The sequence below is a fragment of the Alosa sapidissima genome, chromosome 3 (genome assembly GCF_018492685.1).
Source record: "Alosa sapidissima isolate fAloSap1 chromosome 3, fAloSap1.pri, whole genome shotgun sequence".
NCBI classification, from domain to species: Eukaryota; Metazoa; Chordata; class Actinopteri; order Clupeiformes; family Clupeidae; genus Alosa; species Alosa sapidissima.
In genome coordinates this window covers 11,820,372-11,892,460 of record NC_055959.1, presented here as the reverse complement: position 1 = coordinate 11,892,460, position 72,089 = coordinate 11,820,372, and the positions used below count along the sequence as shown (strand labels likewise).

The window sequence follows — 72,089 nt, the reverse complement described above, 5'->3', positions numbered from 1 at the left end:
AGCAAACGCACACATGCACACACTCATTTACATACACAAGTTGCGTAGTAGGAGTAGGGGATGGAGTAGGAGATGGAGACAAATTGACAAGTGTGATTTATTTTTGCGGAGAGAATGTGCAGGACTGAGCGGCTGTCATATTTTGTACCAGGTTTTTTTAGTTCTAGTAATAATAATCACTTTTTAAATATATTTCGCTATAAATGCTGGTTTTGTAGCTCTTATAGGACCTCTGCTCATTTCACCCAGGGCTGCACTGACTTTGCTGGCAACTGAGCCAAGGGGAAAGCAAAAGAGCTGTCAAAAGATTTGTGAGAAATGATAGTTGAACTGTATAAAACAGGAAAAGGATATAAAAAGATATACAAAGATTTAAAAATACCGTTCAGTATACTGTTCAAAGTGAGATAACGAAGAGAAGAATTTGTGGTTTGGATAATACCAAGCCATGGTCAGACACACCAACAAAGAATTTAACATCAACTGCCAGGAAAATTGGGTTGGGATGCAAAGGAAAATCCTCAAGTTACTTCAGCTGAAATACAGTACAGGCTTCAGTGCGAGAATGTGGTGTGACTGTTTCAAGATCCACAATAAGGTGGCACTTGAACAAAAATGGGCTGCTTTTGTTGGGTTGCCAGAAAAAAAAGCCATTATGGCGTAAAAGCCATAAAACAACATGTTTTATGTCAAACAGCACCAAGACAAGCCTCAGGACTTCTGGACCAAACTCATTTGGAATGATGAGACTAAAATTAAATATTATGGTCACAACCATAAATGGTGTTTGGATATGGGAACTAATGGTGTGGTGGGGGAGTTCGGGCAAAGTGGGCAGAGCCAGGCACTGGAGGACAACACTATAGGCAATGACATAGGCTATAACATTCAGGTTTCTGATGTGCACAAACCCATAATTGCTTGTTATCAAGTGGAATTATCATATAGCATGATGTAACATAAGCTTTGACAGAGAGCCTTGAAGTAGTATTTTTCTCTTATGCTGCACAATTGAATATTGGATTGGGGATTCTGTCACCACTCAGCCAGCTGACTGAAAGAACAGAACCTGCAGGGTGGAATCGACAGCTTTGGCCTTGCCTAAATACCTATAATGGGGTCCACCATTTTAACCTGCTGAGGTCAGGATTCTTAGCCTGTTGATTCACCGGGTACCTTTTGGCCATTAATATCGCACTTTCCCTGTTTTGCTTAATTGGCCTTTTGACATCAGTGGTGCCCCTAAAATCACCTAGAACGTCACCCAGAGTGTCATTAGTGTAATCGTGCTCTTTGATGTCTTGGGAGTAACTACTACAATTAGGCTGACTGCTGAAGTGGCGACGCCCTATTCATCCACTGACAAGCCCTTTAGGTCTTAGGTTTGAGACCTGTCAGAGGTGCCCGCGGGTCTATTATGGGTGACAGCGTAGAGCTGGTGGTAACCTGGCGTTTATTCAGGAGCACGTTCAGGATGTTTCTCAGGCCCCTGCTGCTTCCCAGCGTCCCACGGCCGTGTTCAGCCCCCCTGCACAAAAGCATCTCTGTTCCACAGCGGTCATGTTCGGCATGCCCGTCTGCAGTGTGTGTGAACAGCGGGGATGGGAATCTGTCCTGGAATGCTGGTCCTGCTCTCAGGACCTGGAGGCAAATACACACATGGATACACACACACACACACACACACACACGCATGAACACACACACACACACACACACACACACACACACACAGCCGCCACCTATACGCACAAACACTGTCTGTCTCATGCATAAGATGTCTGTAGTAAAATAATTATGTGTGAGGGCCAATGATGAACACTGGTGTGTTAAAAAAATAAAAAATGACAAGTATGAATTCATATGAGAAAAGCATATAAATGACAAACAGAGGTGGCGATGAGCGAGAAAGAGAGAGAGAAAGAGTAGAAGAAAGACACAGAAGAGGAAACAGGACGACAGCACATGCTCCGGTCAGCCTCTTCAGTGGTTTAGACTGAGGGAGACAGGGATGAATCAGGCTCTTTGTGCGCTCCAGACTGAGTGCTCCCGCATGGAGCGAACGCACCCCTGCTCCCAGCCTACAGTTGTCTGAGAACATGGCCCTGAGCAGACCCTAACAGCTGCTGAGAGAGAGGGAGAGAGGGAGGGAGAGAGAGAGGGAGGGAGGGAGGGAGGGAGGGAGAGGGTCCATCCAGCAGAGGCACTCAGCGTTCAGTGGATGAGAAAACTTGAAATCTCAATGTTATTCTTCTCTGGTCTCAAAGGGCACATTGTGTGGGTCTGCAGAAGGACGGAGTGGGTCCTGAAAGAGCCTCTTTCTTGCTTTCTGCCCACTGACCCCCTCCCCGTATCCCTCCGTTGCCCTTCTCTCCCAGCCTCCCTCTCTTTCTCTCTCTTTCTCTCTCTCTCTCTCTCTTTTCTCTCTCTCTTTGCCTTCCGCTCACCCTCCCTCAGTCTGCACCCTCTGTTCTCCTCGCTGCTCCCCGATGTTCGCCTCCCCTTCCCCGATCCCTGCTTCTCTCGCACCCCAATGTCCACCTCCCCCTGTGAGTTCTCTTGCACCCCGATATTCACCTCCTTCTGTGAGCTCTCTCTGTGCCTCCTCTCAGCCTGACTCTCCTCTCTGGCCTCCCAGACTTCTCTCTCCCTCCCTCTCTGCTCCCTCAGTCCTCCCATCCTCTCATCCGTTCTCTACCGCTCTCCTATCCGCTATCTGTGCAATCGTGCATCTCTCTTTCTACAATTTCTACATTTGCAGCACACACTAGTTGAATCAGAATCATTGTAGCCTACTTTAAAGCTCTTAATGTTCTTAATAAGCATCTTAAGTAGGTTTATTTTACTAATTGACTGGACTGCCCCCATAATCACTTAAGTGTCAAGATGGACCTTTTCCTCACGAGTGCACTCTTAAAACGAATATGTTGAAAACAACACAACTTGCGTTGTTTTTAACACATCTCTGTGTCCAGATAGGGACGACACATTCGTTCACACAAGTGTGTGTACCTTCGCACGTGTGTGTGTGTGTGTGTGTAAACATGTGTGTGTGTGTGTGTAAACATGAATGCAATCTATTGTTGTAATAGGGTACGTGTGAGACAGAAATAGTACTGACATAATTATTGTTCTCTAGTTCATCCTCATAAACTGCATCCATGGCATCCATGTGTTTTGGCAGAACTGTTTTATTTTGTTTTGTTTTGCGTGTGACTGTGTCTGTGCGTGTGTGCAGGGAAGAAAGCCATGCCATGTGGCACAGAACAATACTCACAACACCATGCTCTTCACTGTAACATACCATGAAGAGAGTTGTGTTTGTTTTCCAGTGTTTGCCAGACATAAACTCAATATTATCTTCCACCATCAAACAGAGGGAGAAAGCGAGAGAGAGAGAGAGAGAGAGGGAAAGAAAGAAGAATGAGAGGGAGGGAAGGGGGCTACAACGGAAACAAACCACAAATAGTCTCTTTCACTGAAGGAATGTATAAACATGTGGTTGGGTTTCCCAGGACCAGAGATCTGGCTATCTCTCTAAAGCTCTGTTTGTGTGCCGGCAACAGAGCTAATGTGAGCAGAGACAACATGAAACGCTTGGAGACAATGGAGGCTCAGAAGCCAGCCTCTCGATGAGGAGAAGACCAGGGAGACCCAAACTGGAGAGCGAGGGAGAGCATGGCACAGGAGAAATGATAGAGAGAGAGAAAGACAGTGTGTGTGTGTGTACTGAGAGGCCGAGAGAGAGAGAGAAGAGGGAGAGAGAGAAAGAGAGAGATAGAGAGGAGGAAAGAGTCTAAGAAAGCGCTCTTTGTTCAGGTCAGGATGAATGGGCGGTAGTGACTGACCACAACCATGGAGGGCAGACCAGCGTGTGGTCAGAGTATGTTCAGTATGTGGTCAACATTGCCTGTTTCCATTTGCTGAGATGGGGAGACCGCAAGACACGAAGACACACGAGACATGCATGCACGAGTATGCGAAGGACTTGCGTCTTTTTCCAGATGAGCCTTGTCTTCGTGTTTTTAGAAGTTCTGAAATACTGGCGTGTACCTGTGTGTGTTTTTGTATGTGGGTGTGTTTGTGTGTGTGTGTATATGTGTGTGGGTGTGTGTGTGTGTCCACATGAGCTCGAGAGACAGAGAGAGACAGAGGGAATGTGTTGGGCTGTTTGGATCTCGATGGGCCATGTGAGTTGGTTTAGACTGTCTTCATGACAAAGAAGCCTTTCTTCACTCCATTAATAGCTACAATACGCCATACAGTGACACATAGCCTAGTGCTTTTACAAACTCAGCCCCACTCTGACATATAAACACACTCTACCACAACACAAAGAGGCTCTGGTGCATACTTACATAAACACACACAGATTCTCTTGTTCATTTAATCAGACCTAATGCCTGGTTTGCTCACACGGAGCCATCCATAGTAAGGTTAATCTTTAGTTTCTGAGAACTCCTCATTCCTGTCATGTATTTCTGCATGGTTAGCGCCTGCACACACACACACTCTCTCTCTCTCTCACACACAAAGGTAAAATGTGTGTATGTGTGGGCTGAGAACTGCTCAAAAGTCCTCTCATGTGGAAAGCAGCACAGAGGTCTGTGGTCCTGCTCCCCCCTAAATAAACATGCACACAAGTACACACATACTTCACTGCTCCTGCCGGCCTCTTCATTTCTGCCAAGTCAGGTTAGCCACATCAAAGACTCATAGGTCTCCAGAGAGGCCCTGCACCTGTAGCCCAGCCGAGGAACACTCAATGTGCTCACTGTGAAACACTTTCACTGTGTCATTAAATACATCTGGACTAGATGACCAGCATAGGCGCTTTTGGGACTGTTCAACATTATCCTGAAAGCTCTATAAGTTTTCAGCCTTATAACCCAGTCAGAATCAGTGCTTGTAGTTGTAGCCTACCTCAGGTAGGGACCATGGTCACCACTACTGCTCATCACCAACAATCTCATAGCTGGTATGCAATAATAAAAATGACATAAGACAATATAGTTCAAAGAAATATCACAACGTGATTCCACAATGCTAAGGTGAAGGGCACAAGAAAAAGGTGTCTCTTCTCACGAGTGCCTTATTATTTCTTGATAGGGATTGAAGCATGCTTGTATGTTTTAACAACCTATGACCTAAGTTTGAAGTTTACCTCACACAACATGCAGTGGCTTAGATGGGTATAAAGCAGCCACACAGTGAAACTGTGCAATGGCAGGGTGCAATTGCATTGTGGCTTGTTAGGCATTACCTACACTATACAGATATAATGCAGAATCTAGCCTCCGAACCTATGGAACTCTAGAATATCTTTAGAATAAGTGTGCAGGAGCCACACCTCCACAGACTAATAAAGTCTTAAGTGGCTGTTACTATTCCGCAGAACAGTGATGCAAGCCCTCACCATCTTTCCAGACAGGATGTTTAAGTATTCACCATGTGAGGTCTAAGGCACCCTGAATGTCTACAAATAACTACATGCACACTCTACATTGACGGCCATTGTCCAAACATCTGTGGACTCTATTTCATGTGACTCACTTCTACTTTTTATACCAGTGCATATTCTAATATAACATTATAGTAACTATAACATTACAATAAATGTTTAGCAACTTTATACAGCACTAACGTAAGCAAGGTGTACATTTAATACAACAATAATAAAAAATTGCACACAGACTGTACATGAAATGATAAGAAAAGTGTGTCCATGCAGGTGAGGCAAGAGTGAGAGTCTCAGGCTCTTCCCAGCACCCAGCTGCCTACCATCAGCCTCCCCACACGCCCCTCCCCTCCCTTTCCTCCATCCACATCTGGAGGCTGGTTTCCGGAGAGGTCCATGGGGTTCCAGGCTCTTCAATCGGCCCATTCACACACGCAGCTCCAAATATCACCCACGGCACATTTCAAGCAAGTGTGTGTGTGTGTGTGTGTGTGTGTGTGTGTGTGTGTGTGTGCACGTGTGCGCGTGTGTGTGGTACTTTATACTTTAACAACTTATTCCCCAAAATGTTTACTCCCCACTAAATCTGCAAGGAGTATCAGAGGCCATCACTGGCAGCTGGCAATTTTATTAACACTCACAGAGAGACACACACATACACACACACACACACACACACACACACACACACATACCGAGCCAAGAGGAGTCAAAAATAATCCTTCACACTCTCCTTTAATGTCTTCCATATGAGTCAGAGAAAAGCCCCACATTTTTCAACATTCATAAAGCAACACTACAAACAACTTAATGCCTTGACAAGAAAGCACAAAAGGACCTCTAAAAATTAAAATCTGTGTGCTATAAAGACACACATACTGCAGAGCAAAACCACATAATTACAAGGTACCACGTAATCATTGGTTGACACTTAACTAAAAAACTTTGCTACAAGTTGTTTTGATTGTACATGCAAAATATGACATGCAAAATAGGACCATTGTCAAACTAATTGGTTAGGACTCTTATGGATGTACTACAAATGTTCAACTAACATGTCTGGGGTTCAGAATGTAGTTGTCTGAGCACCCAATTTAATTCTTATTAAATTCTTGTATCAGCTACCTAGCCACATTTACATATCTTTTGGGCTTTTTGGGGAAAGAGGTCTCAGTGATTGTTTCACATGAACCTACTTGTTTTCTAATATTTAACCAACTGATCTTGACATGGGTCCAACCAGTAACATCATCTGCAGTATGCAGGCATGTGTTTGAGGATTTAGACACAGGAGGGAAATCTTAAGGGACAGAATGCATTTATCCGCGTGCAATACGAAACAATCCGCTGATTTATCTTGAGTGACGTGGGTAAGGAAAACAATACAATTCATGTGTCCAGGGCAAAGCTATCCTCCCTATGTAAACATTCGACTCAGATACATCACCCTATAGAGCTTCCCTCATGTTACTTACTAATCTTACATCTATGAGCATTACAATGATAGTCGGACTAATAGGAAAAAATGTATCAGAGTATAAACCACAGGGGCCAATCTGCCATTAGAGTGCCCATGAAGACCTCTACAGGATTAAAAGGGTACTGCACAGTTTGGTGTCGCTGATGTTTCATGTCTTAAAGTCAATCTTTACTCTGTAGTGAGAGTAACCTATATATCATTAAACTAAATGTACCACATAGTGGTACATAATATAACCGCCACACTGTGCTTTGTATGTACTATATAAAGAAAATAAATCAAACTCAACTTTTCTCCATTCCCCAGCAGCTGTAAACCGCAACTCTATGTATGCTCTGTCCTTGGGTTGCTGCGTGATTGCTGAAACTCAGATTTTTGCTTATGTTCATGTACATTTCATGAATTAATCACATTTTGTACATACATATGTGTTCTAATGGCACACACATCGACATAGTCTCAACAAGACTGCAAACTTCGATCTCACTAAGACAAGTCTGCAGAAACGGACAAAGTATTCTTTGGTGACACCTAAATCTACATCTCTATTTGCATTACACAATTCTGCTATTATGATATCGCATAGTGTTTTGCAGTATGTCAAGATTTTTAGTGTGCCAGGGTGTCCGTGTGAGTGGGCAGGGATGTGCAAAAATACAACAAAATGTATTTTAAAATAAAATACAAAATACCCTCATTTTAAATGTATCAATATAAACAAGACTAAAGTATGCAATAGCCATTGCCATGCATCAAAATTAAATACTGTATTTTGCATTTGACATATACTGAAAATGAAAATATGCAAAATACCTTTTTCAAGGGAGCATTACATCACTTTGCAAATCTTTCATCTATCATCTTTTTTCATCCAAAAAATGGATGGAATTACAATTCCAATTAGGCTACATATAGAGCAGTGTTTCTCAAAGTGTGGTCCGGGGACCACTGGTGGTCCGCAAGCTATCCCAAGTGGTCCGCGAGCAGACGTGGTAAAAAATAATATAGATGAGTTGTTTGGCAATATTGAACCAACTTGTATGTAAATCCAAACAGTTCTGCAACACTGCCTATGTAAGCTATGCCAATTTAATCATATGAATCCTCTGACATAATGAGCAAGGTGCAAAGATAAGCAAGGTGGTTCAGTGAATAGGCCTATTGTGTCTATTAGCTAGGTGGTCCGTGAGGTTTTTTTTACTGGTTAAGTAGTCCTTGGTCTGAAAAAGTTTGAGAAACATTGATATAGAGAATACCACACATCAGAAATTTCAAGAACAGTTTAAAAGCAAAAAGCAAACTAATGAGTGTGGGTGCAACAAACTGGATTTGAGTGTGTGAGTGCGAGAGGGAGTGGAGTGTGTGTGTGTGTGTGTGTCTGTGTGTGAGAGAGAGAGAGTGCACACATTGTATGGGTCTCTTTAGCAAAATACCGTTTTCATCGTATGTGTGTGGTCGGGGGTTTGGAACCGTATCCCCAATCAAGCACCTGTGAGATCATTCTCTGCTTCGGTAGAGCATTCACTTTCATTTGTTGGAATGATCAACAGACTGCATCTCAAAGGCCATTAAGTCCCACTTATGTTCCTGTGTGTGTGTGTGAGTATTGTATGTGTGTGTGTGTGTGTGTGTGTGTGTGTGTGTGTGTGTGTAAATGTAAAAAGTCCACATACTAGATGCTGCTCCCAAATTGATTAATGCAGATACACATGCCCATATCCAGAAGTGGTGATCATGGTTCAAGCAGAATTAAAATGTGTCAGTTGCAGCACCCCCTGTGGACACAATGCACAACATTTGCCATGCATGCAACGATTGTTGCAGTGATTCAGCATGTATAGTGCAAAATTTGAACCTTTACATCACATGATATTTGCACATGTATGTCTTGAGCAAGGCTTTGAACCGGTTCACGGAACGAAAAACGAAAACCAGAAACTTTCGATGTTTTGCTAGGAACAGAAACAAAACCAGAAACTTTAAAAAATGTTATGTTCCGGAACAGAATCGTTTATCTAAAATAATGGTAACCGGTTAATACCATTATTTTTTCCCTTCTTTGACAAGATTTCTGTGCAATATGACTACATAATGCAGCCTATAGTGCTTTAATGTTTGATGACAGGATAGAGATTTAAGGAACATTATGTAGACTAACAATATCATTTTAAAGTTCTAATGAGCAGCCTATTTATTTGTATGTCCGGCAGCTGACATGGACTGTTATTAACCGGTTCAGGAACTTTTTTTTGTTCTAACCGGTTCAGGAACGTCAATTTTAGGGTAGAACCGAAAACCGGAAAAGTTAAAATACTCTTTCTGTTTGGAACGAACCGATTGAGAAAAAATTCTGGTTCAAAGCCCCGGTCTTGAGGTAATGAAATATGTCAATTGCAGTGCCCTCTATAGATGTAATTTCATGAAATTATATAAAGATCACATCACAAGATATTGGCACAAAATTGTTTTAGCTATATGGCCGTTGGCAGCCATTTGTTTGAACAAGCCCAATAAAACTTGGACATGTGAGCAAATGTGACCAAGTGTAAGTATAGCAAATTTCAAAACTGTGTAAAAGTTGAAATGGGAACCTAGGTTATTCAATTAAATGAATGTAGTAAGAGGCAAAGGTTACAGAAATATAGTAGTTTTTTTTATTTTCTTTTTATTCTTTCTTTTTGGTATTTTCGTATAGTTGAATAAGTTATATGTATATAAATTACCAAGGCCCACAACAGTACAGAGGCCAGTACAGTGGGATCAATGGTAAGACAAACAAAACTAGAAATGCAATTCCGAGGAATTACACGAGGGGATGCAATCTGCTGGTTAGGGTGTTGGTGGAGCTGTTGAGCTTGCTGCTAGCTGGTTGGTAGGGTAATTATGATACCTGCAAAGGTGCTTTTGGAGTAACCAAATTTGAATCTTGTGTGACATGGCATTCTTGAGATATCACATTCAAGGTGTTTTTGACCTTGACATTTGACCTTCAACCTCCAACATCAACTCACTTCACCTTTGAGTCCATAAAAACACTCGTACCAAATTTGAAGCATGTACGTCAAGCCGTTCTGGAGATATAATGCTGAATGCATGAGATATGGCTGGGACTTTTATTTTGACACACAGGAAACGCTTTAACAGGATGTGTAGTTCAGGTAGAGCTAGATTGTATGCTTAGAATCTGAGACAGTTGGATTTCTCACAGGTGACACCTGTGCCAGTGTTCTAATTAGCCTGGGAACTGCTCTGAGAACTACTTAACGAGCGCAGCTGGCTCTATTATGACATCACAGCCCCCATTCAAGTCTATGGGGGGAAAATACACTTTTAATTACAAATATCTCAAAAAGTATAAACTTCTCAAAAAGGACGGTAAAGCCTTGGAAGATCTACGGAACGGTGTTTGAACCAAATTTGTACGTTAAGCGGTTTGGGCTGAATAGCGTGCACAAAAAGGTAAAAAGAAAAATAATAAGAAGAAGAAGTCTCCGGATTTCAATAGAGGGGATGCATCCCCTCTAATAAATAAGCATCCACCACGCAACCACCAGCACTGCTTGCCATAAGAATCAGTTACAGGTAACAATTACAACAGACTACTATGGTCAGTCAATACTCACAGCAAATAATAGTACGGCAAAGCCAAACTCTTAAAGCCAAGCTAGAAACACAAGGTACCACGAAACTTATGTCACTGCAAGCCAACACACGCTACGAAAGGGCGTGAGCACCTGGATCTGTGTGGCGGCACCTTGAGTCAGCCCTACCACAACTGTATACAGAAATGTGTCTATTAACAGTACCCCCGATGGATGGGCAGAATTTCACGAAACTTGGCGTCCATGCATGCAGGTGTTGTTGTAGAAAAGCTGTAGGGGGAGCTCCATAGAGACAAATGCGAAAATGCAACAAAAAGAAATTACTAGAGCTACAGAGTGGGCCTTTAAGGTCAACTCATTGGGTTCTTATCATTTGTCTTTTTGTCTATCCTCCCTTCCTCTTTTCTTACCCCTCCTTTTAATTCATTTTGTGAAGGAAATGAGGAAGGAACGATAGGAGTATGGAAGAATGAAAGAAAGAGACATATATGAGAGATGAGATGTCCTGCTCACTCACGCATCACTTTTAAGAGACAGCAATTACTGATGATGCAGCGCATCACCTCTTAGGCTAGAATAAACAGACGCAAATTGCAGAGAATATGAACTTTAAAAAAGCCTCAAAAAAAAGCCTAAAAATGGCATATGAACATGGATTCTTCCCACTTAACCTTCTAACACTGTTCCGGTCAAAAATGACCGATTTACTCATTCCCTGTACCATAAATAAGGCATTTTTCATCAGATTGCCTCAAGATCTTATGATATCCTTCACAAAAGGCTTTTGAACACATAGAATTTATTTTGACTACTTTCTTTAAATTTTGAGTGATTTATTCAACGTAGAAACACTTTTTTTGTTTACGGTCAAAAATGACCGCCATAGGAAATGAATGGGAAAGAGTATAAATTTCATCCAGGAGATAAAATATATCTCCTTACACACACTCCTACAACTTACCACCAATGTTCCCACACACATGCATGCATGCACACACAGAAGCACATACACCCACACACACACACAAACAGACACGCATACAGTACACACACATGTACACCCACTCACAGACACACACACACACACACACACTCAGTACATGTTGTCAGTTCATGTTGTCATGTTGCCACTTATACGTGTGAACCACCAATGTCCGCACACATAGGCATTCACACAGATACATGAATAGGGGTGAACAGAAACACACCCACCCACACACACATAAACAGACACACACACACATGTAGACCCACTCACACACACACATAACACACACACACACACTGTTCATGTTGTCATGTTGCCACCTGTGTATGTGAACCACCAATGTTCGCACACACAGGCATGCACGCACACACAGAAACACACACACCCCACACACACACACAAACAGACACATACACACACACCCACAGTTCATGTTGTCATGTTGCCACATGTGCAGGAAAACCACCAATGTTTGCACACACATGCATTTTCACAGACGGAAACACTCACACCCACACACACAAACAGACAGACACACACACACACACACACATGTGCACCCACTCTCTCTCTCTCTCTCTCTCTCTCTCTCTCTTTCTCTCTCTCTCTCACACACACACACACAGTTCATGTTGTCCGTTCATGTTGTCATGTTGCCACTGTGCATGTGAACCACCAGTGTCCGCACACACACACACACACACAAACACACGTGATGTAGATGTTAATGTTCTAATAAGGGTCTGTTTACAATAATGTTCTATTAAATAATACTTTTTGTCATGGTATTGGTATTTAAGAGCAGTTAAAACTGTTCGGTCAAATTTGACCGCGAACAGTAAATTAAGGGGGGTAGCAACAAACAGTGTTTAAAGGTTAATGACCCTGAAAATAAGGTAGCCTAATGTTTGATCGTTCTTGAGACATGAATGGATACTTATTATACAATGTGTGAACAAAACAGGCATGAACTTTTTTTCTTCAAGTTTACAATAGTAGTTCATGATAATTTCTAGCCTGACATTGTCATACTCAAAGCATACCCGTGACACCAATACATACAATACAGACAACAAAACAAATAAACAAATAAAAAAAGAAAATATATTTAAAAAGGGGGAAGAGTGATGTTAAAATTAGTCCAATTTCCAAACCAGCTGAAAATGTCCAAGGGCAATGATGATCCGTGAAAACTGCGCACAGAGCTGTGTCTTCACAACCGATGCAATGCCAACAAAGTTCTTTAGCAACTGACCAACCCGGTGAATTCACTGGCAGTCTGGAGATAACGTTAACGTTAGAAGCTAGGCCTTGTAGACCGCAGTCTGGAGATGACTGGAAGCACAGTCCAAAGTACTGGGCGATCGCGTAGATCCGCAATTCGGTGGACTTAACAGCGACCGTTTGTTGCTCCGTGAGATTTCAGCTCTTCACCGTTAACGTTAGTCTGCAGTAGGCAAGGCAGCTCGCAGGTCAGCAACAGCTCGGCGGCCGCGGCAGATCTTTCGCCGAGTAGCTAGCCTAGGTCCAGCTGTCCCGAGAGATCCCCTCGACCAGACAGTGAAGTGCACTGTTCACGGATGGATGGAAGGATGTCAGAGTCTGCAGTTGGCATGGCAGCTCGCAGGTCAGCAACAGCTCGGCGGCCACGGCAGATCTTTCGCAGAGTAGCCTAGTTTCAGCTGTCCCGAGAGATCCACTCGACCAGACAGTGAAGTGCTGCACCGCTCATGGATAGATAGAAGGATGTCCGATGCCAAGCTAAGGCAAAAGCTAGCCATACAAGCTCCCAATGGACAAATGTCAACGACATCAGCTGACTTAGAAGCAGTAAAAAGGACTAAGAATAACACGAAAACTATCAAAAATAGCGTAAATAAATAGGGAAAACATTTAACTAGACAAACCAATACAAAAAATAAACATGACATTACATAAAATTACGAACATTACATAAAAACAAACAAAAACATGATGCCAGACGGAGCGGCGTGTCTCGCCAGCGTCCCCGTAACCTAGCAACCAATATATGCAATAATTATGGGGCGTGCTTCAACCGATACAGGGGGGTGCCTCTGCACTCAATTGCGAAACCTAAGAGATACTATCGGAACTCCCCCTATTACCGTTGGTCCCATATTTCCGCCGTCTTGCGTGTATGTGTCACTTAATATCCATTTCTATACAAACCAAGACGGTGGATTCCTAAAGAAACGCAAGCACCCACACCATAGGTATATCTAAATTAGTTATGTACCAAAAATGCAGTGGTGGAATGTAACGAAGTACAAATACTTTGTTACTGTACTTAAGTAAATATTCCACGTATTTGTACTTTACTTAAGTAGAATTTATAGTGCATACTTTTGACTTTTACTTTACATTTTACAGCAATTATCTGTACTTTTACTCCGCTACATTTTTACAACACCATCGTTCCTTTTTACGATACATTTTATGATCAGATATTTTTTCTCTCTGACAAACACGTTTGTTTTACCAGGGGGCGGGGTTGCTACCACAGGTTCTGGAGCGCTACGTGCCCAGCTTCTAAATCTTTGAAACATAAGCTTCTAGTCTAGACCAGGCAAAGCGTGAGCTTGTAGCCATCTGCATTCGGTAGGCTATATTCACCAGACCCATGGCTACACTGGACATGCAACTGTGTTCTGTGCCTTTCTCTGTCTGTTATCTGCAGCGTTAGGGCCTCCTCTCCGATGAGATTGCTATCCGCGGATCAGCGAAGTTACAGGCTATGCCCATGCTTCTGTCACACGTCTGATCATTTGCGGCACAAATAAATGGTAGACTATTATAGAACCGCTGGCCGGAAAAAAAAGTAGCATTTTCCAGATTAGAAAATATTTCTTAATTGTGTGTGAACAAATAAAGAGGCATAGCCTACAATTGGGGGGGTAGAAATGTGAGCGCTCATTCAATGTCTATGTGCGTCTGCGCAAGTGAAACTGAACCTAATCATAAAGACACCTTTCTCAGCAACTTTTCTGTTCAATCAGCAGAATTGGCATTACGATCCACGCGACGTTTCCCTGGTCTACCCCGTTAAACTTCAGGCTCTCGTGTTTTGCTGAATGATATACTCAGCAGATCACCCTAGTAGATAACCAGAATTACAGTCTCTAGAATTGTAGGTCAGAATGTAAACTGGGCCACAGATGGTAAGCACAATTGCATTAGCTTAAAACTATCTAGTCGAATATAGCCTAACCTAAAACTAGCTTAATTAAAATGCCACAGCCCATACTATTTTTTCTTTTAGAATATAGATATTAAGAGAATAAATCATTATGCAAATACTTTTACTTTTAATACTTAAAGTACATTTAAAAGCAGGTACTTTTTACTTTTACTTAAGTAGGGTTGTCATTGTGGTACTTTTACTTTTACTAAAGTAAATATTTCTCTGTGTATTTGTACTTTTACTTAAGTACTGAGATTCAGTACTTCCTCCACCACTGCAAAAATGACATTTTACCGTGACTCAAAGAGCTGTAAACTGTGTTATAAGGCTGTGTGTACAGCTCCAGTGGAATTTTAATTTCATGACGAGAATTCTCTGTCTAACCGTTCATGTGCCGTTGAAACGGCGTAAGTAGGCGACCCATCAGGCCGGCACTATAACTCCGAGCGTGATAAACAAAATCGATATTTCAGGCAGTAAATGCTCTCGTTAAGAACCAAACCAGATTTTGTTCAATCTACACACCTATGGCTAATGAAAAATCTAAGGTTCATTTAGCAAATGTTATTTTGAAGTGTTAAAAAACATTTTTGTTTTAGAATTTCCGAACAAAAGTGGTGATAATTGGGGGTGTTACGATAGTAGGGTAGGCTATTAGGGAAAAACTGACTGGGGTCTTAGAAGCCTTCTAGCCACAGCGTTTTTGCTGCAAGCATAATCAACCAAAGTGTGCTCAGATGACTTGATAGACGAGGCGCTGTTGCTCACCTGTCCATCATCGTAAAGCCCGATTTGATTGGTCCGCCCAGCTCTGGGCGAGCATAGTTGCTCCACAACGGAGCAATGCCAGACCAAACTTCCCGACCTCAAATATTGTGGGCGTGACTAAGTTCGGCTGGCACCCGGGCTAGATAATTTCAGCATATAAAGGTATTTTCTTGATCTATCTACTAGTTTATTGTCGCAAATAAATCCCTACGAACTTGTTTGCAACTGAAAGTTGACAGACGTGGAAGGGAACTTTTTACCTTGGCAGCTTGGACCAATGATCAAGCAATTCCAACTGAAAACACTTCCGCGTAGGATGCTCTTGTGTTTCCTCACGTATCGGGCCTTCCACCTTCCTCCTCTCTCCTCGGTCTTGTTTCCTCTGGTTGCAATTAGATAAATGAGACATCCTCAATGAGAAAAATGATGCCAATAATTGTGAGCAACGTGTTTTAGTTAAAAATATTTATTTCTTTATGAGATTTTCCTTTTTCTCAAAATAAATTTGCTTCCCTTCAAGATCGGATTTTTTCATTGTGAGATTACAATAAATCACCAACAGATTGTTTTTTATACCGGTTTTTAGTCAACTTTAGCAGAGGTGCCAATAACTCTGGAGGGTAGAGCTCTGTAGAGCTTTGATAAGAACCCATTGTTTCAGTCGTGAGGCAAAAAATTAGTTCATTGAGCTCTGTGGCAAATATGTGGCACTGCACTGCAGCAATCTATTTCTCAGTGATATGCAACTTAACGGTAGACATATCTCATAACAGAACAAACTATTGGTAAGATAATATACATAAAGACAAAGACTATTGTGTTTGGGAGATATCTATAGAAAGTTCATACAATTCAAAGACTTTCACCAAAAGACTGACGGTGAGATGTCAGATTAAGAACACAGCAGCATTAGAGCTAGTAAAGGACGCTGTTGTCTCTCATGGAGTAAGGACACCTTTCAGTGTTCAAACTCCTGGAGGGAAACAAAAAAGACAGAAGCATTCTGTCAACAGCAATAAATGCACAACAGACATGTGAAAGCAAAGGAACGGGGAATGAGTGTGGATATGGGCAACAGTGTTACCCGCCCCCCATCATTACAGCGCTAGGATATACCCTTGCAACATGCAATCTGACAAGTGAAGCCAAGCCAAATGTTCTGATTCCGAGGACATATTTGAAGACCTTTGATGCAGCTGTCCTTCTCATCTGCGGTCAAAAATCCGCAAGAACTGAAACCTGATTCTTTAGGAAAGAGGCTGTAACCATCAAGACACTACACGACGAAATAATGGTTATTTGTAATGCATGCCTGGAAACACATGGCTGATGAGACACATTGTTGTAATCCATAGATTCCAGACAACAGCAACCATATGTGAAACATTTCCACGCATTCTGAAGCTGACAGACATGACTGAAGAGCAAAAAAATATATAACAAGCTGGGCACCCGCAAGAACAGGGATCTCAACGGAATTGGCTGTATCTGAACACAAAACCTGTGCCACATTTCCACTCTATCCCCCCTTGAGCTCCTTTATAAGACACAGGTACAACATATTTTTTTCTATTGGCTTAAAGATTTCAGCAAGTTTAAACTTGTGAAATAAAAACAGAGACAGACAATGTCCCAGACAAACACTGGCATTTCCCTGCCTTGACAGACAAGGAGATCAGGAATGCCACTCCACAGACAAGCTGCCAGTCTTACAGCAAACGTATGGTTCGCAATGAATACGAATAGTTTGCCACATCACACCTGCAGAGATGACAACTGTACACAATGTACTCCAAGTGTCCATGTTCTACCACAGAGCACAGTAAGATGTGCCCGAATGCTAAACTTTTAGGCCAGAAAGTATGAAATTGACTGCTGTCATCTTTAAAAATGGTATCCCATTGGTGTTCACTTCCATCTTCATAAACAAGCCAATAAAACAGGGCCACAAAAGTAGCCTATATCGTCCTTGTGGATTGGATGTCTTGAAAACCACCAAAAGGATCATTGTGACACTATTGCTCACTAGTGACACCTACAGTGCAAATAAATATATAGCAGACAGATCGATACTTCCGCCTCATAACCTGATCAGACAACCCAGTGCATGTGTATAAAGTAGACTGTTTATCTTTCTATGTGTGTCTTTACTCACGCACACACAACTGTGACATTGTGTTGAGTACAGCGCTTATGGGACTGGGAGTGTAGTAGCCTACAGCAAAATGCAACAGAGCACCGCAGAGAGTTTTTGAACTCTATTGGGGATGAGGTGGCCCCTCATCTTAAAAAAAAAACACCCTTTCACAAGGAACTGATACTGCTGGAGAACAAAAAATTGTAAGTCAGTATGTCTGGCAAGGTGTCTGGGCAGAGTGCTGAAACACCTCGCAGGAATTGTGCAAGTGTCAACTGCACTGGCAGGAAGAGCCATGCAGGATCCATGCATGCACCTCAGGCCCTGAAGCCTGAAGCAACTGCTTTAACTGGAGTGATGAACTTTGTATAATTTCACTCATTCATCATTCATTTTATGTTTTAAGCGATAAGCCGAGTTGTTCAGAACTGGACAATGAATAAATTGTGTTACTTTAAATATTTGTGTGTAAGATTACTGTTTAGTTAGATGACACACTGTTTCTAGTTTTTCATGGACAGTTTCGAGGTTCCCCCAGAGCAGCCCAGTCTGGGTATCAGTGATCTTGATCAAAGTCCTTTTAGGCAAGTCCCTCCACTTGGCGGCCATATTGCAACGCTTTTTGGGCACTCATCGGGCATCCTATTTGGCAGAAATGCACGTCACGACACCAACCTTGCCCTAGCGGCGAGTTCACAACACATGATTGGCATGATGTCTTCACAACACACCATATGATTGGCTCAATGTATTCACATCACACCACATGATTGGCTCAATGTATTCACATGTCGACGTTTTGCCGAGGAAGGGGTGGGATATGTGTAGACAACGGCCATATTGGCGTTACAAACTAGCCCCATGCATTTCTATGGAAGATTTTTTGAGTGCTGTGTCTCCTCATTAGAAAGTCTCTTAGTATACCCACTTAAAAAGCATCACCATCTCAGTATACCCACTTAAAACCGACAGGGATAGGTATTAATATTTGGGGTTGATCACAGTATACTCACTACAGCTAACTAGACTACACCCAGTGTTTTCCACAGAATTGAATTCTATTTGTGGTGGTAGGTTTGCAGAATTCATTTGAATGCAACAGTTTTTAACAAATTAGTGCAGTGTCGTTATGATTCTAACCACAATTTAGTACAACCAGGAAAATCATTGTGTGGTGGTCAATGTTGATATTGTGGTGGGCCGCCACAAATAAGTCAATATGGGAAACACTGACTACACCACAGCAGTAAGGTGCATACATTTCACCAGTCTTACCTTGTTCAAATACTTGAATGCTAAATGCTATAAAACAAAAAAGCCAATACAATTCTTAACAATTTTCCCATTTATTATGACTGCTGCCAGCGAAGCGGTCATATAGGGATTGTCAAAGTTTTTTTTTTTTTTTTTTTTTCATCTACTTCCTGAATTTTTGGTCAACGATACCCGGGACACCGAACCACCGGGGCACATGAAATTTGGTGGGTATGTAGCCCCACTAGACTTTTACGGAAAAAATTTGTTTAGTCCCCGGGGGCCACTCCCCCCCCGTGCTGGGCCCCCCGAACCGCAAAAAAAGCAGTTTTTCCTAAATAACTACCTGAACCGTGGCACTGAGGATGAAGAATCTTTTATGGTATGTTGGTCTCAATGGCCCACATCAACCTGGCCCATAATCACTCATTTGTGATTTGCACCCCCCTGGTAAAAAATGAAAATGCAATATTATTCTGCTTTAATCGCCCCTATCTTCAGTTAAGATGTTCAGAACTGCACCAAATTTTATGTGTATGATTGACCTGGCATTCTCTGGGGGTATGCCAAGTTTCGTAGAATTTCATCCATGGGGGGGTCTAAAAGAAATTAGGTTATGTGTACATTTAGTGACTGTACACTCATTGGCCTGTAAATGGCGGTGCACACATATACACATGCACACACACACAGGCACCCACATACTATTGGTATTAGAACGGCCGATACATAATTACAAATTCAGTAGGATTAAAAGAAAGCCAAAATAAATATTCATCATCATGGCTGCATTTCCAGTATTGGCGATAAGTAGCCGTTTGTCCACTAGATGGCGCATCGTTGCAGTGAGACGTAATTTGGTTGGAAGTTAAAAGTAGGTTGGAAAAACAATAGACGCTTCTTACAAGGACCTGTAGTTTACCACAGAGAACGTCTAATAAGGATAGGACGATGTTCACATGAAATGTAATTCCCATTTCTTCTTGAAGCCGAAATAAATCTGAGGATGTTTATCGGACATGCTTGGTTTTTACTGCAGGTACGTTAATCTTATAATATCAATAAGGACCTAAAGATCAATCACACCCATTAGGCCCTTTAATGCAAATCGGATCAACGATCACAATATTAACAACGTTTGCTGCATTGCAAAAAAAAAAGCATTTCAGAAGCCATTATTAAGCCATAGAGATGTGCTATGTGTTATGGATCTCAGCTTTCCTTCATCTCCTGGTTGCAGCGATAAACGAGACCGTTTGTGCACGTTTAAGGTACCTAAACAACGACTGTTGCAGCACTGTCCTTTACTGGAAATTATTTTCACACTTTCAGATCACTTGGAGCTAGCCTAGCATAGGCCGACAAGCTAGATCCGACCCAGAACCTCACGTAGCCTATCTGGCACTGCTGAACTTGCACAGAAACATCACCAGCTTTTTAAAATAGTTTTGAAAACTAAACATTTAGATTATTTTACCACATATTATGAGATTATTTGCCGCTTTTTAATAATTCTTGACAAAATTAAAATATATGATTATTTTTTATTTATTTTTTTAAGAAAAGTTTTGGGTGGGCCTTTTGAAAAGTGGGTGGGCCTAGGCCCGTCCAGGCCCACCCGTAGCGCCGTGCCCCCCAGGGGGCACCGGCCCCCACTTTGAAAACCACTGTGCTAGCAAATGCTGTGCTTTCATAGCCATTCATGTTTCTCGACTTCACACACAACAACGAGTTGACCTCGCCTTCTCCTTCACACCACCCCTGCTCTAGCACCAAGTGGCCCAACATTTGGGGGGGGCAGAAATCAGGGGTCAGTAGCACCAATAATATAGCCCCCAAAAGTGGCACCAGTTAGCACCCGCACCTGAAGGTGTGAATTAGCCTACATTCTAGCCTTGGTCACACCAAAAAAGTACATTAATTCAGTATTTCTTGCAGACTGTTATGAGCATTTGGTGATGCCAGATCCTTTAGATTAGAACACAAGATAAAGCAGATCAGGCTTCTACAATGGGATAGAATTGTGATGCCTTTTACTGCAGCTTCAATGCAAGGCTACTCAAGTTCAATGATGACACGTGCCATTCGTTTTTGCAGGAAAATAATTGATCTCTCTTGACATTTAACCCACAGTGCTGCCAAGTTAAGAAATCGTGTAATTTTCTCCATCTGCTTTGACATGATTTAATCAATGACTGTATGCGTATGGAACGATATCTGAATATCATAATAACATTCATTCATCATGAATTCAAACCCTCGTCTAGCCTGGCGAGCCAGACCCACATTAAAATGTAGGGTCTGGGCACTCACCGTTCGCAGTGCTCAGTCCGAGGGGCGGGATAATCAGTTGTCTTTCAAATTCCCTCTGCGCAATAGGATGCAATAGGATATTTGTTTTCAAGTAGCAGGGAATTCAAGCCAAACCGTTGCAACTCTGCCATCAATCATTATGTTAAGCCCACCAAACGACTCTATACACGATTTCAATATCCTGATTAAGTTTCGATTTCTGGAGCTCACAAGCCAACGGAGAGTTGCTAGACTAGCCCTGGCAGCCGCTAGTGGCGCGTCTAGATTTCTAGTCTCATCTTGACTGGGACTAGTACTTGTTGTTACACTCCAGCTCAGTAGGTGGTGGCATTACACTTTGGCTAATAAGTCTTGTTTTTGATGAAGGAGCCGAGACAGCCATTCAGTAGAAAGGCGGGTTTGTGTTTGTGGAAACAAACAATAAAAAGCAGAAAGTCAACAACGTTGTAAGATTAGTTATTAGGGGTGATAAGGCATACTACGCAATTCTGGCTTAGGCAAGTTCGTTTTCTGCGTTCACCATGGCAGATCAAGTTGAAATTGAGTTTAAAAAAGTAAGTATGCCATGTAGCTAACGTTCTTTAGCTGTGTTTGACATGAAGAAAGAAGCTAGCCTACGCATTGTCCAGAAATGACACATTAGGCTAGAACTACCTGCTAAGTTTAGCAAAAGGAGTTCAAATATGACGTATTCTTTAACGGAGTAGGCTACTTACACTAACACACTAACTACGTGTTTTCTTTCTTTCAGGAAACGATAAGCAAACTTCTGGCTAAATCATTCAAAGACAGCAAAACTAAAGGTAAGGCATGTTTTAACCTGTGAGAAAAACGCACCTGTAGCCTAAATAACAACTAATATTTTCTTGTCCTAAAGTGAGTGGCGATGCTGTCATCCTGATGTGTGAGATCTTAAAAGTTTTTGTTGAAGGTGAGTGGATTGAAAAGCCTTTTTTGCATGCTCTTGTGATGTGACGGTAGGTCTATATACACTATTTGACAGTTTGAGGTAAGACCTAGATCAAGTGCAGGGGTCTGTACTACGAAGCGGGGTTAATGGCTTATCTGGGTAACTTCGAGAGTAACTTGATCACGTGTGGCATAACTTCCCGATTAACCCGTACTACGAAAGGTGGATATGTTTTAACCTAGGTATGCTGCCATGGCAATTTACGCTGCATCTCAAACCTGCTCCGAGCAGGTTATGTTCTTGGTTAACCCGAGGTTTCCGTTAACCACACCCTTTATAAGTAGCCTACCACCCCTCCACTAACAATTCGAGACAATGTCGGCGTACCTGGATGATCCATACGACATTGGAGCGCAAATCGTGAAGGGCTCTCTTCGCAGGGCGAGGGGTTTTAGAGACCGCCATAGACTATAGCGACCGCCATAGACTATACATGTAGCTTATATATATATATATATATATATATATATATATATATATATATATATATATATATATATAGCCTATGGGTGGTTGACGTTTTAGGCCAAAAACAAGTTTTTGAAAAACAAATTAAGATATTAGGCATGGAAATCTGTCCTGTTGTACTGACTCTTCCATTCCCAAAAATATGTATGGTCTTTTAGATTTTGTGTTGAAATTCATATTTATTCACTAATTAGTTGTGGTAGTGACTAAAATTGTCATATGGTGTGACGTGAAAGTTATTGTTTATAAACTTATAATGGGGTATTTTGTTTTTAATGTGAGCAATGTATTATAATCTTCTATCATTACTTCATCAAGATCTAACATTTCCTTGTGCAAATTTATTACATTTTACAGTATATTTCTTCATCAATACACAGAGTAAGGCATATGTCCTCAATCTTTCAATAAACGTCATATTCATTTTGACATACCTTAATATAAAAGAAAGAAAATGCTTGTGACTTTTGCTGACCCTATTTTCTATCTGTTCCATTTTCATAATTTCTTGATGTCACACCAAATGATATGGTGTCACGCCATATGATAAATAACACCACAAAACAATCTGTTAATACAAAAATGTGTATTATATGTATTTCACAAGCAACAAAAGACAGTTTAAGACAGTTATATCATGTAAAGGTTCACTTTTAGAAATCACAACTATGCAAAACAGAATGCCACCAAATATAGCTCTTGGGTTCCCTGAGTTTTTCTATTCTCAATGGTGGGCTTCAATCTGAATGTTTGTAGTTCCTCTTTGAGTTTATTCTCTTTATATCTGGTAAAAGACAAATTCAACAATTTATTCAGATAATTTAAAAAGTTTTCCTGCATTATAATCAGATTAAATTGTTGCAATTACTTATAGTGCTAAAGACAACATTAATATTACTGTTTTCTTTAACACCAGAATTTATTTTCTCAGACTACTATTGATATTTAGAATGTCAAATATGTATCTTTTGTATCCAAGGCTGTAGAGTGAGGTGATTTCTGTGTTTTATGTGTGTGTGATTTGCAATACATGCAATAGTTGCACATCTTAAATAATAAATGTTAAATCATGTTAAATATGTCAAAATATATATTACACTTAATTATGAGTTAAACATATGTATGAAAAAACATTATTTATGCAGGAAAATCCAGTTTCTATCATACAGTGTGACAAATAAATCATATGGTGTGACGAGAAAACCCGGTCACACTATATGATATGGGGTCACACCATATGAGGTTTCATGTACTTAGCATGACATTAAGCAATGTGCTTTTATGCTAACATCCTAAAAACATGCTAACTGCAATATCACAATATAGTTTTAAAGGTAATATTGACTGAAAAGTAATTTTATTTGGGCATTTTTGCGTAAAATGCGTCACACCAAAAGACAGTGCAAAAGGGAACTGAAGCAGGAGTGCCGGATATACTTGATTTTTTTGAAAACATGAAGAGAGAAAACTCACCTTGTAACTTTCAGTGTCCTTCTGAGGTGTTGTTCCTCCTCCTGAAAGAAGGAGGACCCCTACTCCCCAAAGGTCTCCAAACAATTGCCCGTTTAAAAAAAGTAATATGGCGTCACACCATATGATATCCATTTCTGGGACAAAGTGTTTTAGTTAAGGGTGGCTTCACAATATTGTGCCTGAACTTTTAGTCAAGCAGACTCACAAGTAGGCATCTGGGTTATCAATATATGATTGAATAAACAGAAAATTAATTCATTTTCTTGTTTTTATTCAAAATCAAAATTTGTCCCAGTCACATTTCACAGTCACGCCATATGAGCTTTTTCTGGTTTGAGCCTAGCCTACAGTAGGCCTAATAAATTAAAATCACAATTTTAACAAACTTGTTGAATTGAATGTCATATTACTGTACCCTGCACATAAAGGCTACACATTTCCACAGCACCAGAATCCGACCGAATGCCTCCCTCAACCCCTTCCATAATCGGCCTTCCACTATTATTTGCGATGGCCAACTCCTCTGCTACTGTAAAACACTCTGCCTTACAGTAGTGTTCAAAGACACCTTTTTCTTGTTAGCTGTAAAACAGAGGCCAAGTGAAGGCGATAAGCATACTAGGCCTACATGTTTTCATAATTAAAAAATATTAATGCAAGTTATGACTATATAAACCACTATTCTGAATAATGTGTTTGTGTTTCATTTTCACCTGCTGCCATGTGCATTTGGCAATGGTGTTGCATCTGAAATGTTCACAGGATTAGGCATACACTAAATAAGTCAATGGGGGCTACTTAAACATTCAATTATCCTATTACTGTAATCTATATGCCCACTTCTAAATTGTGTTGCATCTGTAGGCATTTTTATGAACTCAAAATAGGCAATTTAATTATTTCAACTCATTTCAAACATTCCGCAAGCTATTAATCCTCCGTAACACACATTTGAAGAACATGTGGAAATAAAACGTTGCCAACATCCTTGCCTTGCTTTGTTCACTGCCGACGTATTTGATTTTTGTTGTAGAGTAGGTTTTAATTCCTCATAACTTGTCATAATAATTGTGCATTCCTCATCCGTAAAATAAGGTGATCGCGTCATCACTGAAAGTGGTGACTTGCGCTGCAACCCGTCCCTTTTATGTGAACGCGCACAAACTCCAATTAGGTTAACCCCGGCTCAACAAATCAACTTCATAATCAGCGTCGTAGTACCGATTAACACCACTTAAGATAACCAGGTTTTGTCAACCCTGGTTTAACAAAGTAACCCTGGGTTACATCTGGGTAGGTTAAGCTCCCTTCGTAGTACAGGCCCCAGGTCTCGTTCATGTTGTAGAAAGCTGACTTGACTTGTGAGAATATTAAAGCACACCTGTCGTCCTTACTAGGCACAGCAGTTCTGTGATCTGGGACAGACCACCCTTCGACAATATTACGTTTTCATAGCATGACATTGCTCTCACCAAAGTACACTGGCATACTAGCAAGCTTTTTATCAGTGGTGACAGTGCTGTAGTTGGGAGACTTGTGCATGTGTTTATGTGTGTGAGACTCACTCTGTTTCTCACAGAGGCTTCTCGAAGAGCCATAAAACAGGCCACTGCTGAAGACAGTGAGCAAGTGGATGTTGAGCATTTTGAGAAGGTCCTGCCTCAGCTGGTGAGTTTGTCTTTTGTGCTCAAATACTAAGCAGTACTTAACTCCATTTGCTTATTAATATGAAAGAAGAGTTGACCGTTTTTACTGAAAGGCACATGGTGCACAACACACTCTAAAAGATGCTCTGGGAAAAGTCAGGCAAGCAAGTACTGTAATGGACTTTCAAACAGACATTTCCTTAGGTAAGAATAAAGAATATTGTTGTCTGACTGAATGGACTATAAAAGGCAATACTGAGGCAATATCTGCCTCGCCAAGCATATGTGTCATAAAACATAAAAAGTGTTTTTTCAGTGATGCTATCAGGCACCTTGCCCTGATAGCATCACTGTACCCATTCAGTGATTGGGCCAGTCTTGTTAAAAACGTCACCAATTAACATAAATAGACCTTAGGTTGTTTTTACTCTGGACTTTTTTCCAGATAATTGAAATGGTTGAACTTATTCAGCAAAGGAAATACCTCAGACATGCATCAAACTTAGCAACAGCCTGACAATTAAAAAATAAATAATAATAATTCAGATAGGATACCAGATACATTCTGAATGTCCTAGTTGTGATATTCAGGAAAAGGTAATCACTAACGTTTCCTGTGAAGTGCTTTGTCCACCCTAACACCAGAACTCCAAAACACTATAAATGTTCATTAAAAATGCCCATATGTATGATGTATGAACTTGTGTATTCTACAGACAAGGAACAATAATAAACCCTACACATATTCTAAATATCTAATCTTATATAATGGCAAAAAGCTACATTTGTTCCAGATGTCTACTCCAACACACTTCCTGTTTTGGAAGTATGGACGTGCAGAATTGTATCTTTTTTATACTTCAACAGATGTATATTAAATTATAATAATAAAATCATAATGACATTTCAGTACGGTTTAATCTTGAGCCTTTGGAAACGCAGCAATACCTCTGATTATGAAACCTTCTGTCATGACCACCTGCCATTTTTAGTGCATCTAGACATTAGTGGTGGTTGGGTAGACATCACGTATCTGCCATTCCATTTCAAACTAAATAAATACAAACAAATGAATAAAAACAAACAAAAAAGCAGTGCATATCAGACTGTTTTAGTTGGCAATTAGGCAAGGCAATTGTGTAGACAGATGAAAGGGATGAAAATATCAAAGTTCTAAGTTATTCAAAAACAAAACAGTTGTTTTGTGTGTGTGTGTGTGTGTGTGGTTTAATATTATCTATTTTTATGCAAGTTGTGTTTTTTAGTTGTATTTCATAGGCTACAAATCTTTCTGACTGATGTTTTAAAATTCTCTCCCTCACAGCTCCTTGATTTTTAGCCTGGCTGGCACATTTTCACTGAAGGGCCACTAGGTGGAGATGTTCCGTTACAGTCGGTCCTCTTGTCTGAATACAAAGACACAGACCTCTACCGCTGAGTGGACGACTGCCAAACATATTTATGTTAGTTAGAGCAGGCTGTTAAAAATAGGTAAAAGGCATCTGGTTTTTGAGTCATAGACATTTGTATTCCAATTAATTGTCAAAGCTCATGAGGATTTAACGGCCAGCCACAGTAGGATATGGAAAACACATACACACACAAAATTTAGGGAATGCAAAACTTTGTGGAAAGAGTGATTTTTATAAGCTTTCTGTCAGTTAAATTTATCCATCATCACATAGATGAAATTTATACAACATAAACTTAGAAGTAATTATGAGAACTATTAAGCATATTTCTTCTGCCCTCTGATCATATGTCCCCACTCAGATCCTTTCCCTCAAACTTCAAAGTATGATGCAGACAGTATCCATAGCTACTTTGTTGCAAAGAAATAGTCCAACCCACACATAAAAGAAGGGTTGCAACAGATGTAATTCTAAAGCATCAGTCATGATTAAGGCACTGGTTTTTAACTGCATTATATGAGTATTATACACAACTGTATGTATATTCAACATGTTAGGTTTGTTAATGGTGTTGTTGTGGAGAGAAGAGTACTCTTAAGTTGAAAAATGATAAGCTTATTTAAACAAATAAATGATAACATAAAACAGACCTAACAGACTGGCTTTGTTTTTATTTTTTTTCCTTAATATAATGTGGTTTAAAGAATTTCCCTAATAATGAAAGCAAACATCCTCTTTAATTATTGCTCGTGCTGGATTTCAGAGCAGGCCCAGACTGGTTCCGTTTCAGTCCGCTTTATTGCTTGTCATAGTTTGCAAAGACATTGTCACCAGGCCGTGGAGGAGGCAATCTGAGGCGAGGCCACTGCTCCCCGTGTCTCTCAGTGGAACAAGTGACATGTGAAGGGGTGGATATGAGACATGTGAAAGCGGTTAGGCACGGAGTGGGGAGAGTAATGGCTTTGAGCTCCTCTTGATCCGACATTAAAGAAGGGGGGTGTCGACAGGCAGCCCAGACGGTCTGGAGCAATCTCGCTGCACAGAGTGTTCCCCTTCAAGATGCAGACTGATCCAGTTCCAATCCGCCAGCTTGTTTTGGACAGACGTGCTCATAAGTCACTGATGGCGGCAGCTGCCATTGGGTGTGTGTATGAGTGTGTGAGAGAGTGAGTGAGTGTGTGTTTGAGTGTGCTGGTGTGAAACAACGGAACAGAAAAGGTTCTAATCATAGAAATTGTAGTGAAGCGTGTGCAAGTTCCTCAGTAACTGATTTTGACACCTGTCGCCTATGTTTGCATTTACCAAAGCCTCGATGAACCTTGATCTGTGCATCCTTCTGTCTTTCAAAGGACTGTGGGAATTATGTATGACACTTTGTTGTCTGCTTATGATCAAAGAAAAAATGCACATGTCTGGTTTTAAAACCCATGGCATAGCATGGCATGTAGGCTACATGTGCTTTTTGTTATTCACTACAGTGGTCAAAATGAAACTGGTTCTCTGTCGTTGACTGTAATTATTGACTTTGTTGTACCGCAGATACTTGTTTATATTTATGCTTATTTCTAATGTGCTGAACCCAAGTAAATGCACAAACACCTTAAAAAGCTAAATGACTTGAGGGAATTCCCAGAATAAGAAAAGAAAATCTAAGAAGAAATCTTATCTCCTTCATCTCTCCAATACAATTTTAAGTGAGATTTAGGACTATACTCGGTGTACTAAATTTCACCCTAGAGTGACATCTCAAAGGGGTTATAAATCATTCTCAGAAATGTTCAGACCTGCATTTCAATCCTTTGTTTGCTCTCAAGACAACCTTGGTGTTTGTGGATGAGGCAAATATAGTCACAATAAAGTGCATTTAACCTGCCTATGACATGAAAACTGTTTTTTTTTTCCTGGCAGTTATAGCAAAATGTCACAACCAAGTGCCTTATCTCATTTCTCTCTTAAATTATTTATTCTCTGAGAGTTTAAGAGAAATAACTGATGAAATTGACAAGTCACTGAAGCAATAATTCACATTTAGCTCTCCTGAGCCGTCAAAGATCCAGAACAAAAAAAATCCTATAGGTTCCTACACTGAACTATTGACAGATCTAAAATGAAAACTGTAACTATAAAAACTGTATAATTAACTTACTATGCAAAATGAAGAAAACAAAAACAATACCCCTGTCAAAAACTGATTTTTGTTGATTTTCAGGTCAAATTCAGGTCAGAACTATCCTTCTGTGACCATTGCCTTTTAGTATGTGTCATTTGGCTAATTCACATAGCAGGTTCAGTTGTGTGAAGAGATTTCATTTTCAGCCTCATTAATGAAGTGGTTTGGAAGTTATATCTGTTGAGTGTTTACTTGCTACATTAGAATAAATTACACATTAAGAAGTAGGTAATCTTAGGGGTCATCCACTGACTTACAATTATATAAAAAAACAACAACAATGTGTTACCCATTATGACTGTTTTGAGACAAGTTGTATGGCTAATTTATAGACTCCAAATCCTTCCAATCAGTTGAAAGGGGAGAAGTGTGAGTGGTAGAAAGAACAAAGCTCATTTGAATTTCTGAAGATGAAAGTGTTCCACTCCTACAGAGAAAGCCACTTTTCTCAAGAACAAATCTTCATTTTTTTCCTGCAAAAGAGAAAACCACAATCAGACACAAACTTGACTCTCCCATCACGCTGTTTATGGTTCTGGTTTTCTCTGTGTGATGATTTCATGTAACTCTTTCACAAGAAAATATCTGGGGCGTTCTGAAGGGTAGAATGGATGTGCTGCTGCAAAAACAAGATCCCATCTCTCGAGGAGACAAATCGTAAATCAGCTGTATAATGTGAGTACGTTGGTCTGTGCTGATGAAAGATGTGACAAGATGTCTACAAGTTGCAGGTCCATGTTGTGCTAAAGCAGGTTGAATTTATCTCTCTCTCACACATTCTCTCTCCTTCCCTTGGCTCATTCTAGCTGTCTCATCATTCTCTCCAGCTCAATATGAGGGTAGATTGGGTCTGATTGTGCTTAGATCTCAGACCGTCCGTTCTTTGTCAGCCGCCTGCCCTTATCTCCATGAGTTCCCGCTTGGCCGTGGTCGAACTGGATGTGTTTGAAAGGAGAGAGGGAGAAGGATCATATTAACCTTCAACTTGGATCAAGAGAAACCTAAAGAACCCCACACATCAAGGCTGTGCCGAGCCTCTACAGCTGTCTGTGTGATTATCAGAGCCACGGCGTTCATGTCCAACAGCTCATTTAGTCACATTAACAAAGCCTCTACATCCCCTCTGTACAAGGAGTTGTCAAACAATGTGGGAAAGTCATCCCCCCCGTAAAGCGACCTTGGGTACCATGAAAGGCGCTATATAAGTCCAAGTTATTATTATTATTATTATTATTATTATTATTATTCAGCCGTTCCTACTGGTTGGGGTTCGAACCAGCAACCCTTCGGTTCCAAGCCTGAAGCCCTAACCAGTAGGCCACAACTGCCCCTAACTATTGGCCTACTAATGTGTGTCTATGTTTGACTGATACTTTTCACAGAGTCCAGATTTTTTATTAATTTATTTTCAATTCTCTGGCTGAAATGTTCGGTGGACAGGGCAGGTGGATGTGATGGTAGTGGTCTAGTGATAGGGGAGAATTCTGATGCTGTCATGAACAGAACTGCAGGGAATGTAGTTCCAAAAACTTGCTGAGGCACGGTGAAGCTGATTCAGAAATCCTGCACTGACAACTACTCTTAAGGACGGTTCACAACTTGATTTCATTTGAGAGACTGTCAGTCACATCAGAGGAGGCAGGCCTTGCGACTGCTGTGTGATCCACATCTGATTAGTGCAGCATATCCAGGCCCTGACCCCTTGACCCCGATCCCTGACCCTTGACTCTGTAGATCACTGTGAGTGTGAGTGTACCTGGCAGCTTGAGCCACTTGGGTATGCGCCGGTCCGCTGTGCCCACTGGCCTGGGGCGCATCCCGGTAGGGGGGTCAGAGCACTGGCGTGTGGGGCGAGACGAGATCTTCTGAGGCCTCCAGCTGTCTGCCGCTGGCCTCTGCTGATTGGTCGACGCCTCCGGGGCCGCGGGGAGCGGAAAAGACCCTTCCGGAACAAGTGAGGTGTGTGATGAGGTGTGTGACCTCGGCTCGCAGCTGAAGAGGCCAGGAAGAGCAATTAGGAGAGCAGACCTGCTATTTCTGGAGCAACAACACACACTTTCACACTGTCGTACACACGCTCACAAAATGGCGGGGCGGGCGCCGAAATCCTCTTATGTAACACACACATCACAATTAGCACAGGCTAAAAATAAGGTACTGCTTTGTCTGCTGTGACGTTAGAAAGGAGTAGGGGGGTCGCCCCCCCCCCACCCCCGCCAGTTCCCAGGTCGACAAAAGAGGTGCTATTTTTAGGCTCATCAAACGGGCTATGAAAACAGGGCCCAGAGTGTGTGTTTGTGGGTGTGTGACGGTGTGCGAGTCCGAGTGAGCGGGGCTTTAGTAGTCATGTGCTGCTGATGAAGAGGATGATGCCGAATGACTGCTGGCACTGTGGAGCTCAGCAGGGGAAGGGGGCCAAGGGAACCCAGCCTGGCAGGCTGTGGACATGGGAGGTGTGGAGGGGAACAGCTCTCGTGTTAAAACTGGGGCTCCAGGGCCACTTCACTTTTCTTTTTTTCTTTTTGCTGGCCCTTCAGACAGGGATTAAGCCTCGGAAAGCCTGTGTCCAAGCGTGCGTGTGTGTGTGTGTGTGTGTGTGAGGAAGAGCGTGAGTGTGTTTGTGGACCGTAGATAACTAGTGCTGAAATCTTTTCCAGTTCAACAGTCTAATGGTTAAATTAAGGAGAGTGACCTGCACATGAGTTTGCCTATCACTTTTTGAGATAATTATGAACTGTGTGTGTCAGGAAAGGTGTGTGGGGTTTTTTTTTGGAGACAAAAATATTTCTCGTTCTTGTGTGTGTTGGCACCTTTTTGTAGCCGCATTTGCCTCTGCAACTGAGACCGTGGAACTCAAATGGCATGGATGTAGGAAACTACCTATCGGAGAAAAGACCCAAACATACATCAATAAACAGATGTGTATAGAATGGTAAAGAAAGCACTAGTATGCGTGCAGAATATACCGTGAAACAGTGTGAAATGAACAGGGGAGAATGTGAGCCCTCTTTGTCCACAATGTTGGATATGGAGGTTTTTCCCACCTGATTGTGAACCAGAGGAGAAGTAGAGCAGAGCGGTTGGGAACAGATTTGCCTGCAGAGAGATGTATAGGATGAGTGGTGAAACAACACACACACACACACACACACACACACACACACAATTTGACCATCTAAGCCTGTGCAGACATGAAAGGCAGAGCAGTGAAAGGGGTGCTCTTGGGCGTCTGGTGATCGCAAGATGAATGGAGAAGTATGAAGGAGGAGACGTGGTTGGGGAACGTTTTAACCAGTCTATAACCTTCAAATACAGTCACCCACCCTCCCTCTACAGCCGCCCCCCCCCCCCCCCCCCTCCACTTTCCGTTTTCTCATTTCCAGACATCAGTGTTTGGCGGTCTCCAAAAACAGCACCGACACAGATCAAATCTCCACAGCCGTAATTTTAAAAACGGCTCTTTTGGAAAAACAGCGATAAATTTGCTGGGCCTCCAAACGCACCGTCTGCTCTCATACCTAGCTGTGCATAAAACAAAAGGGTGGGCCTGCAGCGCAACCACTTCAATCACTTACAGCTCCTCCACGGAAAACACATCTCGCTTCACACACACACACACACACACACTCTCACACACACACACTCATGCTAAGCAGGAGGGACATAGGTGTGGTGAAAAAGTGCCTGGAAATTAAATTGAAATTGGAACTGGAAATTAAATTAAAGGCGTGCATCTAAGAGTTTTATGTGGAAAGGTTACTTCATTTAAAGACCAGCAGTCATTAGGTGTGTTTCATACTGATGAATAGAGCAATAGAAGGCCTTGCTGTGTTGGAATAGTTTCTGTTTATAAGCTTGCTTGGAATGAGCCTATATAGCTATGCCTTGTTAACAGGGACGGATCATGCCTCCCAAGGGACATAACTCCCACCCCAAGCCATTGTAAAATGTTAGTGTCCTGACCTATGGCACAGTTCTGCACACTGAAACACTATAGGCCACTGCAGGTGCATTGCAAAGCTACTATTACTGTCTGGATCATTACCAATGTCAATCTGGATGTCCCCCCTCTTTTCACATAATATGTAGTTATATTAGATGTAAGAATGTCTCGGTGCACTATGGACGTCGTACACCGTGGTTTCTCCAGATTGTCCCAGACCTTGGCTGCTGGTCAGCTTATTGATTTCAACCACTGGGCAGATGAGGTTTGTTTATGTGATACTTGAGCCACCTAGGAGAGGCCTCTTACTGTTCTCATTCAGTGTGGATGAAAAGAGAAGTGCTCATCGTTTCAGTTTTCAGCTTGTTGGATAAAGCCTCAGAAAAAGGCTGAGTTCAGACTAGGTGTCTTTTTTGACAAGAGAAGTGGGCCAGGGTATTTTTTTTATTATTATTCAAAAAATCACTGGCAGCAAAAAGCAGTTGAGGGAGAGATGACATTGCAAATTGATGATAGTCATAATGTTGCAACTTTTTGACCAGCATCATGGTACATGGTCATTTTTACTGCACTCATCACTGCATTATAGATATATGTTGTATGTTAGGGGTGAGAATGGCCACAAACCGCATTCTCACGGTCGTGGAAAACCTGTAAAAGTCATGGAATAAATACCATGTTCCAGGCATGGAGATATCAGAGTATTCAGTAAGTTCATTGAAATATTTGGAAAAGTCATGACATTTTGTCATACTCGGGGCATAGACTTGTAGACTGTATCTTACATTTTATCTTATTTTAATTGTTATTATGTTAATTATTTCCTTACCTCCTATGAAACAGTGTGGTAACCATATGGAATGGTGGTGACAGTGGGTGCGAAAACACATTTTATCACACATTTTTACTAATTAGCCCCAACCTTTGGCGCAAAAAGTACACAATTTTGTGTACACAATTATAATTATACACAATTATACTTGAAGGTTGTGAAGTCATAGACAGGTTTTGAAATGTTGTCTGTGAAAATTGGGGAGAATCCTGCACAAACACAATACAATACAATCATATTTGGCCCATGATACGATATTGCGGTTTTTAAATTTAAAGATACAGTGTTGCAAATTATTTCATCCATACCCTACATGTTGTATACTGAGAATTTTTGCTGCCATCTTGACGTGTTAAATTTTATTCTTGACTCGGTTTCCACTGAGACACAATATAAGATCAAAGTTTTGCACCATCTTGTGGACCTCAGAGGTAATGTAGAGTAGACATGCACCAAAATAAAATGTGCATAATATTGTTAGATAAATATAATGATACTAAGTGCCGTTGTATTATCAACGGCACATGTCATGCCAAAAATTATCGCAATAATATGCTGTGTTATTATAGATATGGTATGATGTGATTCTATGAAAAATGGCAACCTTTCATAATGCAGTTCACTGGATGCTTGGTATGAAAGTTCTTTCCTTTCTCATAGGCACAGAACATATGTGTACATTGGCAGCTGACGTGTGTGTGTGTAGTGCTGTTTGTTCAAAGAAGACATAAGGCAACATGAGGTCATTAGAATATGTCAGCCTTGAGGAATGCTAGTTTTTTGTTGTTGCCTTGGTGTGTGAAGACCCTAATCGGCTGGCTTGGCTGACCAAGGCAGTGTTTTTACGTTTCAGTCTTCGAGGGTGGTTAGGGTGGGTTTAATTGGCCCCAAAATCCTTCTTTCAAGGTCAGTACAATTGACAGAAATCGGCCATTCAAATTCAAATAACATTAGTGACAATATTTATCTTTTTAAGTAGCGTTGCTTGCCAATGGTGGTGAAATGAAATTGGCTGGATATATTACTGGTATTTATACTTTTTTGCTTAATGTAATTTTGTTTAACAGAAAACTGTCAATTTTTAACTATTGTAATGTTCATATTTTGTAAGTCGCTTTGGACAAAAGCATCTGCTAAGTAACCATAGCCATATATGGCAAGAGAGGGCGGAGTTCAGGACCATGCTGTAGGTTGCAAGCTCCTTGAGAACAGTGAGATCCCTTGGGACTCTTGAACAGCTTTTTCTCTCCGCAACATTCAAGGGATCCACTTTGTTAAATTGACATCTTCCATCCGAGATGATGTGCAATATTGTATTTTTGCCTCAGCTTTTTCACAAGGAGAAGAGTCGGGCCACCAGTCCACCACTTCATACAAGGCTGGTGTAGCTGTGTTCTGTTGTTATACACAATACAAAGTCAAACCAAACCGAATTAAAGCTAGTGTGTCTGGCTGAATGTATGAGTGACTGTTTATCGTGGCGCTGGTTTATCCCCCCCTCTTGTTTAACCCACAAATGTATAGAACATAGCAGAGCACCCACATGTATGGAACACACAACCATCCATCCATGTCTCTGCAGTGTCCTTCAGCAATGTTGCGACATTCCCCTTTGTGTGTGTGTGTGTGTGTGTGTGTGTGTGTGTGTGTGTGTGTTTTCAGTTGTGTCGCTGACAGATGCGAAGGACGAGCCATCCTGGCAAGGTTCTGACAGACCACAGAAATCAGTAGAAAATGAAGCTCAATAATGTAACTCAGCAGAGCATGGACATGTGTGTAGGGAAGTGTTTCAGTTCTTTGGGCTCCCTCTTCAAGACAGCTGCTGTTTTCCATCTGTATCTGGTCAAGATGAGGACCTCTCCAAAGCCAAACAAACAGAGAGTCATGGCCACACTGATGTGATTAAAGTCATCTAATAAAGAAAATCTCCCTCAAAGAGCAAACTCTCTGCCTGCCATTACTCAAGAGAAGACACTGTGTGTTCCTGATGGAGCATGAATTCTCAAACAGAAGCATGGAAGATGCTCTCAGTGGAAAAAAATAACAAAGAAAGAAGTGAGTGAGGTAGACGTAGGGAAACACTGGTGAGTTGTTATTTTTAAGGATTTTTAAAATGATTTTTTACAAAAGTAGACAAGTGAATCATTTTGAGAAGAGAAATGGAGGGACATGTTTGGTGGACATGTGAACATTCAGTTTCAAGCATGATTACATCAATCAAAGATCTCATGCTGTCTTAGTTTAATTTTACGTAGCTAGATTGTAATGAAGGGTCCATATTAGTTTCATGAGGTTTTTAATATTTTTTAATTTAATGTATATTCTTATGTAATGTACTGGTCAATTTTTAGATACCTAGTATCTCAGCCGACCCCATTTGAAATTCAGACGACCCACATGGGACCCGACCCCAAGGTTGGGAAATGATGGTTTAACCACACTTAAGGAGAACTCCCACTTCATGTCCTGTGAGAGCCCCTTTGATTCAAGGGCTCTTTTGTTAAGAGTGTCTAAGCATCTGATTTGTTTTCTAAAATTTCCCTTGGGATGAATAAACTATCTATCTTTCTATCTTATATATTTCTATCTTTTCACTTTATCTGTATTTATGATATGCACAACCCAACCAATAAATGCCTGAAGAAAGTAGCAACATTGGCACTGATCTGTCATACATTCATCCATCTAAAACCAATGAATTAGTTTGTGACCCCATGAAACAATCAAAATAAGGTGATATATGTTTAGAACATATTATTTTTAATAAACCATCACATTATATTTATATATATATATATATATATATATATATATATGTATATGTGTGTGTGTGTTTGTGTGTTTGAATTTAAATATTTATTTAAATATGTTTATCTTTAGTATCCAAGAAACGTAAAGTCTACTTTCACTCTCACAGATGAGAACAACGTTTCTGTGTCAGCCATAGAACGTTGGCATGTTTATTTCTTCCACTGCATAACGTGCACATATCAATAATCACTTCCGTCCCGCTTCCCGCCCTGTGGCTCTGCTTACTATCCCACAACTCCCCGTGTCCTTCAAGGTGTATTCCCCTAATGGCTAAATGGTTAAATAACTGACGGAGAAAGAGAGAGCAGAGGTGAGATGATCTGATCTCAGTTGAGTGAAGAAACCTGATTACAGAGAATTACCGGGAAAACACTACAAACACCGGCAAAAAGACTTGTCTGGCACAATAATCCTCTCGAGTCATTGCTTACTGTATGTGAAAGATGTAGAATACCATGGAATTATGAAATACCGATTGGAAAATAAAACAGGTGGATGAATTGGTCTTCATTTCTGGGAAATGATGCACGGCTGCCTTATCTCACTGCATTATCTCACTGCATTATCTCACTGCATTATCTTACTGCATTATCTCACTGCCTTATCTCACTGCATTATCTCACTGCCTTATCTCACTGCCAATCGCCTCCTGTAGCTCATCTTCACTCCGACACTGAATATCTTATTTGCTCAATAATAACAATTTTAACACATAAATACTGATTCCCTATAGTGCAACACCCAACCGGGTCCGTGTAGACACTAATTGGCGCTGGATTACCACCGGAGACAAACAAGCGCACAGAGAGCCTTTCGTGCACGTAGCCTATACAAAGTATTATTAACTATTGTCTTATGTCATGGGGGGAGGGGTATACATGATCTTAAGTGATCATGTAAACAATATTCAAACCAAAACAACTGCACCCTATGACACTTTTTAACTACATAAGTTCGTTTTTGCACCTTTAATCACCCCATGCCACCTTCTATTCCTGTCCAAATGGCATCATCATGCACCATCATGCCCCCCTTCCCCCCTCTTTCTTTAGGCTACTCTGAATCCATTAATTGACATGATCTCATGGGACCATGATAATATCGTCACACAAAGGTTTTTGGTATCTGAACTTATTTTTCTATACCAATGCACAGATTTATGCTCATGATTATAGTTATGGTTTTAATTTGTTCAACCCGCAATGGCATAAGAATGGCACACAAAAATTAAAGAAAACAGTATTATTAGACATAATGTTGTCCCCCCCAATGTTGACTCCATGGTTACAGCCTTGGTCACACCTTAACCACACCCGTCTCTAAACATGCACCTGGTCTATTGTTCTCTGTACACAGTGTTCAGAATGAGACAAAAGTCTAGACTAAACCCCCTCAGAGATGTATGGAGATGCACAAAGTCTTTGAAATTGAATTTACAGAAGACTTGAAATGGATTGTAGGGCATACATGGTGGGTTTGGGGGTGGGGGGGGCACAGAGGTACATCACAATGCGCAAGAGTTGTCTGAACAAAGCTGACAAGCTTTTGTCTGAACAAAGCTGAACAGCTTCCAAATTCATCGGAAATTCATACACCTATTACTCTGAGATGAGCTCATCTCAGAAGTACTCAATGCCCAACTGTCCTGACTTACATGTCATAATAAATGGCACGACTAGCACTTTCTTACTATAGTCTCTGCATTTACATACATTTATTAATTTATTAATTTAGCAAACAATTTTATCCAAAACGACTTGCATAATGTATTATATTGCAAGGGCCATTGTCCCGGGAGCAACTTGGGGTTAAGTGCCTTGCTCAAGGGCACAACGGTGGAAGCCGGGAACCCACTTTCTGGCTACTGCATGCTAGCCCAGCTCTTTAACCACTACTCTACCACCGCCCCTACGAAACACAACGAAAGATTGTGAAATAGTCCAGTTTTGAAATGACATGAAATATTGTTGTGTTATTGTGTATAAATTAAATGAATATCAAATGAAAGAGGGGACCTTATGCTTCGCAATGGTGCTAGTTAAGTGCGTTGTAACAAATCTCCGATTTGAAGAAGTGATCGTCTTTGTGACAATGTGAAACCATTGGGAACCACTGGCTTACACTCATGATGATGTGGCCTAGTTATCCTGCTAAGCACAAGAGGAACCTCAAGTTCCGATGTCTAGGCACTCTTGCCAATCTGCTTTAGAAGATCCAAGACACTGATAACCTAGTACTCTGGACAGTGTTGTTCAGTACGCAAGCCCAACAGAGAAATTGCACAGTAGGTATAAAATTAGGCCATTTAACGTGCTTAAATGATTAACAAGCTGACGTTTTTACAGTGTGAAAATGTTATAAAACCAAGCTGTGGTCAGTGAAATCCTCCCAACTGTTTAGTTGACCAGCACACACTTCGACTACCCCCTTACACCCAGGTCGCCTGGAGTTCACGCAGATCGCACTTCAGAGTGGCCGAAATCTGAGCAGCTCTATCTTCTTCCTTCATCTCTGCCCGATTACGCACACGCTACCAGGATCTTAACGGAAGAGCGCCTCTAGAACAATGTAAAAACAGCCCAACATCTCCGTCTGGTCCCTCCCGCCTGCCGCTTGCCGCGGCCCAGCTGAGTAAACTACTTAAGTTCAGCCCCTGCGGCCCACTAATGCTGGAGATGGAGATGCTGAAGAATGTGGGAGCGATGGAGATAGACAAACAGCGTAGCATTTATATTGCCAGACTTCCTTTTGTTATTCCATCCTTCGTTTGAAGTTGGGTGGAGGATAAATACTTTTTAGTGAACTTCGGTTTCCTTTTTTGTTGTTCTTGATATTTCTTTTCGCTCTCAGTCTTTCCCTGTGTCTCCCACTTTCTACGCTGCCCTCCTCACCCCCCCCCCCCCCCCCCCCCCAGAAAGGTTACCGTTCGTCTCTTCTCTGATAAAAATCAGTTGGACAGCGTTGACACACATCCCTTGCTGACACTTGACTTGAGACTACTGAACGCATATTCACACCAGTGACCTGTGCACTCGCAGATGCACACCAGAGGACATAAACATCCCATCAAAGAGATAGAACCGTACACAAAAACTGGACAGACTGCAGAACCCAGGCGCACACCAGAGACTATTGAACACCCAGCTGAAGCCGCCACACAAACATCAGAGACTAGAGTACACAGTCACATTAGAGACACAGCGTTGAATGAAACGCAGGCAGCAGGTATACTTGGAAACCTGAACACCTGTACAGTAGCATATAAGTTTGGGCACCCAAGATTTCAGTAACTGTCAATCAGGGGCATTGTGCAAGTTAAATTCTTTGGTGGGCACAATTAGAGTGTGTGGGGAGGGGTGATAGAAAAGAGAACTGATAATGCAACTTAATTTTGTCATATTCAAAAACCTTTGGGGGATTACTTTAAAACGTCACTAGTGTCCACATAGCGTCCACTTAATGCCACTGCTGTGAATTGCTAAGTGAGTAAAAGATGACCTGATTTCCAAAAAGCATGAAGTGAAAGATTACCTTTATGTTAGGCAAGATTATATTTGTATTAAAGGAAAAGGGGCGTAAGCAAGTATGGGTACCTTGAATGTTACTTAGTAACACTCCTTTTGGCAAGTAAAACAGCTTGTAAAATGTTTTTGTAGCCAGCTAAGAGTCTTTCACTTCTTGTTTGGGGGATTTTCTCCATTCTTTCTTACAAAAGGCTTCTACTTCTCTGAGATTGTTGGGCCGTCTTGCACGCACTGCTCTTTTGAAGTTTATCCAGATTTTTAATGATGTTTAGGGCGGGGGATTGTGAGGTACATAGTGAAACGTTTAACTTGCACCTCTTGATAAAGTACATTATGGATTTTGAGGTGTGCTTAGAATCGTTATCCTCTTTTCCTTTTCAGCTTTTTCAGAGTGTGATGTTTGCTTCCAGTATTTGCTGGTTAATTGGATTCATTCTGTTCCCCTTACCACGGGCTGCAACACGAGTCCTAAGCGTGATCAATCCAGTTAGAAAGGGTGTTCTCATTAAATTGTTTGCTAACTTCATCCATCAACAGGACTCGTTTCCTAAAGGCATGATGCTTCTTTCGATGTTATATTACAAACTTTTGATGCTGAATTTTATGCTTAGGATACAGAAAATGCTTTCATTTAATTACTCTTCCGCAAAGGTCATACTTGTAATGGCTGCACAGTTCTACTGTGTAGTAACACAAGTTAATCAAGGTTTGAGACCATGGTGAAAGTTATTCGAGAGCTCGAAAACACTGGTCCTGCTTACAGTGTTGATAAGAAATTTCATCTTCTACTTTATACCTTTTAGAGGTCAATTCAACTTCTCACTTAACTATTTGCAATAACAGAAATTTTGACATGGGGTGCCCAAACACTTGTAGAGAATGCATGGTGCAAATGTCTAGTCTTAGTGTGTGTAGTCTTCTTAAAGATGCAAATGTTTGTAGCTTGCTTATATGCATCTCTCTCTCTCTCACACACACACACACACACACACACACACTATACTCACTATGGGGTGGAATGAGAGTCACTCGCAGAAACTGTGTGTGTGTGTGTGTGTGTGTGTTTTATGCAGAGCTACAGTACAGTGAGGAAAAAAAACGGGCAACTCTCACTAAAGTGTACACTTTGATCTACTAATTAATGTGGAGAAGGATTTGACACTCAACTTCTTTCATCTTCCAGGGGCATAACTCCAAAAACATGTTCATCTCTTTTAGTTGACCTTATGACGCTGCCACAAACACTTAGCACCCGTGCATGAGATGATTTTGAGAGCTGAGAGTTGTTGAGACTGTTATTTCAGCACCATGGCTGGACCCTGCCTCCACTAGAGGACCAGTCAAGCAGCGCTTGTGCTTTTAATGAGAAGCAACGTTCAGCACGGCTCCTTGGGAAGGGGCAAGAAGAGGGCGGTGAGAGATGGAGGAAGAGTAGAGGAGAAAGGACGGAGAGAGTGAGGGAGGGAGGGAGGGAGGGGCACTGTTTCGAGCCAGCAGAAGAAACACTAATCATCAGCTGTTGCTCTTTCATGTCCCTGACTGGGTGTGCTGCGGTGTGCTCGCACGCCTCCACACAATCGAACAAACACACACCGCCAAACAAAGGCAACAAAACACGCGGTGACCTCATTGTAGCCGAGGGCCAAACCCCGGAGCTGGGGCCTCTGCGTGCCCCGTGGCCCCCCACCCACAGCAGCAGCAGCAGCAGCAGCACCCCACCTTCGCCCGCCCCGGCCCGCCCTGATGCGGCTCCTGCACTTTGATTCTTTCTTCTTCCTGCTCTTTTATTCCTCTCTCTCTCTCTCTCTCTCTCTCTCTGTGTCTTTTCTCCCTCTCGTCCCCTCTCTTCTCTTCTCTGTACCCCTGCCACCCCACCCCCACCTCAGCCACCCTCCACCCCACTGTCCTTAAGTCCGGCTAATGGAGGTCTTTTGTCCACTGCCGCCACGGCAACAACATCAAAGAGCGTCAGTGCAGAAATGCGGAGCGCCATAAAAACACAGCGCCTTCGGAAAAAAACACACACACACACACACAGGGTCCACCGGAGGCCCTGCCAGATATTCATGATAGGACATTTGTGTGGGGAGGGAGTGAAGAAGAGACAGAAAGGAAGAAAGGAAGAAAGACAGAATAAAGGAAGAAAGAGAAAGGAGGCATGCTCTCACTGGTAAAACTTTGTCAGGCTGAATACCTGTCATTCATCATAATCAGGCTGCTCCCATCCCTGACGGCTGAGTCGCCCCCTGCATTTAATGAACACCGGCAGACAACAACAATATTAGCATATGATTGCATGTTTTATAACGTGATAATTAGCTCATAAACGAGACAAGGGGGCCGAGGCCGGAGAGGGCCCGCTGCCTGCTCTCTCGGCTGGCCGGCCAGGGGAAATGGATTGTTTGGTTTTATTGCGCCTGCACAAAGAACTGGGCAAGTGAATGTGCTTCTAAGGAGGGGGGCTTGGGGCATCAGGGCACGGTTTGTCCACAGCAGCTCACTTCTTGGGTGATGTTATGTCTGTCAAACTGCTCTCCCCTGTACATGACGGCGCTTGACAACATTGGTTTAACCTTTAAGCTTTAAAGAGCAGCTTGGTTAGATGCAACTCTCCTCTAGACTTGACAGATCTACAGATTTAACACCACATCAGTAAAATCCGTACACCAGGGGTCATATAGTGGGTTGTGTCTGCACATATGTTTTCTGTATAAGAATGCAAGTGTTTGTGGTAAGACTTGTATGTTGACGGCCCTTTGATGTCCATTATACACTATCTGCTGAACAGCTGCTCGTCTGATGCTGATACTCCACATACATTCCCATCTCACTCAAGCTCACTGTCTACCAATATTCGGGACACACCAAACTCCCTCAGATTCTCGCGCACCCCCCCCACTCACTCGCTCACTAACCGAGTGTACTCTTCTCATACCCTCGTTCTCTCCTCTTGGCCAGAGGAGGGTAATGTTCAAGCTCCAGGTGCAGCTGCACCTCAGCTCCACAGACTCTGCTGCCTGTGCCCGCCAATAACCCCATGTGAGTTGTCCTCCTGCATTGTCTGGTCTGCGTGGGTGTGCATGCTATATTAAGCCCCACGACAGGAAGTGCTCCGAGAATACACGAATGGCGCTCGTGTTTACAGTGTATGTTTGGAGATTAGGAGCAGGCCACATCAAACACATCAAACGACCGCACCACCACTACTTAAAACGGAGAGAGAGAGAAAAATGCAGGGGCACAAGAATGAGAGGGGAGTCTGGCGATGGGTGGACGGAGGATTATGGCTTTCCCAGTCCTTTGCACTGTTTCAAGCAGATGAGTCAAGGGACAAACACAGAGACTTCACGGAAAAGAGCAAATCACAGAGCATACAAATATGAATGACACACAAAGGACCTGGCCACAGAAAGCCCCCCTCTTTCTTTTTTATGGCATTTCTGAGGGATGTCTCTGAAGGATCTTAGGCTCACAGTCGGCTGAATAATCTTTGGATAATCCACTTTTTGAAGTCTCTTTGTAGGGTTCAGACTAACAGCCAGGAAACAGGTGACACTGTTCATTATCACCGTCGACCAGCCTAGTCACGCTCTTATGTTGTACTGGTCTATTCACCATACCCACATACACACTCTCTCTCTCTCACACACACATACACATGCAAAGGCCTTACTGGAACAAAAACAAAACTGCAAAGCTACTTCGTTGGTATTTACACCTCTAGACTCATGCACACACACAGTGCTTACCCTGAGCTGAGCACCCTCTTGCTTGCTTAACAGGTTTCATATTTGTTTGGGCTTTGAATGAAGTAATCTCTGCAATCAAAACCACAGCCTACATCGACACAAATTGTTAGCACAACTCTCCGGATGCATCCAACACACACACACATACACACAAACAAACCAGCCTCTGGATGCCTGTAGGTGAGGTGATGGAAAGTTTATTTATAGAAGCCAAATCAGGGAAATCTTGTCTTTAAACAATAAACCCCACTTCACTCAGTTCCTGCCCTGACCACATCAAAGCAAATGCCACGGTCAAGAGGTCACTGCTGCACTCATACATGGAACTACAGGCCTATGATGAACACACACACACACACATACACTGTTAGCCATCTTTCGAGACATTCCTTTCTCTTGTTTTGCACATTGGACCCCAATGCAATTGTGCTTTGATCTAAATGTTCTCGTATATTTTTGAACAAGGTGGACTTGGATATTTGTGTGCCAATAACAGGTGGATTTACATTTACGCGTCGACCAGGAAAGGCTTCCACAAAACATTCTGTTTGTAATCTGAGAAATTGACATTGAAGTTCTTGTAAGCCTCATTTAAGTCAATGTCAACATTATATTCAATGTTTTCTAACCATGTAAGCTGCAAAACAGCTTCCCATGTTAAAGCCAAGTGCATTTGTACAGCATGAACAAACGTCATTCCTTGGCTGCCTGTTGAGAAACTGTCCTCATTCAAATATAACAGCAAATTACAATGCAACACAATGGGATGGATTGCACATGTATTGAACTATGAATTCTACTTTCCGAAAGCTACTGTAGGAAAGACATTTTGGAATCCTAAAATATTCTTGTCGGCAAAAGATTCTGGTTAGGATTGTAGGACTTTGACAGATTCGTTTTTCAATTCTGGTATCAATCTTTATCACAGGCATATGTTTTCAGTATGCAAAATATCCAGAGTATTTTCCTCAGCTATATACCAACATACTTAAGCTTTATTGTATATATTGTGAAGGACAAGATCGAAATGTTAAACTGTTGGACCTCTACACTACACCATGGGTTGTGGCAGTGGAGTCACTGTCTAGGTCAAGCTGAAACTCCAAGAGCTGATCCTATTCTTCAGTGTTTGTTACACATCACCCCAACCCCTTTGGCCAAATGTATTGCATAGTTGATGTGTTTGTGTTCAAACACACACACACACACACACACACACACACACACACACACACACACACACAAAGAAAAAGAAATATGTGAGATGGCTGATTGATCGCACGTCTAAGTGGTGTAGCCCTGAACCCTGGAGCTTTCTATTGCCTGCTGGAAATCACATCAGCTCTAACACATACTTGCAAACTCCCTCACACGTACGGCAGTCTGAGCACAGTAACCTGAATTTGTTCATCTCTACATGCTCTTTCAGTACTTAAATGGACTGTCTTCAATAGGAATCTGAGTTATTGCTAGATGTGTGTGTGTGTGTGTAGAGAGAGAAAACCTGAGATAGTACTAATGCACGCACTGTTAGTACAGTTTAGGTCAAATGGTAGGGAAAGCACTGACTTACAGGAGGGGCTATGTGGCTAATTATGGACCTGTAATTAGACCTGTGGCTAATTGGGTAAATTAATAAAATTAAAATTAATTTGGCAGGCTCAGCCGGAGACGAGGCCGTTTTCCCCTCATGTACAAAGAGGCCATGAGGGACTGAAAAGGCCAGGTAAAAAAGACGAAAAGTATTGGGGGAAAATGCTGCCAAATGTGCCATGCTTCCAGATACAGCTTCCGGACAGACATAAGTGGCAACTGGTAAAGAGAGATAGCCATGATTATTAGCGGCGTAATTATTGGGCTAATACTGGACGTTGTAGCGTTGTCAACCTATTCGGGACCTGAAACTCCCGGGCTGAAAAGTGGCCCCACTCCGGCCCTGTTGGGGACACATCCCCAACTCCTGTTGTCACGATACCAACATTATTGTTTCAATACCAATACCAAGTGAAGAATCTCGATTTCGATACTTTTGCGATTTGATTAAAATTTGATTTGGTTTGGGGGCCCCCACCACCTTGACGCCATCAATAATATTGAATATTGTGTGATCATTCACATCAGTGGCAATCATAGAATTTGACTGACCCTCCACACACACACACACACACACACACATAGAAAGTGATGGTTGTCATAGGTTTCTATTTCATATTTTGGAATTCATATAAACTTTATATTGTTAATTATTTATAGTATTTTATGATCTGCATGATTACTAATAGCTAAACATATTTAGCAATTGGAATACATCATATTGATATTTAAATTATTAAACTACACTTGTCTTCAATATCATCACATTTGTGGTGTGTATCTGCCTGTCACTTTAAGAAGAACATGAACGCAATTAGCTTTCAGTCTCAAGGCTTTAGGTTAGTGGAAAATAGTTTTGCATAATGCAAGGATATGTGGGGATGATTCAATTCATTATGTTTGCTAGGCTATAAAATAAATGTACTCATGTGGTTAATGTTATTGTAGCAGTTTGTTTATGTCAGTTCTGACTGTCATAACTCATCAATGCTGTGTGACATTTATGGCATGTTGTGGTAGCTTACAAATGCCGTTTGGGGATTTTATTGTTAGTTGTTCAATTCAGTTTAGGTTGATGAGGGGAATCTTTTGGAAATTTGTGCCGCATTTAGTTTTGGGGATGATTGTATTTGGCTCCTCTTGTATCTCCATCGTCTTGGATCACATTTGTACTGAGGCTGATGGCTAGCTCAGCCATTTGTATAGCGTTTTGTAACTTCGCTGGTCAAACATTTTGATTTTTGGTTAGATTATGGGAGACTTCTGTGTGGAAGATTTTGTCGCTGGTGGCATCATGCGCTATAAGCTGGCAATATCAGCCCTATTCAGACGGGATTAGTTTTACGTGGAGAGGTGGGGTTAAGTAATTATTACCAGGGGGTTTAGTGTGTGTCATGTCATTAATTATTACAGACAATGTCAGTAGAAACTACGGAGACTTTTCCGCTATATACTGTTTAAACAGTTTTCCACTGTTTTTGAGCATGGAGGCACTTGAAGATCTAGACTAGAAATCTAGACACACCCTAGCGGCAGCAAATGTGATTTGCAGCCAGGGTAGTCTAGCAACTCTCCGTTGGCTTGTGAGCTGGAAAAATCAAACTTCGATCAGGCCAATCATATCATGTATAGAGTTGGTGGACGGGTGACGGCAGAGTTGCGACGGTTCCCCGTGAATTCCCTGCTACCTGGAAACAAAGAAGATGGATGCTGCTGCTGGTGAACAGTACGATACGAGTTAAGCTTTTTTTAAGTTGGCAAAAGTTTGATTATCTAGGCAACTAGCTCCGCTGGTGGGAAAATGCATGGGACTCATGAGTTGTAGCTATCCTATTGCATGCAGAGGGAATTTAAAAGACAACCGTTTCCTGCCCCTCGGATTGAGTACTGCCTATGATGAGTTCCCAGACCCTACATCTTGATGTGTGTCTGGTTCGTCAGGCTAACTTGAAGAAGCACTCGGTAATAAATAATGCAAGGCAACCACAGGGTGATGATTTTGCCTGGAAAGGTAAAGTATAGGCTACCAGTCTAATTGACAAGGAGGGTGAATTTGTGTGATACTTATTGACATATGAGTGACATGACACTGTCATGAACGTGTCATAAACAAGTCATAAATGTTTATGACATAACGCTTCTGTCATGTGTCATTCGTTTTTTGACGTAACAAGTTAGGGTTAGGATCAGGGTAAGAATTTCAGGCGGCCACGACGGCGTTGCCTCTTGCGTTGGCCGTGAGGCCCCTTTGAAAATCAGAGGTTTACAGGCCACGGTGGCCTTGGTGCCCCCTTCTTTCAATATTCTGCTTTGCGTCCTAGTAATAGCGATTTTTATTTAGCCTGTGGCCTGTCAAAATAATCTTAGCATTCACAGCGCAAATTAATTTAGTCTTTTACGCAGTGGAGAAAGTGACAGCGCAAGAAATAAAGTGCGTCCAAATTCACCCATTCATCTCAGTTGAACTACTCGCGAAGTAGCCTATTCATCACACAGACATCACAAGTATCACATGAAAGAGCTTTTTCTCAGCTTTTAAACGATGTTACCCGATAATTGCTGAGTTGAACGGTTCGCGAGAAAAGTACATAATAATTCAATATACATTCTACTGAAGGTTTTGCGTCCCATGATCTCAAAACCCATTCAATCTCGGTGGAATACTTCACGAACCCTTCTTTTAACACACGTCAAACCATATATCAGAATAAACATCAGACCTTACCGAACACAAAGGTGTAAAGCAGTCCCCTGTACAGTTAGCCGTTCTAGAGTAATCCAGTTTTGAATTTGCAGTACATTTCGACATGCATGGATGTCTCCAAATTTGGGCTTTAAGTTTTACAATGTGTTTAAATTGTTCCACATGATTTCATAACGGGCCAAATACAAAATAAATGTTACAAATATCGCCTAGATATTGGTAAATCACAGGACAGCTGACTGAGTTTGTGAAAGTAGGCTTAGCCTAATGATCACAAAATGCTAAGCATGCATCTAGGCTATTTGAGTTTCTTAAAGCTGAGCTGTGGTTAATTTGTTCAATACATGATTTTATAACAGGCCAAATATAAAATAAATGTTATATATAGCCTAGATATCTGTAAATATTAGATGATCAGATGATTTACAGTTCTATGTAATATGTCATGTTTCATGTTTTTGTAATGTTTCATACAGTGATGCAGGTCTACTGCAGTGAATAGGCTAAATAAAACTTTGATCATTTTTATAGCCTACTACTGTATAGTTAACTTTGGCCTTGGTGCCCTGACATCTGGCCTTTGCGCCCCCCACCAAATATGCCCAACTGAAGGCCAAGTGGCCTTGCCCCCAGAATGGTGAAATTCCAAGCCTGGTTAGGATTAAGGTTGGGTTTAGGGTTAGGATTAGGGTTAGAGGTTAAGATTAGGGTTGGGGTTAGAATTCATGTCTCATGACAGTGTCATGTCACTCTTATGGTGATACTGTCAAGTGTTACCGATTTTGTTTTTCAGCTGTAACCTGTAGAATACCCGAGTGACTTTGAATGACTTTACCCCACGTCTTCACGTAGCCTAAAACTAATCCCGTCCGAATAGGGCTAAAGACGGGCTGATCAAACTTGCACTTGACTATGGGGTGGAGCTGCCAGAAGGCGTTAAAAAGCCAGCTTTAGTTAATGCACTGTTGCTTCACTTTGGAATTCCAGATGTGATCGTGGAGCAGGCCAGAGTCGCTGCTTCAAGAGTTAGTGAGCATGACTTGAGATTACTTGAGCTGCAGAGCGATAGCTCTACTGAAAGAGAAGCAGGCTCATATCCAGCTGGAAGAAGAACAGTTCATACAGCGGTGCAAACATGCCAGCCTGTGGTGGAGGCTTTACATGTAGCTGGCAATCTGGCTTGTTCTCCTGTAAACCCTGGCGCTAATTTAAACAAAAAAAACACACAAAAGATTTATGAGTATAAAAAGCATGAAATAAGAGTATTTGTTTGTTTGTATTTGTTTGTTTGTTTGTTTGAGGGGGGAAGGATAGGTTAGGACACATGGTAGGGTTAGGTCATGAACACCTGTCCACACCTTTGGCTCTCAATTAGTTTGGCAGGCTCGGTGGGAGCCAAAGCTGGTTTCTCCCTGGTGTTGCCACCATGCCAGTTTTTGGATTATTATAAATTGTGTTTTTGGATTACCTACCACCAAGTACAAATAAAACTGAACTGCTGAGAAACCAACGCTTAGGCTGGCCATAGTGCTGGTCTATCGGAGGAGCACTGGGCAGGGAGGATGCCACAGGTATGTGACCGCTCTCTGATGCTCCTGCCAAGCTGACATGCACACACGCACATACTTCCAAGTTTGTGCACCACACGTAGGGCTAGCGTGTAGGGTAGCTGTTAGGTGATTCTGTGTGTTTTGGTTTACATTATGGTTGCGGTAGACTTTTAGTTTAGTTTTAAACAACCCCTAGACAGTTAGAGCATTTGGCCTGTGCCACATTGTAACAGCACACACACACACACACAGAATGAGAGAGAGAGAGAAAGAGAGAGAGATACTGAATAAGTTATAACATGAGAATATTCCCTCAGAACAGTCAAAAGAAAATAAAGGACTCTGTGGGGACAGACTATTTAGTTGTTTATGTGTGTGTGTGTGTGTTCTGAGAAAGGCACGAGCAGAGAGGCAGCGAGATGACAGCAGTGAGGGACACATCTTTAGTAATTTACACCCAGCAGCCACTGAGACCACCCACCATGCGCCGCTCAGAGCAGACCAGCGGGGGAGAGAGAAGCCTGCAATCAGCGCTGCTGATGGGCTGGGTATCGGCTGTACACAGAACAAACTACTAATGCACTGTACATTCAGGTCCTGTTTACACGAATGGAAGACGCAGATATTTCCCTGCAGTTTGGCCTCTCATTTACAAGAAAACCCCGTTTTTGTCACAGAAAACAATTATTTCTAAAGACTCCGGCCAAAAGTCGAGATTTCTGATAATGCCGGTTATGTGTTGTCGGGTCAACTGGGAGAAACAGGGTTTTAGGTTCCCAAATGTTACATTACGCGCCAGAAAATGCTTAACGTCATGTGAGCGCCCTATGTTTACAGTTGGTCCTTTGGCTACTGATCATGGATGCTATCAAGGTGGTACTCATTTTTGTGCAAACACTTTTGGCCTGTTTGTATTTGCAAATACAGTTCAAAAGAGAAATAGGAAGTGATGTGTTACTGTTGTTGCTATTTTCGGGATTCTGATTGGATAACATGGGATCGAGCTTCTCCTTACACTGCCACCGACAGGTTTGGCATGCTCTTGACAGCATATATACACAGGGAAACTTCTCTGAAAACTGACAGGTGAGCACAATGTTATTTTTGAAAACGGAGAGGGTGAAATGTCCGTTTATGAGAATAGCCAGCCATGTATAAACTTAGCCTCAGTATAGACCCTTTCAACAAGAAAAACAAAAGCAATGCTTGAACGTTCTATTTTGTTCCCAATCTACTTCCGCTTCATTAAGATAACATAATGTTTAAAACGGAGGCCTTGTGGGAACAACTATGATGCTGATAATGGAACTCTCTTGAAACGGTCAATATCATTAGGCGAGGATCACATCATCCAGCGGCAGCGGCAAACGTAACACAATGCTCAGACCATAATAAGTTTCATCTCGTTCCTAAGCAACACAAACGGTTTGTCAATTGAATATGCTCGCGTTGAAAGTTGAACCAAGTTCAACGCTCAGCTTGTTCAACGCTAGCGTTGCGCCAGCCTTGCCACCTTTCCGCTGCCGAACCATAGAGGCAAGGCAATTTTATTTATATAGTACATTTCATACCAATGGCAACCCAAAGTAGAGAACAATAGGAAACCTGCCGCTTGCCACTGGCTAATGTGATCCCCGCCTTGTTTTATGTTCATTTATTACACGGCTCTTCAGAGTGCTGCAGAAAGTTCCATTCACATGAATGGGCCTTCCCAACGTTCGGTGGTCTGTTAAATCTATATAATCAACACTGTCAATGGCAACGGGTTTCATATCACTCTGCAAGAAGTCTGTTCGCTTATTGCAATGGAATTTCATTGAAAGGGAAAGTAAGCTAGTATGACGTTGCCACGCAACACCTGAACCTGTCAAGTTCTATCTGTGTGGCGAACTATTTATTTTGTCAGCGGAAACCACGAAACGGTAGCAAAATCCAGAGCCGGAGTAACGGAGCACATTTACTTGAGTACAGTACTTGAGTACAGTTTTGAGGGATCTGTACTTTACTCGAGTATCATTTTTGGGGAGTACTCATGACTTTACTCAAGTACATTTGAGAGGCAAATATTGTACTCTTTACTCCACTACATTTCTATCCATAGCCATGAGTACCTGTTACTTCTTCTAAAAAAAAAGGAAAAAGCAAAAATCTCGGAAACCCTCAATTTGTTGTTTCCCTCTCAAACGTGATTGGATTGTGCAGGCACCACTGATTGGGACAGCCAGCCATCACCTTCAGCTTTCCGCCAAAGTCAACTCCATGGTTAGATTTAGATAAGAGACGAAACCATGGACGAAACAATGGATGAAGACGCAACAGGTCCATCCCGGGAATGTGCCAACCTGTGGCCCCACCTTGCCAGACTATTTCAATTTTCTGAACAAGTTAATGATAGTTTTCACTTCAAGTGTTTCAATTACAAAATAGTATTTTGTATTTGAAATACGTATTTGAAATACATGTATTAGAAATACTGCCCATCCCTGGCAACATGGTAAAAAGATATAAATGACTTGATTTTACTTTCAATTCCTTTTACATTCTCCAAGGTATTAACATTAACATTTTTCATAAATCCATGTAGGATGTTTCTGTACATAAATGTAAGCACTGTGGTAATGCAATATTTAGAAAATGTACTCTTGTACTCTTGATACTCAAGTACTTTTAAAAACAAGTACTTCAGTACTTTTACTTAAGTAGACATCTGACTGTTGTACTTTTACTTGTACTTGAGTAAAATTTAGCAAAGGGTATCTGTACTTTTACTCAAGTAATGAAGCTGTATACTCTGTCCGCCTCTGGCAAAATCATTTCTAACGACCCATTGTGTTAAGTTTCTTTTCTCGTTTTGGCAAGTAGCCGTGTAATAACGTCGGATAATGTATTGTCCGCCGGTAATTATCAGAAAATAAGCTGCGCGTTGGGGTTCTGTTCTCCCTGTCGGGACTTTCTGATAATTACCAGCATACAATACATTATCCCTTACTTGGTAGGTAGTGTTCACAGGTTGAATAAGCACATTACTGCATTGCACTTATCGGTGAATAATGAACACTCACTATTGTTGTAGTATATTGCTTGTACTCTTAGTGTTTGAAATATTTAAGGTAGTGCTTATGTAATGTAGGAGAGATTGGGATGTCTAGTGAGTGAAGTTTAAGACAATAGTGTATTTAGACTAAACGGTTTAGGTCCACTTTCAGATTAAGTTGCTGATGGCCTACTTCAGGAGCACATATTTAACATTGAAAAACTACAGGTGACACTTTGCTGTTTTCACTTTCTGGTAAACTCTTGGTTCCAGTCTTAACTTACAAGCTGTCTAGAAGGTTTCTGATGTGGTGTAGACAAGGGCTACTTCTCATATTCGTTCATGTCAGTGTGTGTGTGTGTGTGTGTCATGAGCAAAGTGAAGGGCTCTCTCTGCTCAGCACTTGAGGCCCCACTGAAGCCCCTCACTTTGCTGCATCATTTTTGTTTTGTTTATGTTCGTGTGATTGTGTGTGTGTGTGTGTGTGTGTGTGTGTCTGGGGACTGAGGGTGGGGGTGGGTGGGAGGGTGATGGCAGTTACGGGGTCAGAGGGAGCCCTGCTCCACCCTCCCTCTGATCCACTCTAATTAAAGGAGTCTGGGAGATCCTTAGGGCTTTGTCAGAGTCAAAGAGATCAGGCTCGCATCTACTGTTCTTTCAAATGACTGATTTCTGTTATTAATTATACTTCTTAAGTGCCTTTGAAGCCGGCGGCAGACCGTTCTTCATCGAGAAGACATAATGTCTGGCGGAAAAAAAAAGGAAAAGAGAAAGAAAATGAACGGGAGAGAGAGAGAGAGCGAGGGAAAAAGAAAAGGGAGAGAGAGAGAGAGAGAGAGCGAGGGAAAAAGAAAAGGGAGAGAGAGAGAGCGAGGGAAAAAGAAAAGGGAGAGAAGAAGTGGAGTCTCTGGCTGCGAGCAGCGTGAGTGCGCTGTGGCTTATTCCATCATTATTATCCGTCTGTCTCATTGTATCAGCCGGGCTGCAGCGCCCCATCCCTCAGCACACACACCAGCGGCTGACGTCAGCCCCAGCGCTGGCATCTCAAACAGACCGTTGGACGCCGCACACAGGCGCTTGTTTGAACTGCGAGCGCCGCCCCGAGCGCAACTCTGAGGGGAGAGACCACAGAACCACAAATAATGCCTTACAGCCTGACCCCCCTCCCCACCACACACACACACACACACACACACACACACACACATATCCACACAACTGTCAGTAAAACTCTCTTCGTCAGTCTGTCAGTCAGAGAGAGTTGCCTCTGAGCAGAGACTTCGAGTCGTGTCGAGCTGACAGAGTGCTGTCCATATGAAAAACACACGGCATGAACTGCACATGCAATAGGCTAACTGCTAACATGCGCAAGCTCCCGTTTCTGTTGTTCACTTTGAAATCCCAGTTTTGATTGAGTCCTCATAATGTGTGTTTGGCCGGGATGATGTGTGTCGCTCCGACTTCAGAGAGCGCCAGCAGCCGACTCCGAAAGAGCAGGAAGAGGAAGTGGATTCCAAGAGCCGAGAGAGACACGGACAGATGAGAGACATTAGTGGGACGGATGGACAGAGCGTAAAATCCGCCACAGATGAGCTGTGTCACAGGAGACACATGTCTCGGAAGAGCAGAGACCTAAGGGTCAGGAGGATGCAGGGGGACAGCCGTGGGACGGACAGACATGAGGAGGGAGACGTTAAAGACAGGAAGTCAGGGGGACGTTCGTTACCTCATAGAGCGTAGCGCCGGGGTCGTCCATCCTCAGGGTGCCCGGAGCGCCGCCTGTACAGTACACGAGAGAACAGAGGAAGAAGAGAATTCAGGAAGACAGAAGCCAAGGAAGGGGGGGCAAGGGAGAGAAAGAGAAGAGGGGAGTACTGGGTGTGTGACCTGGGGGGGGGGGGGGTGCTTGTGAGAGGCGCCAGAGAGAAGAGCCACATGTCTGTGACCAGAGAGAGAGAGAGAGGGGGGGGGAAAGAGAGAGAGAGAGGGGGAAAAGAGAGAAAGAGTGAGAGAAGAGAGAGCACTGGCTGCCAGGCTCGAGGAATCGGAGGGTGGCACCAGTGGCACGCTGAGATGACAGGAGGAGACGGGGCAGAGGACTGGCACGGAAGACGGCAGTTGAAAGGCTCGTCCTCCCCGCGCCTCTCCTCTTGTTTTCCGCTGGCTAGACACTTCTCAGGACACACTGGCTTTCATCCTCCACCACAGGCCAGAGACACACATCAAAACAGCTCTGTGCCAAAGTGGCGAAAGACTTTTTAATTCCACACAAACCCAAATTTGAAAGACTTAATTACAGAAGGGAGGACCAGCCCTTGTTTAAAATTACACTTACAGTAAGACGCTCAGAGGAAAGGCACCCTTCATCATTGGACTTTATTTATATATATTTTAAGGTTGTTTTGTTCTGAAGAATGTCATTGACTCGGTTGTGGTTAGAGTCTAGTCAGGATATGCACCCTCCGTGCCCACACACACACTCTGTGGACTTGGACAACAACACTTCATGCACAGGCACCATCAGTTGTCATTTTAAACATATGTTTTGTGTGGTTCTATCACCTGTTTTTTGCAGTCTGTGTTTGTGTGCGTGTGTGTGTGCGTGCATGCGTGCAGTGGGACTTACAGAGGCTAAACTGGATCTGAGGGTCAACAAGATGATTCCTCACAAATTGCTTCAAGTTGCCAACTGTAAAGACAAAAAAGGATGTAAATAGTTCTAAAGCCAACGTCAGAGAGAAAAGCACCATCACACATAGATACTCAAGATCAGGGTCTATGTCACATGTTTGTCCATCACTGTCCTATTCCTTTGACCACCTGTAACTGCTGACCAGTGTTTTTAGAGAGCTTGTTACTAGAGCTATATCTACTCTTAGTAAGATGCACAAATAGTATTGTATCAGTGTGTGACATAATACGCGTGTAAGTGAGGTTATTATGTGTGAATGAGTGTCTAGGTTCTATAGGAGCCATCTGTGATTGTAAAATGTGTTGTGTGTGACACATGACTGCTTTGTTAACCTGTGCTGCATCTCAAGTCTGTTGTTTTATGATAACATACTTTCTAATTGAATTCCTACTCTTACCTGATTGCAGGGCAAATTGAGTTATTGTCAGTCTACTGTTTTGGATTGGAGGACTTCACAAGTGTGTATGACACTAGTGTGTATGTCTCAAAGTGTGTGAGTTATTGTGAGTGTGTTTGTGTGTGATAAAAGTCAGTGTGAGTGTTGACACGTGTGGCGCGCCGTCCGGCGCAGACTGTCTGTCAGACAGTGTGTCTGCGCCGGAGGAAAAGGTGGTCGGGTGGTTCGGAGGAGCAGCAGAGTCCTCGCCGAGGAAGAGCCCAATAAAACCAAACCACTGCTAAACGGACCGACGACGGCAGACGTCACAAGGCAGACGTGCGCGGCGACCCAAAAGCATTTGATGTCCCACCCAACTCATCATCTGTGTCTTTCCTCTCCGCTGCGTCCTCGGCCCCTCCCTGTTTGCCTCTCTCTCTTTCTTTCTTTCTTTCTTTCTTTCATATATTCTTTCTTTCTCTCTCTTTCTTTCTCTCTTTCAGCGCTTCTCCAGGCTGCCACTCACGGATGGGGATAGTGGGATTCCATGAGGTATGAGAGGGGGGGGGGGGGCGAGCGGAGAGGAAGTGAAGGGAAGAGGTGATGAAAGAGAGGGGATGTGTGGGACATGGAGAGAGAGAGAGCGATCAGGCCAGCATTTGGTTAGTGGGATTTTCAGCTGGCATGGCTTCATTCTCTCTCTCCCTCCCTCCCTCTCCCCCTCTTTTTCTCCTCTCTTTCTCCCTCTCCCTCTCACTTCTCTGTGGTCCTGGGTCTCCCTGAAAGGAATCATTCACTTTCCTAATGGCTGTGCTTTTAGCCCAGGTCCCAGCATGCTTCAGGAGAGTTATTTTACCGCTGAAACGTTGAAAAATGACTCAGAGAGGGAGCACGATAAAACGACCTTCCGCCGATGCCCACTCCCTACGCAAAGCAAAATAAATCCTCGGCCCTTGGAAAAAAAGAGCAGCTCCGGTACCGTCTGCTGAGTGTCCAAAGGAGTCACACGTCTGGCTTTGGGTAAAGGCTTCTCTACACACACCGATGTTTCATTGTTTGTGTGTGTGTGGAATGGACACATGTTGTTTGGCTGGGTGGTCCAATTGCTATTTGAAGCATTTCTGAATCAACTCTGAGAGTATAAACATGTAATAATAGGCTATTTACCAGTAGCAAAATACATCCATCACAGACTTGATGAGATATACACTTGTGTACCCTAACATCCTTGCTGTTAGATGTCCTCTGTATGATTTCCAGTCGGCCAAAGCTTGTAGTCACCTCATTTAGGACATTGCATGCTTCAGTTACCATTCCAATCGGATGAACGTGTAAACACCTTATGTATCAGTCTGTGTATGTGTTTGTGGTTTTCTGAATGTCAGTGAATGTTTATGTCTCTCTGTCTGTTGTTTTGCTTGTTTTTCACTCTCTTTGTGTGTGTGTGTGTCTGCATGAGTGTTTGTGTGAGAGAGAGAGAGACTGAAAGAGACTGAAAGGCCGCATGGTCACTGGTGCCGTTGGCATGTGTGCGAGCTCTTGACTGGGTTTGCTTAGCACTCCACTGCCTGTCACGCAACACACAGCTGGCCTACAGAACACATACACACTGAGACACCACCGTGGCCCAAACAACTGCAGCCTCCCCCAAATGTGTGCCCCACCACAGCCAGAGGGGTGCCTGTGCGGCGCGGACACAAACCTCACCTGTCTCCAATGGACGGAAGAGTCCCTGCAAAACATGTCTGTCAGGAAAGCATACTCTGATAACCACCTGCAGACACACACACACACACACACACACACATACAAGCACGCTGTTTAGAACAGCTGAATTAAATCACATTTTAGGGATACTTTACTTTGTCTCACAGAAAATGCTCTTTTTGAGATCTGACCTGTTTCTTTTAAAACCCCCCTTAGGAGAAATAAGGAGCAATAAGAATAGATGAGAAGAATAAAAAGAGTTTTTTGAAATCTTCTCTTGTCTCAAGCACAATTCAAGTCCAATTTGTTTTCTTCTTAATCTATTCTAAATGCTCCTTATTTCTCCTAAGGGGGTTTTAGGAGAAACAGGTCCGGTCTCAGTTCTCATTTTGCTTTCCTATGGCTATGATCAATCTGTTCCACAGCACGTGTTACCGTGTGGTACCTTTGGGTAGCGCTGCATCTGCTTGATCACGTTATCCTCTCTCAGTGCTGAGGTGAGCAGGGGGGCCTCATCCAACGCTCTCCTGCACACAGGTCAAACAGATCAACTCACCTTTCACTCACAGACATCATCATAAACACAATAAATAATCTTTCACCCAGAGCCTGTTAAAATATTTGGAGCACATGCATGCCTTAACATGGAACCCCTTTCATTTTTCCCATACCACACCATTTACCAGCTTTTACACATTTATGCTAGAGTGCATCACATGTTTAACACATGTTCTTACATGAAGCACAAGAAGTATGCAAAAATGTTCTTGGGGCATGGAAGTAGCATAGGAAGACAGTGTGCTTTATTGTGGAAGTTGGCACACATTATCGAAAAATAGCTTTACATCTCTAATCATTGAGTGTTGCACAATAAAATGATTGATTAGCCTGTGAGTCCAAACAAGAGGGCTGGTCTTAGTGGTTACTGGTTAGTCAGATTTTCCATTTGCTGATTACAGGGGTCTGTGGCACTCAGAAGCATTCTGTTTTGTTAGAATATCTTCACTGTGTATTTCAGTATAACATTTTCTCAGTTAAAGGGATATTCCACCATTTGGGGAATTACACTCATTTTTCACCTCCCCTTGAGTTAACAATTGATTTTTACCTTTCTCCAGTTCATCCAGCTGTTCTCTGAGTCTGGCGATACCACTTTTAGCTCTAGCCTACCATAGATCATTGAATCGAATTAGTCCATTAGCATCTTGCCTGCTAGCATCATGTTTAAAAGTGACTAAGATTTCCGGTAATTTTCCTATTTAAAGCTTGCCTCCTCTCAAGTTAGAAAGTGTAATAAGACCAACGGAAAATCAAATGTAGCGCTTTTCTAGGCTGATTTGACATGGAACTATACTCTCATTCAGGCGTAATAATCCAGTCACTAACCGATTCGTCTGCTGCAGCTCAACCTTGTTGCTGGAAGTTAGCCTACAGGGACTATTCAGGTGCTGCATGATATCATTATCATTATCATTAAGATATTGATGTTGAAATGTACCCCCCCCCCCCCCCCACACACACACACAAACAGGTATACCCCCCCCCCCCCCCACACACACACACACACACACACACATACACTCCAATGCCAAACATGGGTACTGCATGGGTCCAACATGGGCAACCCAAATTAGGCTAGAGGGCTTACAAACATGGGTAGTTTTACAGGTACTACATGGGTCCCACATGGGCAACTCAAATGGGCTTACCGAACATGGGTACTGCATGGCAGACCCGGCGGCAGACACAAATTCACGGACGGGCATTACACCTTTCCAGGGGGGGCACTGGAACTTAAATTGATCACGGTAGTTTAAGCTTACACTTGACAAAACATTCCAATATGAAAATGTAGATCCAATTGTTGTAAAATGGTGCAGTTGAGACTGGAGCTAGTCATATAAAAAAAAAATGCAAAAATAAATCCGCAGATAAAACCAAAATCCTCGTTCATTTGCTAATCACTTTCAGATAGAGTGTTAGGGAGTTAGCCCCGAAGTTACGGATAACTTCGGCCCTGGAGTGGTAAGCTTCCTGTTCTCCGACTAGGTCAGAAGAAAAAAACTGTAAAGGTTAACGCTATCAAACAAACCCAGAAACTACTAGGCATACTTCTACTAACTACGAACTACCTGCGAGCCGATAAGCTATATTTGTCATCGGATGACAGGGGTTAGTGCAGAAGTGAAGTAGACTGCGCCACGTAACCTCCTCTCCATTTAGGTGATGGGCTTACCTGATTGATTAGCTACGGAATAATACAGATTTTACAAGTTTTATTTGCTACTTGCTAGACTGACAAACATATAGGCTAGGCCTACATTTAATAAGTGTTCAAAATCAATCTATGGGATTGGGGTTGGTTGGAGCAGCCAAGCTCGTCCAGGGCGGGCACAGATGACTTCCAGGACGGGCCTGGCCCCCCAAAGCCCCCCCATGCCGCCGGGACTGCTGCATGGGTCCCACATGTGCAACCCCAATTAACAGAGGCTATGAAGGCTTGCAAACATGGGTATTTTATGGGTATTACATGGGTCCTACATGGGCAACCCAAATGATTATGCACGGGCTGGAAATGAGCTTGCCGAACATGGGTACTGCATGGGTCCCAACTGGGTGACATTCTCAAAAGAAAATACAAATTGTATCTTACAATGATCTATAGCGTATGACATGTTATGGCTGCAATGAAAAAGGGAAAAGTCTGGGCTGACCCATTTACGTTTAAAGATCAGTAGAATTTGGAGTTGTATGTTATGTTATGCTTTGAGATGAACCATATTTGTTTCCACCATGAGTGTGAGGTATTGAGCATGCACAACGTATCAGTGGTTCCATGTCATGTGTTTCCCTGTTGACAATACTGTTGAACAACATATTCAGAAATGTCCATGTCAAGACTTCATTAAGACAAAATTACAGATATCAATAGAGATTTTAATTATTTTAAAATTAGTATAATGTTACAATACTAAGTGCATCAGAATACCTACTCTCAGTACATGCCTCCACCTGGGCAGATTATTGTAGGCCCTAGATGGGTGAAATCTGGGTTACCCATGTGGGCCCTACATGACATCCATAAAGTGCCCATCATCAGCCCATCTAGGCAGATTACTGTAAACTAAAAAGTGGGCCCACCTGGGCAGATTACTGTAGGCCCCAGATGGGTTCAACCTGAGTTAGCCATGTGGGCCCTACAATAAGTGCCCATCATCTAGCACTGCACAGCACTGGACTAAGAAGACACCTGCCACGTTCATAGTCAATCGGACTAACGGTTCGACGGAGCCTACAGTGCTGTGTAAGGGGGGAATGGATAGAGCAGAGAAAGCCAATGTGTGCTTCTTTTACCAATATATATTTAATGATATCTTTTACATTTCTTATCCAAACAACATCAAACTTGGCACTGTACTTACTCATGCCCGTAGCAAGACACCTGCCACGTTTGAAATCAATTGGACTAACAGTTCGACAGATATGCAAATAACAGACAGACAGACATTCCTGTCATTTATAGAGATAGATGTAAAGCTAAGATAGGGTGTACAGCTAGCTTATTTTTTGACCAGTCTGTCAGTGTACTTGCAGTACTAGACTACCATCCAAATCCACAGGTGTAGGCTATTTAATACCCTGTAAGAACACCACAGGGGGTTGTTCTGTAGATCTGTGATCTATAATCTCGATTAAGTTTATCTTTGAAATTATACAAACAACATATTCACAGCCTACACGACAAGTCAGTTTCTGATCATGATAGTTCATTGTTCATTCTAAAACTCTTACTATCATGAGTAGCCTGTGATGTTAGACTTGTTAGACTTGTTATTAATCAAAAGAATGTCATTTTCTCATTTGAACATAATATATATATATACTTTTTTAATGACAAACATTTGTTTGGCGTTGAATTATTCCAGTGCTGGTGAGAAAAACAAGATGTGCTTTTGCTGCAATCAGTCTGCTGGCCCTACTCCACTATGAGGTGAAAGCCCTCTGTGCACTTCTGGGCACTCACACACACACACACACACACACACACTCCGATATGCGGCGTGGGCTTTAACTTCAAAGGATCAAAAGAAAACATATAAATACAAAACCATTAGGCGGCTTGTTTTCTTAAGTTAACATTTCAAACAGGCCTGGTGGGGAGGGCCGTGTTTTGAAGGCCTTCTCCGCTGCTCTGATGTCCATGTTGTTGTTTTATGGTGGCTGGGCAGTGAGCAGACACATACACACACGGAAAATCCTCAACAGCAGCAGTGGACATAGGAATATGTGTACACGTCGGCGCGCACATACACACACACACACACACACGCACACACACACACACGCACACACATACATACATACATACACACATACATACATACACACGCACATACACACACACACGCACACACACACACGCACACACACACACACACACACACATACATACACACACACAGACACACACATACACACATACATACATACATACACACACACATACATACACACATACGCACACACACACACACACACACACACACACACACACACACACCACACACACACACATACATACATACACAGTAACACACGCACACACACATTACATACATGAGACTGTTAGTGTTATTGCTGGTGTGGGCGAAGTGTCTGAGAGGAATAACCTTAAACACACACTGCACAGTTTACACAAACAGCCTCAGTGACTCAAACTAATGCTCCACCCGTGACCATGAAGAGTGTGTGTGTGTGTGTGTGTGTGTGTGTGTGTGTGTGTGTGTGTGTGTGTGTGTGTGTGTGTGTGTGTGTGTGTGTGTGTGTGTTTGCTTGCTTCTATTAGGAACACAGCAAGGTTTGTAAACTGACCACTTGACACAGCGAACCCCTCCTCAGAGAGAGAGAGAGAGAGAGAGACATCTTCCGTGTAGACAGATTGCTACTTCATTAAAGCGCCTGAGAGTTCAAACAACACCAGTGTTCTGGACACGCATTCCTGAGAGAAAATTACCCTGAACCTCTGCCCACATGAAACACCAATAGACCAACAGACTGGCTCGCACACAGTTATTGCAATTCCAACCATTTACTGGACGGAAATCAAAAATAGTTGGCCTTTTTTGTGTTGCCCTTTATAATCCTTAATATTACATACATGAGCAATAAACATGTTTACACGTTATTCAGAATGTAAACACAAAGGGGACAACCCCTAGGGTTATTTATACCCATAGACAGACACCCGCTCAGGCTGCAAATAAAAGAGCACACATCAATCAAAGCCATTATTGTAAAATGAAAAAGGAAACCCTCTGTGTTTAGAGATCAGCTTGTGCAGTGTGTGTTGTGCTTTCTGAGCAGATGCACAGAGACTTTGAGATGGTGTTCTGAGAGTCCAGAGACTGTTGGACATTTCTGTGTGTGTGCGTGTCCATGTCCAGGCAGGCCCAAAGACCTACTCTATAGTACACAACATGCAAAAGACCTGTTGGAATCATTTAGACACACAGAGCTTCCCTATGTGTGAAAGCTGTATCTTGGCAGACGACTCATTCTGTTCCTGCTTGCAATCATCATTAATCATGAAAATGGGAAAATAACAATTCAAAATCAAATTTGTGTAAAAACTTCAGTATGCCTGCCATTTGTGTTTTTTACAGATATCTTTTTGTTTAATTATGTTTTTAGAAACATTGGATGTACTTCAAAAGGAGCAAATTCATCAAGATAAAACTAAAGCTTTTGAGACAAAGTGGCAAGACACACACACACACACACACACACACACACACACACACAACAGAGATCAGAGTGTTTAACTGTTTTCCATTAAGTCACAGATGGAAATAATCCCTGTGTTAAAACTATCCATTTCTTTTCCTTTATCTATATCAAAAGCACACTACGTCTTACATGAAACTTGTAAATTAAGATGACAAGATGTACTCCTGTTTTGTGAAAGGGAGTGAGATTGAAACCAAGTGGCTTTGAAGAATGATGTACAAATAATGTGATGAACCTCCAGGTCGTCTATACAGGAACCATGTTAGCCTACAGGAGCCATGCCTAATGCCTAATGAGGAGGTAGAACATGAAACACAGATATAATCTGTCTCACCACTACAAAGTAAACAGGTTGAAAATGGAACTCCCGCATCAGATAAGTTGTTAAGCAGTACAAACTAATCCTGTTTATAATCCATTTGGATTTATATTCCCAATCCATTGTTCTGGGAATCCCCTCATGTTAACAGTGAAATAACTAAAGCCCAATATGTAATTTAATTTGTTTGCACACATATTTCATTTACACATTAAAGTAAAATATTATACATATCGATATGTGTTTATTTTTTTATGAACACAAATGTTCTAATATTCTCTAATTTATTGGTAGACACAAATTGTTGCCATTGTGACAAGACATGCACACTACACCTCACAGTGAAATGAACTTTGAGAGGGAGGGATGAAGAGAGGGAGAGAGAGAATGGGAAAACAACGAGTGGAAGGAGAGAGTGGCAGTAACAGGATGACACTCCGGTGGAGAAGAAACAGAACCTCCCTCACATCAAAGAACCGCCGAGGCTTTTAAAAACACACCAGCTGTAAAATACTGCAGAGTCTCTTCACTTTTCCACAACATGAAAGAGCTTTTAGTGTAAAGTGTCAGTGAGTTTCATATCTGTGAGTTGTTACTCTCGGCCACATTCCCCTTGCCCCTCACATCTCAGTTCAGCTACTATTTACTCCAGTAACATCTGAGATGGAGGAGCTGCCTGCTAACTGTCTGACCACTGGTCAGGCAGTGGACCACTGATCTACAATGCATGTGCTTTTACAGTCACAGCTTAGAAGATATCGCTAGAGACAATATTTTTGTTATCCATTTTTATCTGTGAGCTACACAAAAGCATAACTTTATTTTAGACTATGAGGTGGCCCTCATTATCAATAAAGGAGTGGGCTAGAGAAGCCTTGGTCATCAGTAGTTGAGTTGATGAGAGAGGGGGCGTACCTGTCTGTCTGGAGTTGAGCGTAACGTTTCTTGATGTCCTCTGCTGTCACCTGAAAGAAGTCCTCAGGGAGGTCCTCCTCACCAGCATCTGTGTTCTGTTCACCTCTGGCGTCCATGTGATAAACCAGCGGCTTCCGGTCCACTGGCTGCAAAAACACACAAGTGTGTTGGTTTCTGCACTGTCCTCTACTCCATGAATCACTGTCATTCATGTTTAAGATAACCTGAGAGGGAGACAACCAAAACTTGCACTGTCCAATTTGTTTAACATTAACTTTCAATCGTTCAGAAATTCAATCAAGAAATTCAAATCTACCTAAATGCACCGAAACCTGCTCACTCAGTATTCTATACTGAAATAAAGACTTCATCCGTCTTTACTGAAACTTCCCAAAAGCTTATTCTTAAGACATTTACACTGCACAACATGAAAAGCAACTGCAGCTGAGCCTGACTGAGAGGGGCGTCTCTCACCACCTGTGGAAGGAAATGAGAGCGGCTGTGTTAGGAGTAGCAGAGGGGAAACTACTGAATGGAGGCTAAAGGAATTCAGGAAAACTACAGATGTCAGTGCATGGGTTCAATATGTTTTGACAGGATCATCTTTTGGAATCAGGTGGTATTCTCAAGTATCATCCGTAAGGGTTTCCTCAACGGGCACTGTTTGTCCAAAGGAAGAGCTCCCCCTGAGGCAACATAGAGTACTGCACTGATCACAAACATTGACGCTCACCTTACATTTCATGCAATAACGGTGCTATTCCAATTTACAATATTTGACATTTAAATGGTCTGTCATTTGGAGATTCACCCATGCAATTACTGAGATTTACTTACTGAGATTCTGCTCCTTTACTCACATTTGCTTGATTAACTATTCTACAGGGTGTACAGATAATCTTTCCTACCTCCAAAAATTCTGTCTTTTCAGCACTAGATTCCACTTGATTTACATTATTTAACACCTGAAAAACAAAAAAGAGAGATGAAGAAATATGGAAAGATTTCATTCATTCATATTTTGTGAGTTTTTATGTTTTAATTCTACATAGCTTTTCATCAGCTATAGGACATCCTCATGAAACTCTTGAGATTTCGCCCCCACACAGTGAGGAGATGCAGGTGTACCGACCAAGTGAGTGACATGTTGTTATAAGGAGGAAGGAGAACCTAATTGGCCGAATTAAATGTTGTTCCAGAACAATATCCTCCTTTGTTTCCTACTGACACCAGGCATGTCACTGCTGTCCAGTGGAAACTGTGTTAGTTATGTGAAGAGGGCAGTAAGAAGATGATAATGCTCTGAGCGGATCTACTCCGCAGCACATAGTGGCTCACAAGTGGAAAATCCATAAAAAAAGGAGATTGATTTCTCTTCCTCTGGTGGACTTTTGGTTGAAATATAAAGCATAGCACAGGCTGTCTGTCAGATGGTCCATCCTTTCTTCTGCTGAGTGCACTGCAGTCAATCGGAGACAGAAGGGAAACCAGTGACCATAATTACAGCACAAAATAAAGGAGATAATTTCCTCTGTACATTTTCATTTGCCTCTTAGGGTGGTCTCCACACACTCCAAGATAGATTTTTTTGGGGAGTGTAGGCCTATGTGTGTTTGTGTGTACGAACACAAATTGATTCACATGTGTGAAAGAAGGAATGTGTGTGTGTGTGTGTGTGTGCGCGCGCTTGTGTTTGCACAAATACATCTCATGTAATTTATGCCTGTGATGTATTGAATATTGTTTCCAGATCACTCGTAATGCGTGTAGTGTGGTTTCAGCAGATTTATTTAATCCAGACTGTTTCTAATAGAACTCAACAACTCAGCTGAAGCCCCATCCATTCGAGAGGTTGGAGTGGTGTGGGTGTAGCTCTCCCTCTGTGTGTGTGTGTGTGTGTGCGTGTGCGTGTGCGTGTGCGTGTGCGTGTGCGTGTGCGTGTGTGTGTGTGTCCGTGTGAAACTTGTACTTGGATGAAACTGCAGCAGTCTCTGAGGCACTCTTTGTAATTCAGGAGAGAGTAGCAGCAGGCACTTGCGCCACACACACACACACACACAATCACACACTCTCACACATACACACACAAAAGCCTGTGAACTAATTTATGAATTTGCTCTCTGTGTGTAGCTATGAAAACACAGCGTTTGTTGTGTACAGGGCTCTGACCCTCCCACTAAATTACTACTGATCTTAAAAGAAACACAAATAATTGTTGAAGTCTTTGATCAAGTAGCTGTGCCTATGCTTCTGTCTCCTGCCATATGTTGGCTGTGTGAGTGTGTGTGTGTGTGTGTGTGAGTGTGTGTGTGTGTGTGTGTGTGTGTGTGTGTGTTCATACAGTTGTCTCTGCTTGGCTGCATCACGGAAGTAATCAGCTTTGGGCCTGGGTTAAAGGTCATGAGTGCTGATGGTACAGGAACTCCACTTATATACACACACAGACTTTGTGTGTGTGTGTGTGTGTGTGTGTGTGTGTGTGTGTGTGTGTATGCCCACTCTGATGGAGAGCTGCTACCTCTGAATAATTAGCGTCTCTAACATCAAAGGCCAGGCTCTGGTTTGGTCTGCTTGCACACACACACACACACACACACACACACACACACACACTCACACACACACACTCTGGTCTGCTTAACCTCCACAGCCCAGAGACACGGCGGCGCAGAGGCAGTGTCCTGCCTGCTCTGCTTGGCCTGTTGTTGTTCCCTACACAGCGAAACCCAAACCATGTCAAACACGACGGAAAATATTTGAGGTCCTCTTTTATTAACCAAAGCCCGCTTTGAAGTTTGACGTCTTTATTTATTTTACAAAAGAAGAAAGCAAAAAGGCATTATGGCATGCGAGCAGTCTTCTTTTTGGAGACAAAGAGGAAAAAAACAGGGGGGTGAGGATGGGGGGGAGCATCATGTAAAACAAAACCAGAGGTCCCTAGGTCCACAAAATCAATTAAACACTATTATCAGATTAATTTAGAAGGGGAATTGAGACAAGCCACCAACAAGTTATCACACTGTCAGCTCCAGTCAACTTTCACTGCTGCTACTGCTACCTTCCTTTAGCCTGATGGAGAGGTGTGTGTGTGTGTGTGTGTGTGTGTGTGTGTGTGTGTGTGTGTGTGTGTGTGTGTGTGTGTGTGTCAAGGACAGAGAAACAGTTCAACTGTTTTGTGCATTGTGTGTGTGTGATTGCATGTGCATATAAAAGAGGTTTTAGACCCTGAGAAATGTACACTTTCAACTGTTCATACAGAGTTTTGAAAAATGCTTATCCCTGTACTGTAGCCCTCAATATCCCTGTAACGAGTTGTCCAGTGTGAATCTTTAATTGTGTGTGAATTCTGTCTCTCAAAGACAGACAGTCCCGAAGACCCCTCTGCATGAGGTCTGTGTACACGACAGCCGTCCAGTTTGTCACCCAGGCATGCTTTCATTCCTCTCGACAAATACAGACTTCCGGAGCAGCGGCTCTTATCTCTCTCCCAGCGCTGCGCCACTGGCCTCTGGGTGACGTTAGGTGAGGTGGGCAGGAGCGTAGGGGTTGGGGGGGGGGGGGGGGGGGGGTCGTGCAGCTGACGGGGCAGAACGTGAGACTGAGGCTGAGCAGAGGGCCGAAGCGGAGGGTGGCTCGCCGGGCGGGAAAAAAGGGGGCCTGTTATTTCTGCGCCATCTTGGGCCGCGCGCGCAGGAAACGCTGCGCGCACAGGAAACAAAGTCACTCTTATTCCGCACGGAACGGCCCGAGCTGGAAAATAAATTCCCAAGCCCTGGGACTGGAGGGGGGGGGGGGGGGGGGGGTGGTAGCGCTTCGGCTCTTTAGACGTTTTAGCGAGCGAGAGAGAGAGAGGGCCCAAAAAGAACATTCCAGATATCAAAGACCCCGACCGCAGGCCTTTTCAAGTTTGTGTGTTTTCGCAACTTGACACTTTAAACGCTAAGCAACAGCATGAAAAAAAACGCCGGACTCAGCTCCGGCCATGGAAGCGCACATCCTGTGTGTGTGTGAGAGAGAGGGGTGTGTGTATGTGTGTGTGAGAACACCAGTCAGCGATTCAGGGTGGTCAGAGGGGTGTGTGTGTTTGGGGTGGGGGGGTCGTACCTGTGTGCCCTCACTGATGCGGGGCCATTTGATCTGAGTCTGAGGGAACAGGAGATAGCTAGCAGCTGGCCTCACACTGTATCTCCATCTGTGCACTGGGAGGCTCTGGGAGTGTCCACGTCCCTCTCCAAGCCTGTGTCCTGCTCCAGGGAAGGGCTCATTGGAACCAGTCGTGCCACTGATGCTGGACTGGGCCTCTGTGGGTGCACCCTCGGGGTTGTCCAGGGAGTCTGCAGGTCCATTGGGTCTCTTTGCTACTTCTGCTGTCTTAGGTCGTTTCAGGTTACGGCGGCCTTTCTTAGGTCCCATTATTTACTGAACATGGAACAGTCCAGACCAGGCAGACGTTAATGCTGTGACTGTAATCCTGCCCATTAATTTGGAAAGCTTAATTTGTTAGACAGCTTCTTAGCAATAAAACATATTATCTGGTATTGAAAATGAGTAGAACCTGGCAGTCCATACCTGTTGGTACTATCCTGGTCATTCACGGCGTCCTTAAAAGCTTCTGACTCATCACAGAATGACTCGGTTTTGGGTGACACGTGTACAAATGCTGCAAGTTTCTGTGCGTTATCAGCCAGGACAGATGGGTGTGGCTGTGTGATATCTGGAGCCATTGAACTGACAAAGTGTGAGTTTCGCCCGAAAATACTCAAAAGAGAAAGTCTAGCAGGGCCACTTTGCATAGACGTCTGTGTGAACGAGTATCGGAATACACATGGATGAGAGAAGCAGACGCGCAGAACTGAAGGCGAGCCACCCTGACGGCTAAGGCCACCGCGCTGTTTAGAGGATTCGGAGCCCTTTGAACGAGCGAGGGTTTCTGGAACAATAAAACTGCAAAACCCGTCACTCCCCAAAGACACGCTCTCTCAGACCTCTGTGTCCAAGTGTCTGGTCAAGATGATTTATATTAAGAGGGTTGTGCGTGTGGCTGTGTTTGTGTGCGCGCACTCATCCTCTGAGCTCTTCAACCACATTTCAAAACAGTACCTCTGGTGGCCCTCACAACACACATGCACATGCACGAATACACACACACACACACTCTCTCTCTCTCTCTCTCTCTGTCTCTCTATCTCTCTCACTCTCTCTCTCGCACTCTCTCTCTCTCTCTCTCTCTCTCTCTCTCTCGCTCGCTCTCTCTCCTACACACAGACACACACACACATACACACATTCTCGCTCTTTATCTCTCTCACTCTCTCTCTCTCACACTCTCTCTCTCTCTCACTCGCTCTCTCTCTCACACACAGACACACACACCCACACACACTTCACAAAATAACAACAGAGACAGATGATGTACTTGCAGGTATGCAGGCAGGTATGTGTTAGCAGAAGTGTGTGTGTGTGTGTGTGTGTGTGTGTGTGTGTGTGTGTGTGTGTGTGTGTGTGTTTGTGTGCGCGAGCACATGTGTGGAGTATGTGCAAGCCTTTACCTCGAGTCCACATGTTCATCTGTTCAGGCGGTGGCAGGAACTGGCGTTGACAGCTCAGATTTGAGGTCAGCCCGGGGTCAGAGGTCAAGCACTTCCTGCTGACATGAAAGCGTGTCCCAGCACACCTTGCTCTCAGCCCCAATGCCCTCCCCCCACCCACCACCACCTCACTGCCTGCCATCTGTGTCCACACAATCTGGGGCTTATCCAGGCCAAACAAAAGCCATGTGTTAATTACCTTTGAAGGTGTAATGATTTCAGGGCCGTGGCCGGCCTTCATCTGGTTCTCAGAGTCTGGATCCCGAAGAGGCCCCCCTCGCTTTTCAACAGCGGCCGGCACCACGCTCGTCCTCCTCCCTATACCTGCCTGGCATAGCTTCATTCCACAGGGAGAAAATACTCCTCTGCTTTCCAAAATCTAATAAACCCGCACTACCTTCACCAGCCTGGAAGCGTCACTGCCAATAAACCGGGCCTTTTGATGTCTGAGGTGAGGAGAGATGAAAGAACTCGCTAGTGGAGGGGAGTCCTCTCCTCGTCGGCCCAAGTGGACGTCATGGCTTCTGTTCCGCAGGGGGAAATGAGATGTTTCGGCTCGAGGACGAGTGAGAAAATCATGACTGTTGAGGTCACTGGGAGAGGAAATTCAGTTTAATCTGAAAGCCAGCAACAGTGGCTTTTATTGTGCCATCATATGTTACAATTATCTTACATTCTTTATATACGTTTTATAAGAACATTTTTTGATAAATCAACAGATGTGTTGAGATGTGTGACATCTTTCATTCATCAGATGATGTACATCAACAGATGGGGTGAAGATATAATTGTGTCTGTTGTGTAAACAATTTCTGTGACCGACATAAGATGCTCTTTTCATTTGACAAGAAACAGAAACTACATTTATCACTATTGAAAAATGTTTCACAAAGACACCACATCAGTGTAGACACAATGAAATCATGCGGCTCATTATATATAGTGTCATGTGAATGATGCATGTCCAACCACATCATTCCTCATTCCATAAACTGTCTTTGGTGAGACGTTGCAAGGTCCCTGTAGCTCAGAGCATTTGAGAATGTGATGCCCTGCTTTGTCAGGTGGCTAATCAGATAGCCTTCCCCCATCACCATGAAATCATCATTGTATTAATGAGCTCAGGCCATTTCCAGTGTGACCATCAGAAATACAGCCAGGCTACAGTGGACACAGCCCTCCATTCACAGAGTGTAAAATACTTTCAGAAGAGACAGAATGGAAATTAAGGAGGTATTCACACAATAACAGGTGCACGTGCCGAGCGATAAATAAAAAAAGACCCGCATCCATTTAGCTGCATACATCAGTATCTCCTGTGAGTATTGAAGTCAGTATATGTAATGATGAGAAGTTTCAAGTCTCCTAAAAGTTTGTACATTAAAGTCTATTTGTGTTTAGCGTGTTCAGCAGGCTAGACAGTCTGGCAACAGTTGTGACTGTTAATCCGTGAAGTGAGAGCGTATCATTCATCAATCAACACACAATAGGACAAAGGGATACATTTGGAGAGACATGGCAAAGACAAGGACACCAAGGCAACTAGAACCAAGAGCAGGTGTTTACAGATGGATGGGTGAGGACAGACTGTGGAGAGATGGACAGAGAGGACACAGAGCAGCAC

General features: G+C 42.6%; 2 protein-coding genes across 6 annotated transcripts; one reads left to right on the top strand and one right to left on the bottom strand.

Moving 5' to 3' along the window:
- The first annotated feature begins 21,548 nt into the window (after nt 1-21,548).
- cenpx (centromere protein X) lies at nt 21,549-27,820 on the top strand. Its single transcript, XM_042085822.1, has 5 exons — nt 21,549-21,756; nt 21,954-22,005; nt 22,080-22,133; nt 25,693-25,781; nt 27,084-27,820. The coding sequence occupies exons 1-5, from the start codon at nt 21,724-21,726 to the stop codon at nt 27,096-27,098; spliced, it is 243 nt and encodes an 80-aa protein (XP_041941756.1). The 5' UTR covers nt 21,549-21,723; the 3' UTR covers nt 27,099-27,820.
- A 2-nt stretch (nt 27,821-27,822) lies between these two features.
- On the bottom strand, nt 27,823-69,537 carry LOC121705074 (tether containing UBX domain for GLUT4-like). 5 transcript variants are annotated; one of them, XM_042085817.1, is made up of 12 exons: nt 69,447-69,537; nt 68,982-69,296; nt 65,786-65,842; nt 64,878-65,023; nt 58,302-58,383; nt 57,857-57,923; nt 55,708-55,770; nt 54,808-54,860; nt 32,308-32,437; nt 32,152-32,221; nt 31,098-31,333; nt 27,823-29,814 (listed from the first exon to the last, which is right to left on the bottom strand). In XM_042085817.1, exons 2-12 carry the CDS (start codon nt 69,288-69,290, stop codon nt 29,804-29,806), a joined length of 1,224 nt encoding a protein of 407 aa, XP_041941751.1. In that variant the 5' UTR covers nt 69,291-69,296; nt 69,447-69,537; the 3' UTR covers nt 27,823-29,803. The 5 variants fall into 5 exon arrangements, with proteins under 5 accessions (XP_041941751.1, XP_041941750.1, XP_041941754.1 ...); XM_042085816.1 differs by having other exon boundaries at nt 68,982-69,348; nt 69,447-69,519; XM_042085820.1 differs by lacking the exon at nt 69,447-69,537 and having other exon boundaries at nt 32,386-32,437; nt 68,982-69,348.
- Nucleotides 69,538-72,089: the final 2,552 nt, after the last annotated feature.

What these genes read in the sequence shown, in the direction of transcription:
- LOC121705074 (XM_042085817.1), bottom strand. Translation starts at nt 69,290, where the DNA reads ATGGGACCTAAGAAAGGCCGCCGTAACCTGAAACGACCTAAGACAGCA. An exon ending in AAAAGACAGAATTTTTGGAG is followed by an intron (nt 65,024 to 65,785) that starts GTAGGAAAGATT and finishes GTGTTTTTGCAG; the next exon opens with CCAGTGGACCGGAAGCCGCT. An exon ending in GCAAATGCGGCTACAAAAAG is followed by an intron (nt 31,334 to 32,151) that starts GTGCCAACACAC and finishes TGGCCTCTTCAG; the next exon opens with CTGCGAGCCGAGGTCACACA.
- cenpx (XM_042085822.1), top strand. Translation starts at nt 21,724, where the DNA reads ATGGCAGATCAAGTTGAAATTGAGTTTAAAAAA. An exon ending in TTGAAATTGAGTTTAAAAAA is followed by an intron (nt 21,757 to 21,953) that starts GTAAGTATGCCA and finishes TCTTTCTTTCAG; the next exon opens with GAAACGATAAGCAAACTTCT. An exon ending in CTTAAAAGTTTTTGTTGAAG is followed by an intron (nt 22,134 to 25,692) that starts GTGAGTGGATTG and finishes TGTTTCTCACAG; the next exon opens with AGGCTTCTCGAAGAGCCATA.